The sequence below is a fragment of the Scyliorhinus canicula genome, chromosome 30, assembly GCF_902713615.1.
Source record: "Scyliorhinus canicula chromosome 30, sScyCan1.1, whole genome shotgun sequence".
NCBI lineage: Eukaryota > Metazoa > Chordata > Chondrichthyes > Carcharhiniformes > Scyliorhinidae > Scyliorhinus > Scyliorhinus canicula.
This window is the reverse complement of record NC_052175.1, coordinates 8544085-8616173: the sequence shown is the minus strand read 5'-3', so window position 1 is coordinate 8616173 and position 72089 is coordinate 8544085. Positions and strand designations below refer to the sequence as shown.

The window sequence follows — 72089 nt, the reverse complement described above, 5'->3', positions numbered from 1 at the left end:
GCTCTGCTATCTGATTTTCCCCGTAGAATTGGAGACGATCTCATGTGTGACTGGAAATTGCCTCTGTATATGTAATTTAAAAATAAATATCCTCATGCCTATTTCTTTCTTGTAGACTGGACCAACTATGCTGAACAAAGACCGTACTGATTGCTGCCCCTTCTGCCAATGAGGACAGTGTCTCCCTAACCTACTCCAGACCACTCATGACATTGAACATTTCTGTCAAATCTCCTTTCGAAGGTCTCTCTTTAAGGAATACAGCGCACGTTTCTCCTCTCCATCTAACTGAATTTCCTCATCCCTATAACAAATATGACTGGATTTTCTCGAGTGCCTCCGCAGGTTTGCTAAAATGTGACAGCCCAAAATTAGACGCAATGTGAACATCCGACAAAAGAGCTATTGGGTCCTTGGAACCTCCTCCGCCGTTGAATAAACTCATGGCTGATTTCATCGTAAACTAAAGTCTTCATCCCGCCGACCACAGATCACCGGTCACCCTCTTCCCATGAATTTTACATCATGTATTTTCAAAGACTGTTTCAAACGTCTTTTCCGGCTGCGCAACCCGAATGCTCACGAACCACAGATCAATAACAGCCTCATCTACTTTTTAACTTGGAGACCCGTATTATGAAGCAATCAACCCGGGTTCCGACTCTCCAGACTCTCCCAAAAGAGGAAAATCCCTTCCAAATCCACCCTGTCAAGATCACTGGGTTTTGGTTGCTTCAATAAGCTCGCATTTTAACCCTTTTATCTTCAAAACTCCAGTGGATAAAAGCCTCGTCTCCCCTCATAAGACAACCCGCCCTGTCCAATTAATAGTCCGGTAAACCTCCCTCAACTGTTTCCGACACAGTTAACTCCGTCCATTAATAAGGTGACCAATGCTGCATATACAATTCCAGATGAAGTCTTGATGTTTCTCTGTTTAACTGAAACATCAACTTCCTACTTTTGTCTTTGGTTCCCTGGCAATGACTGATAACATTGGATTACCTTTCCTAAAGACTTGCTGTAGCTGTATTCCAGCGTGGGACGGCATGGCGGAATATTGGTTAGCGCTTTTGCCTCACAGCGCCAGGGACCTGGGTTCAGTTCCCGCCTCGGGTGACTGTCTGCGTGGGTTTCATCCGCGTGCTCCGGTTTTCTCCCAATGTCCAAAGATGTGCAGGTGCTGTGGATCGGTCAGGTGGGTTTCCTTGGTTGCTGGGATAAATTCTGGTTGGAATAAGTGTGCTGCTCTTTTCACGGGTCGGTGCAGGCTTGATGGGCAGAGAGGCCTCCGGCTCCACTGTACAGATTCTCTGATACCATTAATCTATTACACACATATCCCAGCATCTCTGATCTCCAACATCACTCAAGGTTTATTCCAGGTTATCTTGTCGTTCCTTCAAATATCCTTTTTCATGTTCCACAATCCTAACAGAATTATCCAAAGTGCTTAGAATCTAATGAACAAATGTTTATTTTCACAAATGCAAGTTTTAAAATTTCCTCTTATTTGTGTACTCTAACGCACGAGCAATAAATCCCAGGACACACTCGGCTTTATCAAACCCTCTCCCAAGCAGCTCGGCCACAGTCAATGGTTCCGGCTCTTCTACATTCAGATCGCTCTGCTGCTGCACAACTTTCAGAATCGCATCATTGATTTTATATTGGCTTTCTGTGTTCTTAAACAAGATCGAACAACTTCATGCCTTTTGTTCATTGAAGGTGGCGTTCCACATGACTGCCCATTCCACAAATAAGTTCGTGTCGTCTTGAAGTATTTCTCTATCCTCCCTACAGTTCACAATGTTTCCAGGTTTTCCGTCAAGCACTCGTTTCACGTGACGTCCTTTACGCCCAAAATTAGATCATGAGTTTATTTTTCGTCGAAGAACAGATTTGCGAACACCTGTGCCTTCATGAATTCAAATCTACACATTTCAGAAATCTGAACCAATAAATAATAGTTGAAGTTTTGTTTCTGACCAACAGGCAGGTGTCTAGTCATAAAACATTTTGAGCATTGGAAATTCACTAAAGAACCATTTCAATTTGCCACATGATATGTTTAAAATGCGGCAACATTTCTGTTCAAATTACTATTATGTTGTTCATTACACTCGACCCTTTGCTTTGAATATTTTATGCAAAATTTCATGAGGAGAATATATGAAACAGCTGTTATGTCTTTTAAATCCAGGCTCATTTGTATGAAATAGCTGAGGAAGAGATTTTCGAATAATCTTCTAATCAATCTCAAAAGATCAAGGAAAATGCTAAAGTGTACAATTGGAATTAGTATGGGGTTTGCCAAGGTTTTCCACAGCGCCTCAATGCAAAAGGAATGTTCGTGATAAATTTTGCTAATGGCCTGTTACTTACTCTTCATTTTGCGATCTCCTGGTGCATTCTTCTGAAAGAAGAACCTGTAATTAGCTATTTGAAACGTCGAGAAGGGAATCACATTACACAAAACGTTATGAACATGTCTTTGATCAACATTAACCCTCACCTGATCTGCCGCTGTGATGTATCCAAATGAAAATGGGGATCAAGAGGACAACTGGGATCGCCGCCACCATTCTCACTACATTAATCATTTGAATGCACCATCCTGCAGAGACAAAACAATTAGAAAGAGCTGCTCGGTCAATTTGTTTTCCACCCAGGAACCGTTCATGGGAATCATGACCCAGGAAAAGAGCGGGAGCATCAAATTCCGTTGTAAAATTTAAAAATAAACGATCAGCCAGTGGGACTGATAGAGGCGAGTGAACACATTGGATAGAAGAAATGGAACAATGACTATACATTAAGATCAACTCTCTAGACCTTTTCTTATTCAGAGTCTATCTCTCTGTGCGATTCAGCCATCATACCAACATCTTATTAAAAACCGACTCACAGAATGATACGTGACTGGAGAAATTAATTTGGTCTTTCATACCAGTGTCGGCTCTTTGGCAGAAATGAACAAATGATTGCACTCCTCTTCACACATTTGGCTACAAGTGCAGCATATTTATCCATTAAGAGGGCTGCACGGTAACACAGTGGCTATCACTGCTGCTTCACAACTGCATGGACCCGGGTGACTCTGTGGAGTTTGTTCTTTCTCTCCGTTTCTGCGTGGGTTTCCTCCGGGTGCTCTGATTCCCTCCCACAGTCCAAAAATGTGTCTGGAAGATGGATTGGCCATGATTAATTGTCCCTTAGATATGCACGTTATAGAACATAGAACATAGAACAGTACAGCACAGAACAGGCCCTTCGGCCCTCGGTGTTGTGCCGAGCAATGATCACCCCACTTAAACCCACGCAACCCGTACACCCGTAACCCAACAATCCCCCCATTAACCTTACACTACGGGCAATTTAGCATGGCCAATCCACCTAACCCGCACATCTCTGGACTGTGGGAGGAAACCGGAGCACCCGGAGGAAACCCACGCACACGCGGGGAGAACGTGCAGACTCCACACAGACAGTGACCCAGGCGGGAATCGAACCTGGGACCCTGGAGCTGTGAAGCATTGATGCTAACCACCATGCTACCGTGAGGCCCCTGTGGACTGGCCGTCCAAGAAATACTCAATCGGAACAACATCCTGATTTTGAACATCTGGAATAAATCTGACCCTTAAACGTCTCTGTTTCGTGGGTAAACACACTAGCTTCTGTAGTGACACCAAATTATCTGAAGTCCCAGATCCCTGGACCCGCTGTGTTGCATCTCCTCTGAATACTGTCAACGCCTCGACATGCTTCCTGAAATGCAAGGCTCAGAATTGGACATACTCCGCCAAAGTGGCTCAGTCGGCTTTTTAAATGCAGTATAACTTTCTTTAGCATTTGATATTTCTTTTAATGACGCCACTGCTTCTATATGTAATTAGCGGCCATCTTAACCATGCCCCTTCACGTAATAATAATGATACATCCATGTTAAACTCGAATAATTTGGAAAAATCCAATTCCAGGGAGCGTTCCAAACCCGGTCTTCATGCTAAATACGACTGCTGATATCACCAAGTAAAATTAACGGTAAGCTGTATTTGTGCAGTTATCTGGAATTTCATAAAATAAATTTCTGGAACTGACACTGCAATCGGATGGAAATGAGCAAAAGTAGTATCTCAACGCACGCGCATTTTCCCACCAATCTCAGTGTGTCACTCTTTTCTGCTCATAAATTCATTCTCTCTGGAAATAATTTGAAACCTATTCCACCATCCATTGACTGAAAGGAGGGAGGAACCAGTTGACAAAATCAATATCAAAAGTGAACTGGAAGAATAAAAATCGTAATAACGAAGCCAAAACGTTTGTGGTGCGTTAGGGAATTCCTGGGACAAGCTGTCTAGCTGATAGGTGATGCATGGCGCTTTCATTTGAAGATGTCACAAATGAATCTAAGGAGTGATCAGAACGTTTTATAGGACCAGATACGCGTGTGAGGCAGAGGAAGCCATGTATTATTTCAAAATACTGAGTGAAGGATAGCAAGGATAATCCAGCGCCGGTGAGCTTTACTACAGGCCGGTGAGCTTTACGTCTGTGGTAGGGAAATTACTGGAGATAATTCTTCGAGACATGATCTCCTCCTGTTTGGAAGCAAATGGACGTATTAGCGACAGGCAGCACGGTTTTCTGAAGGGCACGTCGTGTCTCACTCAGTTGATAAGAGTTTTTCGACGATGTCACAAAGATGTACCTGATGCAGTAGGGCAGTGCATGTTACATAGAACATAGAACATAGAACGACACAGCGCAGAACAGGCCCTTCGGCCCTCGATGTTGCACCGACATGGAAAAAAACTAAAGGCCATCTAACCTACACTATGCCCTTATCATCCATACGCTTATCCAATAAACTTTCAAATGCCCTCAATGTAGGCGAGTTCACTACTGTTGCAGGTAGGGCATTCCACGGCCTCACCACTCTTTGCGTAGAAAACCCACCTCTGACACCTGACCTATATCTATTACCCCTCAATTTAAGGCTATGTCCCCTCGTGCTTGCCACCTCCATCCGCGGGAGAAGGCTCTCGCTGTCCACCCTATCTAACCCTCTGATCATTTTGTATGCCTCTATTAACTCACCTCTTAACCTTCTTCTCTCTAACGAAAACAACCTCAAGTGCATCAGCCTTTCCTCATATGATTGTCCCTCCATACCAGGCAACATCCTGGTAAATCTCCTCTGCACCCGTTCCAAAGCGTCCACGTCCTTCCTATAATGAGGCGACCAGAACTGTGCGCAATACTCCAAATGCGGCCGTACTAGAGTTTTGTACAACCGCAACATGACCTCATGGCTCCGGAACTCAATCCCTCTACCAATAAAGGCCAACACACCATATGCCGTCTTCACAACCCTATCAACCTGGGTGGCAACTTTCAGGGATCTATGTACATGGACACCGAGATCCCTCTGCTCATCCACACTACCAAGAATTTTACCATTAGCCAAATATTCCGCATTCCTGTTATTCTTTCCAAAGTGAATCACCTCACACTTCTCCACATTAAACTCCATTTGCCACCTCTCAGCCCAGCTCTACAGCTTATCTATGTCCCTCTGGAACCTGAAAACATCCTTCCGCACTGTCTACAACTCCACCGACTTTAGTGTCGTCTGCAAATTTACTCACCCATCCTTCTGCGCCCTCCTCCAGGTCATTTATAAAAATGACAAACAGCAACGGCCCCAGAACAGATCCTTGTGGTACGCCACTCGTACCTGAACTCCATTCTGAGCATTTCCCATCAACTACCACTCTCTGTCTTATTTCAACTAGCCAATTTCTGATCCACATCTGTAAATCACCCTCAATCCCCAGCCTCCGTATTTTCTGCAGTAGCCGACCATGGGGAAACTTATCAAACGCTTTACTGAAATCCATATACACCACATCAACTGCTCGACCCTCGTCTACCTGTTCAGTCACCTTCTCAAAGAACTCGATAAGGTTTGTGAGGCATGACCTACCCTTCACAAAACCATGCTGACTATCCCTAATCATATTATTCCTATCTAGATGATTATAAATCGTATCTTTTATAATCCTCTCCAAGACTTTACCCACCACAGACGTTAGGCTCACCGGCCTATAGTTACCGGGGTTATCTCTACTCCCCTTCTTGATCAAAGGGACCACATTTGCTATCCTCCAGTCCTCTGCCACTATTCCTGCAGCCAATGATGACCTAAAAATCAAAGCCAAAGGCTCAGCAATCTCTTCTCTGGCTTCCCAGAGAATCCTAGGATAAATCCCATCAGGCCCCGGGGACTTATCTATTTTCACCTTGTCCAGAATTGCCAACACTTTTTCCCTACGCACTTCAATGCCATTTATTCTAATAGCCTGGGTCTCAGCATTCTCCACCACAATATTATCTTTTTCCTGAGTGAATACTGACGAAAAGTATTCATTTCGTATCTCGGTTATCTCATCAGCCTCCACAGACAACTTCCCACCACTGTCCTTAACTGGCCCTACTCTTACCCTCGTCATTCTTTTATTCCTGACATACCAATAGAAAGCTTTTGGGTTTTCCTTGATCCTACCTGCCAAAGACTTCTCATGTCCCCTCCTTGCTCGTCTTAGCTCTCTCTTTAGATCCTTCCTCGCTTCCTTGTAACTATCAAGCGCCCCAACTGAAACTTCACGCCTCATCTTCACATAGGCCTCCTTCTTCCTCTTAACAAGATATTCCACTTCTTTGGTAAGCCACGGTTCCCTCGCTTGGCCTCCTCCTCCCTGCCTGACTGGTACGTACTTATCAAGAACATGCAATAGCTGTTCCTTGAACAAGCTCCACATATCCAGTGTGCCCAACCCTTGCAGCCTACTTCTCCAACCTACACATCCTAAGTCATGTCTAATGGCATCATAATTGCCCTTCCCCCAGCTATAACTCTTGCCCTGCCGGGTATACCTATCCCTTTCCATCACTAACGTAAAGGTCACCGAATTGTGGTCACTGTTTCCAAAGTGCTCACCTACCTCCAGATCTAACACCTGGCCTGGTTAATTACCCAAAACCAAATCCAATGTGGCCTCGCCTCTTGTTGGCCTGTTAACATATTGTGTCAGGAAACCCTCCTGCACACATTGTACAAAGAACGACCCATCTAATGTACTCGAACTATATATTTTCCAGTCAATATTTGGAAAGTTAAAGTCTCCCGTAACAACTACCCTGTTACTTTCGCTCTTTTCCAGAATCATCTTCGCCATCCTTTCCTCTACATTCCTAGAACTATTAGGTGGCCTATAGAAAACTCCCAACAGGGTGACCTCTCCTTTCCTGTTTCTAACCTCAGCCCATGCTACCTCGGAAGAAGAGTCCCCATCTAGCATGCTTTCCGTCACCGTAATACTGTCCTTGACTAGCAGCGCCACACCTCCCCCTCTTTTGCCCCCTTTTCTGAGCTTACTAAAACACCTAAACCCCGGAACCTACAACAACCATTCCTGTCCCTGCTCTATCCATGTCTCTGAAATGGCCACAACATCGAATTCCCAGGTACCAACCCATGCTGCCAGTTCCCCTTCCTTATTTCGTATACTCCTGGCATTGAAGTAGACACACTTCAAACCACCTACCTGAACACAGGCACCCTCCTGCGAAGTCAAATCTGTGCTCCTGACCTCTATACTCTCAATCTCCCGTACCCCAAAACTACAATCCAGGTTCCCATGCCCCTGCTGAATTAGTTTAACCCCCCCCCCCCCCCCCAAGAGCACTAACAAATCTCCCCCCCAGGATATTGGTGCCCCTCCGGTTCAGATGTAGACCATCCTGTCTGTAGAGGTCCCACCTTCCCCAGAAAGAGCCCCAGTTATCCAGAAATCTGAATCCCTCCCGCCTGCACCATCCCTGTAGCCACGTGTTTAATTGCTCTCTCCCTATTCCTCATCTCACTGTCACGTGGCACGGGCAACAACCGAGAGATAACAACTCTGTTAGTTCCCACTCTGAGCTTCCATCCTGCCTGACATCCTTGTCCCCTTTCCTACCTATGTCGTTAGTGCCAGTGTGGACTACGACTTGGGGCTGCTCCCCCTCCCCCTTAAGGACCCGGAAAACACGATCCGAGACATCACTTACCCTTGCACCTGGGAGGCAACATACCAAACGTGAGTCTCTCTCGCTCCCACAAAATCTCCTCTCTGTGCCCCTGACTATTGAGTCCCCAATTACTAATGTTCTACTCCTTTCCCCCTTCCCTTCTGAGCAACAGGGACAGACTCCGTGCCAGAGGCCCGTACCCCATGGCTTACCCCTGGTAAGTCGTCCCCCCACAAGTATCCAAAACGGTATACTTGTTATTCAGGGGAACGACCCTGCACTGACTGCTTCTTCCCAGTCCTTTTTACAGTTACCCATCTATCTCCAGTCTTTGGTGTAACTACTTCCCTGAAGCTCGTATCTATGACCCCCTCTGCCTCCCGAATGATCCGAAGTTCATCCAGCTCAAGCTCCAGGTCCCTAACACGGTTTTTGAGGAGCTGGAGTTGGGTGCACTTCCCACAGATGAAATCAGCAGGGACACTGACGTCGTCCCTCACCTCAAACATTCTGCAGGAGGAGCATTGTACTGCCTTCCCTGACATCACCTCTAGATTTTAAAAAAAACAAGAAAATGAAAAAGAAATGAAGAGCTTACCTGATACTCCCTCAAACCCTGCTGCCGCTGAAAGGTAAGCAAATTTAAAGGCACTCACTCAGCTTCACGACAGGCCCCTGCTCCCGCTTCCCAACAACCGTGGTTTTTTTTTTTTGGTTAGAGGAGGAGGTAGGGTGGGAAACACTGACGAAGTGTTTCGGGTTTAACTGTCACTTGACAACAGCCCCTCCACAAACCACCTTCAAATTAGGCTGACCGCACTGCACGTATGCAAATGTCCCCAGAACAGCTGATCAGTAGCTCTGCTCTGCTGCCCTCTGCTGGATGCTTGCCTTCACTCAAACTCCTTGGGTCTCCTTCGCAGGTTCACCTTCAAAAAAGGCTGACCGCACTGCACGTATGCAAATTTCCCCAGAACAGCTGATCAGTAGCTCTGCTCTGTTGTCTATATGGACTTCATTAAGGCCTTTAACAAGGCCCCTCATAGCAGACTCGTACAAAAAGTGAGGTCAGATGGGATCAGAGGTGAGCTAGCAAGATGGATACAGAACTAGTTGTGTCATAAGGACACAACATTTATATATAGATATGTACTTTGAACAGCAAAGGTCCCCATCAATGATCCCTGCGGAACACCACTAGTCACAGCCCTCCAATTAGAAAAGCACCCCTCCATTGCTACCAATGGAGGGGTGCTTTTCTAATTGGACGGCTGTGACTAGTGGTGTTCCGCATGAATCATTGAAGGGACCTTTGCTGTTCGTAGTACATATATATATAAATGATTCGATGGAAAATGTAACTAGTCTGATTAGTAAGTTTGCAGACAACACAAAGGTTGGTGGAATTGCGGATAACCATGAGGATCGTCAGAGGATACAGCAGGATTGAGATCGTTTGGAGACGGGCGAAGAGATAGCTGATGGAATTTAGTCCGGACAAATGTGAGGTCATGCGTTTTGTCAGGTCTAATGCACGTTGGGAATAAACAGTGCGCTGCTGCAGCTCTTTCCCAGATCAGAGCTCTTCAATCCTCATTCAGAACTGTCCAATTGCAGGGGATAGGCAATTTATATCGTCGAACGTGTAGGAAATTACTCCCTTACCATTATTCCTTAATATTGGTATGAGATATTAAATCGAAAAGCCTTGTCATGCACTTCTGGGCTGTACAGAAATACATGTTCTCTTTGAGCGGAAGAGCGGTGTGTGTCTGTGTGTTTATGTGTGCGTGTGTCAGTGGTGTGAGCGTTGGGGAGGAAGGTGTTCGCCCCCGTGTAACAGGATCAATCACTGGCCCTGAACACAGATAATTAAAAATCACATGACCTTGGCCATTGCCACATTGTTGATTCAGAGCTCTTGTTCTGCCGAAATTTAGCTGCAGCGTTCCCGACATAGCATTTGAATCAAATTGGATTCATGAATGAGGGAACGGGATTTTTTATAGTTTACTCTTGCACCCCATCCTTCATTGGGAATATCGTCTCTTGCCCTGCGACAACAGAACCGCTGGTTTTGTCTCACAGTTATTGTGTCTCAGGTAGTTTTGTCCCAGACCCCGTCAATTTAGACTCTCTGACTTTGAACTACCTTAAAGGTGCACAGTCACAAGGCCTGTTTGGCAACATGTCCGATCTGATTGAATGAACGGCAGCACCTGAAGTAGTTTCATGACAGAATAAACGGCTTGATATGTATAAATCTGCTCCCTGCTCCCTGCTCATTGCGGTTGTCCAGGACAGTGATTCTATCATTTATTTATGAAAGGAGGGAGCTCTGTGGGATGCCCTTGGTCGGTGCAATGGCTCCAATTTGCTCTGCACGGGGTAAACCTGCGGTTCCTATCTTTAATAATCAGGACTCGAGGTACAACTGTGATCGAACAGTAACTCCCCATCCCAAGAAGCTGTGCAATCACCTCCCTGATCATTACACCAAAGACTTCAATTGCCTGGATTGTTCCTATGTTTGGTGAGGAGTTTGGAATACAATTCCTTAACTATCTACTGGAATGTTTACAGGGCGGGATTGGGAGGGTCAAACCACTCGTTTATTGAATTACTTTTGTGTCATCTCTTTAGGGTCCACAGAGTCCCTGTGGACACGTATAATTATCTGCCAAGATATCTCATCCATCTTATTCTTTCTATCTTTATGTTTATGAATTGTCAACTCTATCTGTATTTATAATACACGTGACTGGCGGGAGATAGTGGGATGAGGAATGGAATCTGATTGTCCTCGCGCTGGCATAGACAAGATGGCCAAATGGCTTCCTTCGGTACCGTGACTTTTCTATGCTTCTGCTATGATACATTGACTTTCCAATGATGAAATTGAACAGCATTTTCCATTTCCCACTTTCTCTCTCGACTGTACTTTGAACGTGTGGCCACTCTTCAGAAATCGCGCCAATTGAATGCTCTTCAGATTTGTATAATAAATCCAAAGCACTACTTTTGTATATCAATGGCCCACATACGTGTTGCAATGTGTATCTCAATGATCAACCGACAGTTTGAAGTGTTTCAAGTGTCTGGGAACGCATGTAGCCCAAAAGCTGAGCTTCACAGAGAGAACACCGGAGGCATATTTTAAAAGGGTTCGTCAGTGTTTGTTTTTAATTAGAAACTAAAAGTTTTTGAAATGAATCATTATGCTTCAGAAAAGGTATGCAAAGATCTGGTGGACAGTATTTTAACGGGCAACATGGCATTCTGCTCGTGGTTACCTCAGTGTGAACAACCAAGGTGTTCTCTCCAGAATTGTCAACACTTCAGGTAAAACCTTTGGTAGTCAGCAGACGCAGCTCAATAATTTGTTTCACAAAGGAGCTCAGAGGAAAGTTCAGACCATCACCGGTAGTCCCTCTCACTCTTTGAGCCGATGCTTTATAATGACTGTTGCGTGGAACAATCGGCTCAAGAGGTATTTTGTTCCCAGTACCATAAGCACCGAATAACATGATGTTAATTTAACTTGCTGTTTTGCATAGATATTTAGTGAAATGCCTTATGCGTGTGTCGTCTGGATGCATGAGAAATATTCGCAAAAGTATGAATGGTGGCATACAAGCAATATTTACCCTTTTGAAGAGTTTTTACTGCTATACTGGATGTGTTACGAAATACAAGTGTACACTTTTGCATGGGAAATTAACGGCCTTAATTATTATTCCTCTACATCATTCGCAATATCGCAAGGCCTATTCCAGCAAGCAACTGCCCGTTCGTCCCCTCTTCTCCTGCCGCACTATCAAAATACGCATTAACAAATAGAATGCTGTAATTAATTTCACATTAATTTCAATCATCAAGAGATTGGTTGGGAAATTTCTCGGAGATTGATATTGAAAGAGTTTATTCGTATCGGGAGATAGCTTTGTTGTGACTCAGTGTAACATGCTGTATCTGCTCATGCGGAGTAATCAGAATGGTGATATTAATTGGAATATCTAGACAGAACAAGACGAAAGTTAATAGAGTTGGAATCAGGCCATGGCGCTAACATGATAGACTGAATTCCTAATAATCAGCTCAGAACTGGTCCTGACTCAACAAGGAAATCTACCGCTTGTCGAGGGCACAGTTCCAAATCCACCCCTTCTTTCTAAAATTCCACCTCTGACATGTTGGTTTCAATCCTGTTTAAAGGAAAAATAGAATCATGGGAAATTTCATATATCACTCCCCACATCTGTCCCAGACTGGTCAGGGCCTATTTAGAACATCTGCCTCGACAGTTTGTTCACGAAGTCAAACTCACGGACGGGATGAGGATATTAATGAAGGTCCCGCCTCCTGAACCTTTGCCGCTCGCATGAGGTGTGGCGATCATTAGGTCAATTCACCACTCAAAGGGGAAGCAGCCTATGGTCACCTGGGCCTATTGTTAGTTTGATCAATTTCCCCAATTCACATCTCAGCCCGTGCAACGCACCTGAATCCTGAACTGATATTTTCAACTCAACAGAAATCTCAGATGACATTTTATCAATTATTGGGCGTATTGCAACATCGTTTCATGGTCGATTAATTTATTTATATTTACATATCGACATTGGAAATGAAATGTAACTGGAACGATACAATTATCGTAGAAATCTCACCGTGACTGGAGTTTTCTCGAATTCTGCCATACCTTGAAATGGTTACAGTGGATTATCACAAATGATTCTTAACATTTTGTCCTCTGCACTGAACAAAGGAATCAGTGTTTAGCGCAATGCACGGGGAGAATTTAGCTGCTTGATAGAAGTCTCCTTGGTTCTATGTTTATTTCCACAAGGCATCGGGTTGTTCGGCATAACCTGTCTCCTCCAGGATTCATCAAGGAAAAGCCTTCCATTCTTATCTGCGGCCTGCCTTCTTTTTTGATCTCTTTTCCAATGCGGCCAAATCCAGGGAGGCGTAGAGAGGTCCGCCCTGAGTCTGGGAAATATATGAAGCATTGACATTCGAAAATAGTGAACATAGATGTCAAATTATTCCGAAAAATATTAGACTTCAATGAAGTGACAGAATGAAACAACTGAGAAGGATAGCATTCGGTCCATTCAATCCGTCCTGGCTCCTTGAAAGTGCTAGTCAGTTAGCGCAATCGTCTTTTTGACATTTCCCATATCTTCAACAATTCTCCTCCCTTCAAACATTTCACAGATTCCCTTTTGAAAACCACAGTTGAATCATCTTCCAGTTCCCCTCTATATCTATCTGCAAGTGTGCTGCTAAATGTTTATGGAAAATAAATTAAAGCAGACATGGTCAATGGAAAACAAGACAACTGGGGCGACGTAACTTACTTTTATTCCACATATGTATTGTTAAAGAGCGAATCTGATGATCATGTTTCCCCGTGTGTTATCTATAGGGTCCGGCAGATAAATCCATATCCAGACAGAAACACAAACGTAATAAAGAGACTTCCACCGAAGAAACGCAGAGAAGGGGTGGGGGGGGGGGGGGGAGTACACATCAGGAGGCCATTTAGACCATGCTGTCAGTGCCTAAATAAACTAACTTGAAATATAAAGCACGCTGACTATTCTTATCACACTGCCCATCTCCCGATCCGTTGCTTTAAACGTTCCAGCACTTTAAGTGAAGTACCAGGCACCTTATGAAATGATTATGGCTCAAGCACCAAATCAGGGAGCACAATCCACACTGCTCATATTTTGCGCCTTTCGCAGCTCTGCAAGCCCCTGGTCGCTTGACAGCAACTTTTCAAAATTCTCCTCAAAGTTTTCAATGAAATAAATTAGGCAGCCCATTCGGAATCAATAGGGTTCCAAGAACATCCATTTAATAACGGTGCTGCGGATGTATTTAATTTGGATGTTTGTTGAGGGATTTGATGTCAAATCCTGCTCCCTGCTCCCCAGTCCCAACACAACACCCTCGCTCCTCCACTCCTGCCCCCGCAGAGAAATATGTTGCGATTTTAGTTAATGCGACGAGTGTGATTTGAAACTAATGCTGATGTTCTATCTAGAATGTGCTCGGCCATCCGCGTGAAATATCTAGCGTGGGATGGGGTGCATATTATTCCAAAAATCAGCAATCATCTGGGCAGCTTGACAAAATATTAATTGCACTTACCCGTAACGCACCGTCATTTAATCTCTGTGTCTGTGCCTGGCGGTGGTCGCCTAGGTATTAAAGAATGCAAAATAAATTTAAATATTATGTTCTTTAGGCGAATAGATATTCAGCTGGAGATAGGCGAAGACAATGACGACTCAATGCGCAAATTGGCTCAAGGCATCAATTCACCCTAATTGTCAATTTCAGTCTATCCAAAAGCTTTACAAATAGGCCAGTGCACCCGTAATATATCAACGGCCCCTCAATGAATCAATTGTCAGATGATGAGTCAATGGATCCCAATTCGCCAATGGTGGACAAGCCCGTCGTCTCGCGTCCATTTCCTACCTGGTATATTACCGGCAGATTTAATAATCAATAATTCGCCGTTTCCTGACACCAAAATGAATGATATGATTGAAGAATATTTTGATGGTTGAAAGTCCAGTTATCAATCGGTGAATTCCCGCAATTTGCTATTTAATCGGTGCCAATGTTTCAATGGAACTTACCCGTTTGTCGCTCTTTCAGCCTCCCTCTTTGTGTCATCTCTCTCAAGCTAAAACGGAACAAGGACAAAATGTATTAATGAAGTGTTAGATCAGACAGATCCTGGTCCAGGTCCCAGAAATAGCTGATAAAATAATTAATTGTGCAGCACGTTTAGATTCATCTTCATATATCGAACAGAATATCAACATGAAACATTGAAATCAGAGTTGGGTTTGAACTGGACATCACACAATACTAAATGCAAAGAGAGTGTCCGTGATGTAGTTTACAAATTGCTCAGTTACTTACTTTTCATTTTGGCTTTTGTTGTCCAATTTTCCTGAAAGAAGAAACTATAATTAGCCAAATAAAATCAGGAGAAGATAATAACATTGGATCAGCAATCACGGCAATATCCCTCATGCACCGGATTCCTCACCTGATCTGCCTCCTTCACAAATCCAAATGGAAAGTAGAATCAACAAGAGAAGCAGAACCACCAGGACAGTGATGAAAGCGGGAAGGGCCCGGCTGCACCATCCTGCAGAGACAAAACGATTAGAATCTGCTTCTCAGTCACATCCTTATCTCCTGGGATTCTCAGCTGGGAAACTCAACGCAGGTAAAAAGTCGGAACCTGAACCTTGGGACTGAAAGGGGCAAATTAAAAGCCTTGGAAATGATAGTAAAACGTGAAATGCAATCATAGAATTTACAGTGCAGAAGGAGGCCATTCGGCCCATCGAGTTTTCATCGGCCCTCGGAAAGAGCACCCTTCACCCTATCCACAGAACCCATTAACCCCACCTAACCTTTGTGGACACGAAGGACAATTTAGCATGGTCAATCCTCCTAATATGCACGTCACCGGACAGCAGGAAGACACCGGGGCTCCCGGAGGAAACCCACGCAGACACAGGGAGAACATGCGGACTCCGCACAGACAGTGACCCGGTCCGGGAACCGAAACTGGGACCCTGGAGTTGTGAAGCAACTCTGCTAACTACTGTGCAGCAGTGCCGCCCTTTGATTGGGTTCTGGTGAATTAATTATGTTCAACGTGTTAGGAATATCTCGGAAAGGTCAGCACGGTGGCCTAGTGGTTAGCACAACCGCCTCACGTCGCTGAGGTCCCAGGTTCGCTCCCGGCTCTGCGTCACTGTCCGTGTGGAGTTTGCACATTCTCCCCGTGTCTGTGTGGGTTTCGCCCCCACAACCCAAAAATGTGCAGAGTAGGTGGATTGGACACGCTAAATTGCCCCTTAATTGGAAAAAATAATTGGGTAATCTAAATTTTAAAAATAAAACAAATATCTCGGAATAGTGAATGATGCTGTCCTTGAGTCATTTCTGAAAGTTCTATCCAAATTGGGTCAAACTCCCTCAGCTTTCTCTCATGAACCTGCACATTGCTCCCCATTAAATATTTCTGCAAAGTCCCTTCTGAAAGTAACTATTAAATATGATTTTGCCGCGTGTTCCAGATAACAAGAACTCTCTGTGTAAATCATCCTCTCCACATATCCCCAGTTCTTTGTTGATTATCTTCAATTTGTGTCCCGTTGTTTTCTCACCTACTGCTATTGTGCACTGTTCCAATTAGTTACTCCATCGAAACGTTCTGGTTGATCGTGCCGTCGATCATTTCTCCTCTTAACATTCTCTTATGTATGGAGAAGAGTCCAAGCTTCTCCAGTCTCTCCACATTAACTGAAGTGGCCAGTTCCCAACTAATTTCCTCGGCTCTCTCGGTAGACTTGTGACTTCATCCCCTAAAAAGCTGTGTGCAGCTGACCACAATACTGTGAACGTGGCCAGCCAGTGCTTTCTGACGCATTTATACACCCCTTGCTTTTACACTCGATTCTTCAATTTAAAAATTCAATGATTACGGATGCCTTACACAATTAATTGATCTTCCCATTTCCATCTCCAAACATTACTGAATCAGAGAATAATTGCAGCACATAAGGAGGCCATTCAGCCCACCAACTCTCTGCTACCTCTTTGCAGCAACAACCCGCTTAATTCCACCCACCTGCCGCTCCTCTTCCGCCTACACATTCTTCCATTCCTCACCATGCTCCAATTCCCTCTGGATTGCCACTCTCAGGCAGTGTGTTCCAATGATGAACATTCGGTGTACAGAAGGGTTCACCGTTTTGTTGCAGTTCATTTCTTTCTCAATCACATCATATTTACATCGCCTGGCACTCCACCCTTCGGTCACGTGGTACAGATTTTCACTCTATACTCTGCCAAGATCCCTCCTGATTTTAAACGCCACTATCACATATCTGTTCAAACATCTCTTCTCCAAGCAGTACCGTATCAGTGTCTATCGGTTATGTACGTGAATTAATTTTCCCACCCGTGTTACCATTCCTTTGAATCTTTTCTGCACTGTCTCTAATACATTCACCAGACATTCTGGTGCCCAGATAGGAATTAATACTGCAGTTGATGCTGAACCAGAGTTTTGTTAATGTTCATCGCAGCTCCCTTTTTCTTCTAATCTCTGACGTATTGCTAATGTCGAGAGCTTTGCATGCATTAGTAATCGCCCTGCCCCTGTCATTTGTTTGTGACAATAAAGCTCCGATTCGCCTGTCCAAGTAAAGTCTGTGTGATTCACTTGGGATAAATTCTGAAAATGACATTTATGTGAAGTGTTAGACCCAGAGTACAATGTTCTAAAACATTACATGACTCAGGAAGCAGGATTAAACCAATAAAGCAGATATTACACGGATGATGGGTTCTGGAAAATCAGATTCAGAGAAAGTAAATGAATGTCTCAGAAAACAAGTCATTTTTAGACAAAAATTTCCACTTTTTTCTGGTTTCTGTTTGTGAAGCCCATCCAGTGGAGAACTGATCACAACTCCATTCCAAAGCCCACTGCGTAAAGACGGCGGTTGATGCAAATTCAATAACTTCGGAATGGAAAACCAGATTCTAATTTCAGGGGAAAATGTGACAAAGCTATCGGGATAAATATTGAAAAGCCTTTGTTTTTATTTAACAGGCTTCAGAGTCTTAGCTTCGAGCTAATCGTTCTTATTGATTTTAACTTGAATTCAAACCATCATTGTGAAGATCACCAACTCACCTGTCCTTGTCTCTGCTGCTTTGGGGAACAACACGCTCTTCGTCCAATTTTTGTTTGGAGACCCCAGTTGAACGATACAAGTACAGACAGCGCCATTACTCCACATATCCATCGACACCATGATCTGACTGGTAATGCTGTAGGTCCCATCCTCCTCCAATGTACCGGGATCGCTCGATCCCTCGGTTACCTGGCCGGAAATATTCCAGAAAATAACAATCCGGTTCGAAGAAAGTCCACTGACCAAACACACCAATGGGACGGTTTCCCTGGAATTCCCCTCGCCCTGTGGCACAAATATCAGCATCGCCGTCTTATTGGTGGAACTGTCTGGACACAGATTGAGACATAGTCAACGATTAATTCACACAACATGATAATACTGTGCATGATCAGAATTCATTTCAATTGTTCTCTTACCTCCAACCAGTAGATTAGCTGCTTTCTGGAGCGGTGCATAGCTATCCATCTCAGCACAGTAGTAGGAACCCGATTCATTCGCCTGGACATTGCGGATTTCCAGAATCAGAACATTTTTGCTGTTGCCTTTTTTAGAAATGAACTTACAATCCGCCCCGTTACAGGATGAAATGTCGATTGATTTCGGTGCTTCACCCACTCCTTGTTTATACCAGCCATAGCTAGACACCACTTCCACCTCGTAAATGTAATGACAGGTTAATTCCACCATCTGCCCGACTTCAGCAGTCATTGGGAAGGGGATGTGAGACAGAGTGGACTCGGAGTCTGTAACCACAGAGATTATTGTTTCGTTATCGACGATTATTGAGAGATTGGAAACATCCGCTTTGAAACGCTTAAGCTGTAATTAAAACACTATCTCATTGTTGTTTTACAGAGATTTTGGTGAGATTTATTCTTCAATTTATTTTTGCTTCGGTTTTGTAGGAGAAAGCAGTAAACACACTGGCACTAACTGGTGAAAACCCTTCACCTGATCAGTGGATCACAGTTTTTTTTCAAGAAACACGCATTCTCACATTTTACTGAACGAAGGGAATTCCGGTTATATTTCCCACCGTCGCTTACTCACCGTAACCCCTCAGCACCAGGAAAATGAGTGGCAGGTTGAAATGTTCCTTCGCCATCTTGAGCCGGAGACTGCTCCCCGTTTTCGCTCTCACTCGCTTGTTACTGCGGCCGGAGTGGCCACAGACTGACCCGAGCTCACGCCCAGATCCGGCGGAAACGATGACGATGTGTTCTCTGGAAAGTATGACACCATTCTGTGAGCGGTGTCTTGGTGAATATGACGTTCATTTGCACTGCTGTCACCGCCTGTGTGTCACAGCTGACAAGAAACAGAAGACCTCACATCAATCTGATTGGCTGTAGTTCAGAGTGGGGGCCGAATAATAACTGCAGGGATCCATGCTGAATATTGTAGTTAGTAATTAACTCAAGTGTATCCATCCCAGCTTGTCATTGGCGTGATGTTGCTGATCCAACTGGTCAGAAATCTACCAGGCCGTCCCTCAGCCTTGTCTTCGCCAGTTCAACAATCACCAGCCTGTTCCTTATTTCTAATTATTTATGACATTTTGGCCATGCTCTCATTCTTGTAAATCGTATTTGATCCATTGCCAATATCCTTTTTGTAGTTTGGGGGGCCAGCAATTTGCAGTTAGTCTAAGTATCCGAAACAAGGACCAAAATATGAAAGCAATTGAACTGAATTAGAATAATTTTTTTCTGCAGCCTTCTGTGTGTTTTTCTAGTGAATATCACCAACAAGATCATGAAAATAGGCGTTGCTTTCGAATCATTCACAAATCGAATAAAGCAAACTTTTGAGTAGCACCAGAACCTTGGGCCTCTCGTCAATTGGGTTGTATTTCGATTCTGGGCCGTGTTCATACTCGCAGATTCTGATGTCGACTGAGTGACTTCTTTTGAAACAAAATTTCGAGCAGAAACGACTTGCATTCCGTGTTGCCAAAGGGTTAAGTTAAAAGCATTTACCCTTTAGATAAAATAGTAGACAACTATTTTAAACGGTAAACTGGGAAAATACTCGAGTTAATTTAGCCTGCAAGCCATCTGTTCGTAGATCTGCGAATAAAGGTTTCTGGTGGTCGCCGTTCCCAATACAATCCCCCAGTTTCCTAAAGATATTCCTTAGAAAACATTTGGAAATCATTATCAGTGGAAATTCAGTACATGCCGGACAGAGTACATTTCTTAGAAGCTGCAGTGAGGAAAGACATTAGAGGAGAGAAATTAAGAGATAGTGAATGAAAGTTGTCCAATGTACTTCTTTGGAAGTACAAAGATTTGCACTGATCTTCTGTTGAAAGCAAGAGGTCACCAATTTATATTCGTTCGTTCATAGAATGTGATCATCGCTGGTCAGTGCGGCATTAATTGTCCATCCCTAAATGTCTCTACATTATGAGAGGAATAGACAGGGTGTAAACTCAGTCTCTTTTCCAAGCGTGGACGTGTGGGGCTGGTTTAGCACAGAAATAAACAGCTGGTTTTTAAAGCAGACCAAGGCAGGCCAGCAGAACGATTCAATTCCCGTACCAGCCTCCCCGAACAGGCGTTTATCATGCAGAGAGCGGTGGGTGTCTGGAACGCGCGGCGAGAGGATGTGGTGAAATCAGGCACATCAACGTCATTTAAGAGGCATCTGGATGGGCAGATGAAGGGGAAATAGAGGAATACGAGTAAGGGCAGCATTTTTTTTATTAGGCCATATGCTCAGAACAGGCGTGGAGGGCCGAAGGGCCTGTTCCGATTATATATTTTTTATTGTTCTTTTGGAAGGGGATCAGGGTCTCGTTTGTTCACTGTAGTCCATGGTGTGTCGGCACACCAACCTTTAGGCTCGTTTCTCCAGGGGTTTGGTCCAAGGACAGTTAAGGAATGGCGATAAAGTCCCAGGCCAGTGTGCGGTTACGAGGACAATTGGTGTCTTGTTCCCATCTCCCATCGTGTGTTGCCGTGTTCTCTGTGTGTCGATATTACACAGTGCGATCCCAGCGAGGCGCTCATGAAGGCATTGTGCAATTGTGAATAAAGTTGTGGATCAGTTAATTTGATTCAAATCTCGGACAGGGCAGGGAAATAGGAAATCGGTATAACATTAATTAACACACTGTTAATGAGCATGATTGTACACCAGCCTGTTCTCTGTTTAGATGAATCCAGTCTGGGCGGTAACCCCGCATTCTGTCTACAGTTTGACATGAACTGCCAGTGTGTGACCTCTGAATGCAGTTATGTGGGTGCAGCGCCTCAACTGTAAAAACAGGAAAACCACAGAGAGCTTTTGGCTCGAACATCATTTTCCATCTCAAGCAGCGAGTGGTCACAATCTCGGGCACTGATATCCATACCTCAATGCTCGTTGCAAAGCTCCAAATGGGCTGTGGGCGAGGTATTTTTAACGCTCAGAGCAAACAGTTGCGGTCACAGACAATGCGGCTCGTTGCTGCCAGACCGGCTCTCTGCTGCAAGCTCTACTCCCCCGCTCCTTCGCAATGGAAGATCAAGCATTTACTCAGAAAAGGTCAAGCTCTGAGGACAGTTAATTTCACAACTCATGCTGCCAGTGATTCCTGTAACCAGACTCTTCACAACATCCTCACCATTTCTCACCAGTCTGCTGAAGATTCCGTGACTTCGGTTCCTGAGGAGTCTTTCAGAGAATTTTCAGCACGGATTTCCCTGCTTTGTATTCAGAATGGATCATCTTTCCTCTGAGATATTCCCATAAAGAATCATTTAACCCAACAGCAGTTTCTAATTGTTTTGTCTCTGTCAGGATTGAGCATTTTTATCCTTTACCGATACTGCCTCGATTATCCGGCGTAGAATATTCATCCTCATTTGGATTTGGAATTCACATTGTGGCTGATCGGGTGAATATGGATGCTTAACACCGATATTTTAATGAACGTTTGTTTAATGTCCATTGTTTAAAGTACTGATTGCGTTTATTATTTCAGAAAACCGAATGAACAGATCCCACAGTGAAAAGCCAGTAAGTAAAGTGTTTTTTAAACCTTTTCACTGACATCAGTATGTAAATAGTCCAACTCGGGAAGGGGCAATACTGGACCTGGTATTAGGGAATGATCCCGGCCAGGTGGTTGAAGTTCAGTCGGTAGTTACTTTTTGACAAGCGATCACAATTCGGTATGTTTTAGAATACTCATGGACAAAGACGAGAGTGGTCCGAAAGGAAGAGTGCTAAATTGGGGAAAGGCCATGTATGTCAAAATTCGGCAGGAGCTAGGGAATGTAGATTGGGAATAGTTTTTGAAGGGTAAATCCGCATTTGAAATGTGGGCCTCTTTTCAGAAAAGGTTAATTAGTGTGACCCTGTGAAAACGAGGGATATAAATGGCAAGTTTAGGGAACCATCGATGACCGGTGGAATTGTGAGACTAGCTCAGATGAAAAAGGAAGCATACGTAAGATATAGGCGACTTAAAACTGATGAAGCTTTAGAGGAATATCGGTACAGTAGAACAAGTCTCAAAAGTGCAATAAAGAGGGCTCAAAGGGGTCAGGGAATATATTTGGCTAACACGGTGAATGAACATAGCAAAGTATTTAATTCGTCTATAAGGAGCACTCAAAGACAAAAGAGAATTTTTTTGCGTGGAGTCAGAGAAAATGGTTGAGATACTTTTTTTTTGTTAAGGGACCTTAACATATATCTTATCAGCATCCTTGAGCACGAGTGAGCTCCCGGGGGACTGGAGAATTGCTGACATTGTCCCTTTGTTTACGAAAGGTAGCAGAGATTATCCAGGGAATTGTAGACCTGTGAGCTTGACGTCAGTGGTCGGCAAACTGTTGGAGTAGATGCTGAGGGACAAGATCCATTCACATTTGGAAGACAATAGACTTATCAGTGATAGGCAGCATGGCTTTGTGCAGGGAAGGTCATGTATTTCAAACCTAATAGGATTAGTGACAAAGTTAATTGATGAGGGAAGGGCTGCAGTTGTCACATACATGGACTTCAGTTCATCGTTTGATAAAGTGTCCCATGGCAGGTTGATGGAAAAAGTGAAGTTGTATGGGGTTCAGGGTGTACTAGCTAGATGGATAAAGAACTGGCTGGGCAACAGGAGACATAGCGTAGTGGTGGAAGGGAGTGCAGAAGGGTGACTAGTGGTGTTCCACAGGTGTCCGTGCTCGGACCACTGTTGTTTGTGATATACATAAATGATCTGGACGAAGATACAGGTGGTCTGATTAGTAAGTTTCCAGATGATACTGAGATTGATGGAGCTGCAGATAGTGAGAGAGTGTGTCAGAGAATACAGCAAAATATAGATAGTTTGCAGAGTTCGGCAGAGAAATGGAATATGGAGTTCAATCCAGACAAATGCGAGGTCATGCATTTTGGAAGATCCATTTCAAGAGCGGACTATACTGTCAATGAAAGAGTCATGGGGAGAATTGATGTGCAGAGATATCTGGGTGTTCAGAACCATTGTACCCGGAAGATGGCAAACGCAGGTCGATAGACTGGTCAAGAAGGCATGCAGCATGCTTGCCTTCATCGGACGGGGTATTGAGTACAAGAGTCGGCAGGTCATGTTACAGTTGTATCGGACTTTGGTTCGGCCACATTTGGATTACTGCATGCAGTTCTGGTCGCCACGTTACCAGAAGGAGGTGGATGCTTTAGAGAGCGTGCAGAGGAGGTTCACCAGGATGTTGCCTCGAACGGGTGGTGCTAGCTATGAAAAACATTTGAGTAAATTCCATAAGATCATAAGACCATAAGACATAGGAGTGGAAGTAAGGCCATTCGGCCCATCGAGTCCACTCCGCCATTCAATCATGGCTGATGGGCATTTCAACTCCACCTACCAGCATTCTCCCCGTAGCCCTTAATTCCTCGCGACATCAAGAATTTATCTATCTCTGCCTTGAAGCCATTTAGCGTCCCGGCCTCCACTGCACTCCGCGGCAATGAATTCCACAGGCCCACCACTCTCTGGCTGAAGAAATGCCTCCGCATATCTGATCTGAATTTACCCCCTCTAATTCTAAGGCTGTGCCCACGGGTCCTCGTCTCCTCGCCTAACGGAAACAGTTTCTTTGCATCCACCCTTTCTAAGCCATGTATTATCTTGTAAGTTTCTATTAGATCTCCCCTTAACCTTCTAAACTCCAATGAATACAATCCCAGGATCCTCAGCCGTTCATGATATGTTAGACCCGCCATTCCAGGGATCATCCGTGTGAATCTCCACTGGACACGCTCCAAATTCGGATTGCTTTCGTTGGAAAGACGGAGGTTGAGGGGGGACTTGATTGAAGTCTACAAAATTATGAGAGGTATGGACAGGGTGGATAGCAACAAGCTTTTTGCAAGAGTGGGTGTGTCAATTACAAAGGGCCACGCTTTCAAGGTGTGACGGGGAAAGTTTAAGGGAAATGTACATGGAAAGTGCTTTGCGCAGAGGGTGGTGACTGCCTGGAACGCTTTGCCAGCGGAGGTAGAAGAGGCGGGCACGATAGCGTCATTTAAGATGCATCTTGACAGATATATGAACGAGCCGGGAACAGAGGGAAGTAGATCCTTGGAAAACAGGCGACAGGTTGACATCAAGGATCTGCATCGGCGCAGGTTGGGAGGATCCAAGGGCCTGTTCCCGTGCTGTAATTTTCTTCATCTTTTGTTATTCGTTTTCTCACTCTAGTAGAATTATAATTAGAACAGTACAGCACAGAACAGGCCCTTCGGCCCTCAATGTTGTGCCGATCAATGATCACCCTTTATTTATAACTGATTCAGAAACCAGTTTATTCCGAAAGCCATTGCCTTGGTATTGATGCTTTACTTTTTCCCACGTTCCGTCATGATTTATTCTGAGATGAATTAATAATTCCGATTGTCTTTTATTAACTGAGCAGACGCAAAATGGCCAGAGCAAATTGCAACACGAAGAAGCCATTCGGCCACTCGAGCCTGCTCTGCTATTCAACAAGATCGTAGCTGACCTGATTGTTGATCTTATCTTCATCCGCCTGTCTGCCTCCCTAAAATCCTGGACTCCATTTTACTTCAATCCGCTCTAAATCAGTCTTGACAATATTCAATGGCCCCGCCCCCACTTCCCTGTGGGAATGGGAATTTCTAACTGAGAGAAGACATTCATCCTCGTCCCCCTCTTACTGCGGACACTGTGTTCCCTGCTTCAATATTCCCTCACCAGAGAACGCATCTTTCCAATATTTACTGTGGCAATCGTTTGGGAATTCTATCTGTTTTAAGGACGAAAATACGTAGAAGGAGCAGGACTGTGCTATTCCTCTCGACTCCGCTCCACTGTTTAATCAGACCATGTCTGATCTGATAGTAACCTCAGTTCTGCATAAGGCCTGCTCTCAATCACCTCTGGACTCCCTGGTTACAATGAAGATATCAATCTCTGCCTTAAAAGGTTTCAAAGATACTCTTTCAACCCCTTTTGAAAGGAAGGAAGTTATCAAGACTCACGACCCTCTCAGAGTAAACAAAACATCCTCATTTTCCTTTCTAACGACGGACCCATTATTTTTAAACAGTGACCCCCCCCCCCCCCCCCCCCCCCACCCCAACAATTATAGATTCTCCTCCAAGAGAAAAAACCTTCTGCACATGCACCTTTTCAAGACACCTTCTGGATCTGATAAGTTTCAATAAAGTCGCCTCATTCTCTTTACATTCCAGTGGATACGATACATATGACCATTCCAGCTTTCCCCCATGGGACGCATTCCGGGTATTATTCTGATACATTTCTGTGAATATTCTTCAAACGCATTTACATCCTTCCTTAAATAAAGTGGCCAAAGTTGTCCAGAGTACTCCAAATGTAGTCTAGCTCGTACAACTGAGCTGTAAACGCACTAATTTTTTTTATTTAATACTCTTCTCAGTAAAGGTAAACGTTCTGTTAGATTCCCCAATTACTTGCTGTGCCTGCACACTGTGATTCATGCGCTAGGACACCCCGATGTATCGCACGTCAGATATTTGCAATCTCTTATCGTCTTGATGATGACCGCAGGTCACTGATAGGAGCAACTGTAGCCATGCTGGCCACGCAAAATGGACACTGAGCCAAACTAAAATGGAAGGCTGCTGGGAAACAGACAGTTCAGCCAGAACAGCAGTCTGCAAAGAGCAGTTTGCATTCTGCAGCAGCAGAAACCAGTTTGGGCTCAGGTAAAGAGACCTTAGCTAGGTGCAAATGGCAAAACGCTTTGCATGCTAATGAGGCCATCAGACTTGAACACCCACACAATAGATACATTTGGTTCTGAATGGACACATTCCAATCAAGACCCAGACATCGAGGCACCAGAAACCTCCGAACAAAAGGACATAAGAAACGCCCCCTCCATCACGGAGACCCCCTCGCATTGGGGAATTAATCCAGTATCGATAAGAAATTGATCCAATAGGTAGAGCCCGCCCGAGAAGAGGGAAGGACAACGGAACCCCTATAAAAGATAGGGACCTCGTGTTGTCCGGTCTGTTAAACCTGTGCTCCGGCCCCGACTGACACCTGGTATCCTGACTCCAGCCGTTGAGCACCAGCCGCCGAAACCGTAAGTTCAACGCTCGCTACGCGATCCAAGCCCGCTAGACTCCCAAGTGCCAGAACGCTTGCTGAAGGCTGCAGACAAAACCAGGACGAAGGCCTCGTTCTCTGACCTTGCCTGTTCCTGTTAGATAAGTATTCTGTTTGCTTATGTTTAGTTGTAGCTTAGTCTCTTAGTGTGTGTGCATGAGTATTTATTATTAACTGTATAATAAATATTGATCGTTTGAACTTGACTAATCGGTGTATCGTCTTTATTACTTTGAATTTGACCTTGGAATACTTGTGACGTTGCCTATACGGCAGCTGGCGACTCCAGAGCTTAAATAATTACATAGAACAGAGCCTAGCAGTGTTAAGCACACGTCGAACTCGGAGGCGTGTTAATACACTCCAATAAACGCGTTTTACGCCCATAGTAAAACGTGCAACATTTAGTGGCGACTCCGCCGGGACCCTGTTGTAAGTGGAAACACCACAGTGTCCAGGACCCTGAAATTTGAATTAGAACTCCAAATTGCAGAGAAAGAAAGAGATCACAAGTATTCAAGGTGTTCAAAATAATAAGCGAAATTCGGAAGTGTGTTTTAGTGCATGCGTACTAACAGGGCTGTAAGGTAAAACTGAAAGCTTTTTGTTGCGACAAACTTTCGGTAGTTTTGTGATCGGAAAATAGCGTAAGCCGTACCCTTTTCTCAAAACACCACCCCAGCAACCCCCTGTTCCAAATTATACAAAGAGAGTCAGAGGAAATGGCCATGCAGGCAATGGAACGCCTGATGGATCCAGCAAAGTTTGTGGTCGCAGCGACCAGCAGCAGTAGCAGAGTAGGCCAGTGTCCCACGTGGGAGCTGGAACTCCGCAAATACTTACAAGGAAAGGGATGGCCCCTTTGGAAAGAGTTTTGTGCAAATGAGGAGACAGGTCCCGGAAGTATAGGTCATACTTGGTGGGAGAACCTCTCTCAGATACACAAAAAGAGTTTAAGTAAAGCACGCAAGCCGATGGCGATTGTGTCCTGCTTGGCACAGTTGCGAGGCGCAGAGGAGGTCATCAGGACGCTCCGGGCAGATTTAGAGGAAAGGAACCGAATGAGTAAGGTCGATGTCAGGGACATCGAGAAAGAAAACCTGGATCTTAAAGGGAAGTTGGCAGAGAAGGGTAGAGAGGTGGATGATGCCAAGAGGGCTCACCAGTCTTGTCTAGCTCATCTGAACAGTTCCCAGACCCAGTATGAGAAAGCCTATCAGGACGTGCAACGTGCCGTTCTGATAAGACAGGAATCGGAAAAGCAGGTGGAGGCATTGCAGAGGCAATGTTCCGATCTCAAAGCAGCTTTGAGAGCACTCCATGCTGCAACAACCGAACAAAGACAAAGCACAGTTGACCACGCGAAATGCAGGAAACAGATTGCGGAACTGCAATCTCTGCTTTCGGTGCAGAATGGCTTCCAAAGCACCTTTGGAGCTCAGTTAGATGGGGAAAACGCCCCAGATTGGCAGGAATTAAGCGAGACAGCGCAGCGTTATGTTCAGGGAACATGTGCGCCCGCAGCTCAGCAGAAACGACAGGCACCCCAACCCCCCACAGCTCAGATCATAACCGCACCCATGAATCCCGTAACCACACAGAGGAAAGCCGAATCAGAAGGCGCCCCAGACATAACTTACACCACCCCTTTAACCGTAACCCAGCTAAGGGACGCTTGTGAAAAGATCACTCCGTTCCTCCCCACCGCAGACCCCCACCAGTTCTTTGCGAAAGTAAAACAGCAGGCTACCATGTACGGCCTGGATGAGAGAGAGCAGGTTAAGCTCACCGTGCTGAGCTTAGACCAGAGTGTAGTGGCAGCCCTCCCCGACCCACAAAACGTGGCAGGAGGCAGCCTAGAGGAGATGCACACTGCCATTTTAGATGCCATCGGGTACAATAGAGGTGACCCCGTAGAAGGCTTGAATAAGTGCAGGCAGAAGAGATCCGAACACCCCACAGCATTCGCAGGAAGGCTGTGGATTCACTTCAGCGCAGTTTTCGGACAGCTAGATAGAGCGCATTTAACCCGCGAAAACATGGTTAAGTGGACGCGCACAATTATCTCACACGCAACAGAAGCAGGACAGAGCGCTTGCAATAATTACGACCCCTCAGAAGAGGCCCATAACGAAAAATGGGTCCTCAAAAGATTGTCCCGCGCTTGGGAGCAATCGCTTCAGGCAAAAGGAAAGGTTAGATCCCCAGAAGAGGCTCAGGCTGCTGCAGATATCCAAGCAGTCAGAGAGCACCAGAAGCCCGCATGGGTAAATGAAGGCAAGAGCAGCCCTCAACTGAAAGGACAGGAATGCTATAACTGTGGACAGTTAGGGCATTGGGCAAAAGAGTGTAATGCACCCCAGCGATCTCAGAGAGGCCAGCAGACAGGCACTCTGAACCGCAACAAAGCAAAACCCATCCACAATGTAGCAGTACAGTCAGGACCCACCAATGTGGACGAGACGAACTGACGGTGTTCGGGCTCCCCCACTTGGGTCTGTGACACACTATGGGACTCATCAGGGAGGCCCGTAGTCACGGCAAAAGTCAAAGGGAAGCCCATAGAGTTATTGTGGGACACAGGAGGATCCCGCACCACCATTAACTCCACAACCACGGCACACGCAGACACGTGGCCGACCACCTCCACCATCACACTTAGCGGGTTCACCGGACACTCGCAGCAGGGACATATCACAGCACCCGTAGCGATCCAGCTAGGGAACATTAGCACAAGGCACCCCGTAGTTTTAGTAAATCTTCCCCGGACGGCAGAGCACATCCTGGGGATAGATTTTATGAACGCTCACAGCTTGTCGTTCGACCCAGTGAACCAGTGTGTCTGGCGAATGGCGAGATCAGACAGAGCCCCAGCCACCCTCACAGTAGGAGACTACGCTAATCGGATTAGCGCAGTGGGAGAGTACTCATTCGACCTGACTACGCTCCACACCGACCGACAAATTAAGGCCCTACTGAACAAACACAGGACAGCATTTGCAAGTCACCGTCATGACTGTGGCAGAATGACTGGACAAGTTCATGTTACCGGACAGGACCCCCGACCGCAAAAGCAGTATAGATTTCCCCTCGAGGCAGAGGTGGAAATAGAAAAAGTTATAGGCAGCTTGTTGGACCAAGGTGTACTGAGAACGGTAGCCTCCACCAACAATGCCCCTATTTGGCCAGTGAGGAAGCCCGATGGATCATGGCGTCTGACCATCGATTATCGGGAACTCAACAAAGTAACCCCCGCAGTAGCCCCAACGGTAGCTACTAGTCCCGAGACCATGCTCAAGCAGGGTCTCAACGCCAAGTACTTCACGGTATTGGACATCAGTAATGGATTCTGGTCAATACCATTGGCAAAAGCGTGCCAATACAAATTCGCATTCACTTTTAAAACACAGCAGTACACGTGGACATGCCTCCCACAAGGATTCCACAATTCCCCCTCCATTTTCCACCGACAGCTGGCAAGTGGATTAGAAAAATTTTCCCGACCCGAATGTCTGGTACAGTATGTAGACGACCTACTACTGCAGACAGACACAAAGGCAGAGCACATTTCGCTTCTGGCCGAACTCCTAGAACTCTTAACTGAAATTGGCTGTAAAGTTAACCCGAAAAAGGCCCAAATATTGGAAAGTAAAGTGATGTATTTGGGATCAGTCATCACGCACGGCAAACGCGAGATCGAATTCAAAAGAATTGATTCGATCGTCAAATTGCCCCTTCCCCAAAATGTATCAGCCCTCCGGTCGTTTTTAGGACTGGTTGGCTATTGTCGGAACCACATCGACGGATTCGCGACAAAAGCCGCCCCACTTTCAGACCTCCTTAAGAAAGGAGCCCCCTGGGAATGGCTTCCGCAGCATACAGGCGCTGTGGAAGAGTTGAAACGAGCCCTCAGTGCAGCACCCGCGCTGCTAGTCCCCGACCAACTTTCACCGTACGCAATAGAGGTAGCGAGCACCGATCTGACCCTCTCGGCCGTGTTGCTTCAAGAACGGCACGAGCAGCTAAGACCAGTGGCTTATGCCTCCCGACTGTTAGACCCAGTAGAACAAGGATTTTCAGCCTGTGAGAGGCACCTCCTTGCTGTCTTCTGGGCAGTGCAGTATTTCTCATACATCACCGGACTCAACCCCATCACCATTCTAACCGAACACACACCCACACAGCTACTACTAGACGGTCGACTGAAGGACGGTTCAGTTAGCCAGATTAGGGCAGCTAGGTGGACCCTACTTTTACAAGGACGGGACATTACAGTGAAACGGACACGCACACACACATACTTAGCCGACAACCTCCAATACCCCGGACAGCCCCATGACTGTGAAATTGTAGCTCCCCTGCACAACACAGGACCCTTTTTAGCCAAAACACCCCCCAGGAAGATAGGGAACCCGAAACAAAGCCCCCAGCCCACAGACACGTGTGGACCCTTGAGGATTTATGTAGACGGTTCCTCCACAGTTTTAAATGGTGAGCGTATCACAGGATGCGGCATCTATGTAGAGGACGCGCAGGGGCGCGCTCTCGAAGAGATAGCTCTTAAGTTACCAGGTCACTTAGGCGCGCAGGCAGCGGAGCTAGCAGCCATAGCGTACATAGTGGACCACCCCGATTCTTTCCCCAGCCCAGCAGACATATATTCAGACAGCTTATATGTCTGTAACAGTTTAACCGATTTTCTGCCCCTGTGGAGGACACGAGGTTTTGTCTCCGCAGACGGAAAACCCCTTCCATCAGCCCCCTTACTCCAGCATATCCTAGAGAAAGCGAAGGACAGGACCTTCGGCATAATAAAAGTAAGAAGTCACCATAGGTCATCACCCCCTGGGAATGTAAAAGCCGACGCGTTGGCTAAGGCAGGTTCCAGGAGAGGACACTTATGGACCCCCCCAGCTAGCGCACCAGCTAGCGCCCCTGTGAGCGCAGTCCAAGTCTCACAGACTGATATTAAAGATCTCGTGGCAGCACAAAAACAGGACGGAGACCTCAGGGAGGTTTTCAAGGGAAACTTTGTGCCTGCTTACGAGCACTTTAAACACGCACTGACCACACATGAGGGTGTGATCATTAAGGACCGACTTTATGTGGTCCCACAGCAGGACAGGAATCAGATGATTGCCTTGTTCCATGACGGACACGGGCATCAGGGAATTGATGCAACAACGAGGCACCTCAGGCAACTCTGTTGGTGGCCTAATCTCAGGAATGATGTAACGCACTACATAGAGAATTGCCTGATTTGTGCTCAGAATAACCCGGACAGGTATTCTAAGAAAGCACAACTTCGGCATACTCGCCCAGTTAACGGCCCTTGGACAAACCTCCAGATCGACTTTATAGGTCCATTGCCCCCTTGTAGGAATGGCTATAAATACGTTCTGGTGGTGATAGACACCTTTACCAAGTGGGTAGAGGCATTTCCCTCGCGAACAAATACAGCAAAGACAGCTGCAAAGATCCTGACCCACCACATCTTCACGAGATGGGGTTTACCCCGAAGTATCGATTCGGACCAGGGATCTCACTTTACAGGACGGGTCATGAGGAACGTCCTGACAATATTCGGAATCAAACAGAACTTCCACATTGCGTATCATCCACAGTCCAGCGGGATTGTGGAGCGCATGAATCGGACCCTAAAAACTACCCTTAGGAAAATGGTACAACAGAACAATTCCACATGGGATTCAGTGCTCCCCTTTGCACTTATGTTCATAAGGAACACTGTCTCCACATCGACAGGATACACACCACACACACTCATGACCGGACGCCCTATGAAAGGTACAGAATTCCTTTTAGGACTGGACATGACAAGCCCCGAAGTGACGGCCCTCACACATGAAAAGGCAGTTAGAGATCTAGTTGAGACTGTGAGGTCTGCACAGCTCGCAGCCGCAGTCCAGCTAGGGAAACGCCGACAGCAACGGACTGCCTGTTTCAATAAGACCGTACACACCACAGAATTCCAGGTTGGGCAACAGGTAATGTTATCTGTTTATAACCCCAGCAGTTTTTTGGCTCCAAAATATTCCGGTCCCTACTCAATTTCGGACAAAATTAGCCCCTCCGTTTACAGGATAAAGTATCCTAATGGGAAGACCGCGTGGTTCCATATCAACCAGTTAAAGGCATATGGAACACAGGCCAACCATGCTCACCATGTCCTGCTGGATGCAGCAGAACACTTCACCCCGCCCGCCAGAGACACTTTTCCACCATCCTCCTCACAGACCAGTTCATCCACGAACTCGCCCACGACTCCGCCCACAGACCACTACAGACCACGCCCCGACACGCCCACAAGCTGCCACAGCAGAGACAGTAGGACAGACACTGACTCTGAAGACAGCGACACCACACAGCCATACAGCCCACACTGCACCACCTACGACCCCGACTCCAGTGATCCCATGGAAGTCACCTACCTCAAAAACCCAGACCCACCACCCGACCCCGACTACCCCGACAACACACTCGACGCTACACAATGGCACAGGGACAATTCCTACAGACTTGTCCGCAATGACGAGAGTGACCCCCGGTCACACAACTCCAAAATAGCATGCCTGATCCACACAAGGGTGTGGGATCCGGGAGAGCAGGACGACACGGTGTCTGACTCCCGCCACGGCAACCCCTTTGTGACCCTGTTCACAGAGGCAGAATCAAAGTGAGGTGTCCAGATGATGTAAGATAGGAATCGTTTGAGGGAAACGATGTCCTTTCTGATGGAACCTGCACGTATGTTTGTCTTCGTTTTATGTTTGTTTGTTTTCAGGAATGTAAATGTTTCAGTTGGAGGATGGACATCTTCTTTTCAGCTGAAAAGATTGTGACCACCTCACATACACGTTAGCTTGTCTGCCGAAACTTTTGAGAACTTCGGTTTGATTGGAGATCCTTTCCAAAGTTGTAAGGCCACACGCCAAATAGTTTGTCTGCAGATATCTCTGAGAACTTCAGTGATGTCCTCAGTTGGAGCATCTTGGCTCCCTTGGTTTTTTAGGTGCCCCTCTATTCGGCGAAATAGAGGCTGCAAGTCATGGTTAACACATTCGTACCCGTTTTCTCCAGGTTACTCAGGCAGTGGACAAACGGCACTGAGGACCCGCCCTGTCTGAGAACCAACCCTTGGTCAGCCAAGCTCGGGTATGGCACAGCACGCCCTACCCGGGGATCCCATCCAACTCTTACCCGTAGCGGCCCATACGCAACTCATTCGGATGTTTCTTTCCAAATTTGTTTTCATTTTAGGTTAGGTAGCCCTTCGGCCGCCATCCCACATGCTATTTACATCCGGAAACATTCGGATGGTAAATCAGCAAAGCCTGCGAGACGGCTCGCAGAAGGAAGGATTGTTAGGTGTATGCTGGTCTTTAAATTCGCTTTTTGAAAAAAAAAAAATGAGGGGAGTCACAGGGTGTGACTTAGCCAGTCATTTTAAAGGGTCAATTGGGTTTTGAAAGACAGATGCACTAACAAGTAAAGGTCTTAAACTGTGTATTGACAGATACTGTGCTTGATCCCAAAGGTTTCAAAGGACGAGACAGAGGTCGAAGCCAGGATTGTCAATACCGGAGGAAGAAGGAAGAGAAAGAGGAAGAACAGCAAAATGATGGAAGCCCACTTATTACTATTTAATGTCATATGTATATGTGTGGAAACAAGACACGTTTCCCCCACAACCCCCACCATAAATGTTAGTACAGCAAACCCCCAGTGCTCAGCTCTGATCAGCGAGGTTCAGACCTGGCGTACTAAATTCATGACGTGGTACTCCATGTCCTACATAATCGAATCACTGTTGGTGATTGCGATCCTCACCATCCTAGTGCAGACCCTCAGGTTGAGGAAATGGAAGAGGAGAGCCTCTCGTTCCAGCACCTCACCCATCTATAGAGTGCAATCCCCCATCTTCGGATTCCACCAAACCCCTCAACCCCTCACTGATTACAACACTCTGTAAATAAAATTCAGCCATGTATTATATTGTTCCATACTCGACTGCCGAGTTGGGAAGTGTTATGTTGTGGTGTGAATGGTTAAGATTTTAGAGTGATTAAATGTTTAAGTTAAGGTTAAGGTTAATAGTGATAGGTAGAGGTTCCCAATTGTAGTAATGCATGTCCCTTTGACATAGGGCCAAGTAGAAATGTTAGTTAAAATTTTTTTTTCTCTTCTTCCCATAGTTTAGAACAGAGTAGAACAGGAACTGGCAAGAGGTCAGAACACAAGGAGGCAAAGTACATAGGTGATCCTTCACAATAGTATGATTGTGAGGATCACAAGGAGGGAATGTAGCCATGCTGGCCACGCAAAATGGACACTGAGCCAAACTAAAATGGAAGGCTGCTGGGAAACAGACAGTTCAGCCAGAACAGCAGTCTGCAAAGAGCAGTTTGCATTCTGCAGCAGCAGAAACCAGTTTGGGCTCAGGTAAAGAGACCTTAGCTAGGTGCAAATGGCAAAACGCTTTGCATGCTAATGAGGCCATCAGACTTGAACACCCACACAATAGATACATTTGGTTCTGAATGGACACATTCCAATCAAGACCCAGACATCGAGGCACCAGAAACCTCCGAACAAAAGGACATAAGAAACGCCCCCTCCATCACGGAGACCCCCTCGCATTGGGGAATTAATCCAGTATCGATAAGAAATTGATCCAATAGGTAGAGCCCGCCCGAGAAGAGGGAAGGACAACGGAACCCCTATAAAAGATAGGGACCTCGTGTTGTCCGGTCTGTTAAACCTGTGCTCCGGCCCCGACTGACACCTGGTATCCTGACTCCAGCCGTTGAGCACCAGCCGCCGAAACCGTAAGTTCAACGCTCGCTACGCGATCCAAGCCCGCTAGACTCCCAAGTGCCAGAACGCTTGCTGAAGGCTGCAGACAAAACCAGGACGAAGGCCTCGTTCTCTGACCTTGCCTGTTCCTGTTAGATAAGTATTCTGTTTGCTTATGTTTAGTTGTAGCTTAGTCTCTTAGTGTGTGTGCATGAGTATTTATTATTAACTGTATAATAAATATTGATCGTTTGAACTTGACTAATCGGTGTATCGTCTTTATTACTTTGAATTTGGCCTTGGAATACTTGTGACGTTGCCTATACGGCAGCTGGCGACTCCAGAGCTTAAATAATTACATAGAACAGAGCCTAGCAGTGTTAAGCACACGTCGAACTCGGAGGCGTGTTAATACACTCCAATAAACGCGTTTTACGCCCATAGTAAAACGTGCAACACAACACAGGTGGAGAAGATAGTTAAGAAGGCACACGACATGCTTGCCTACATTGGCCGGGGTATTGAGTATAAAAATGGTAACTTATGTTGCCGCTGTATAGAACCTTAGTTGTGCCACACTTGGAGGATAGTGTTCAATTTTGGTCGCCACACTACCAGAAGGATATGGAGGCTTTAGTGAGGGTGCAGAAGAAATTAACAAGGATGTTGCCTGGTATGGAGAGCATTAGCTATGAGGAGAGTTGAATGAACTCGGTTTGTTCTCACTGGAACGACGGGTTGAGGGGCGACCTGATAGACGTCTACAAAATTATGATGGGCATAGATAGAGTGGCTAGTCAGAGGCTTTTTGCCAGTCTGGAGGGTTCATAGGTTTGTGGTGCGACTGGCAAGTTTTATGGGAGATATACGAGACAAGTCTTTTTCACAGAGGGTAGAGGGTGCTTGGAACTCGCTGCCGGAGGATGTAGTGGAAGCAGGGACGATAATGACGTTTAAGGGGCATCTTGACTAATACATGATCAGGATGGGAATAGAGGGATACGGAGCACAGAGGTGTAGAAGATTTTAGTTTAGACGTGCAGCATGGTCGGTATAGGCTTGGAGGGCCGAAGGGCCTAATTCTTACCTGTACTTTACTTCGTTCTTTGTTCTTTGTTCTTTTTCCCACAGAAGCTTTCCCATAGGCAAGGGGACATATTTGCAGAAACAGACTTCTGGGGATAACTGCGCGGGTATTTGGGTTGATCTGGATGTGATGATTGTCTTGATAGCAACCCACTTTTAGCCAAGAGCGATGCTCCTGTGGCGAGGCTTGCTCCTGTGCCTGCTTTGGTTCTGAGGCAACTTGGCATACCTTTTACCACGGCACAGATGATCACCGAGTAATAGGCAGAGGGTCTTCTCCCTCCTGCATGCTCTTACACCCGGACCCCTGTGGCAAATCCCCCTGCTTCTTCATTTAAAAATAAAGGGCTTGATGAAATTAGGAAGGCCCAAGGCACGGGCGCTAATCATCGCTGTTTCAAGTTACAAAATGCTTCAGGTCACTCTGCCCTCCTGTTTGCCATAAAATTCTATCAGCCAATTTCGTCCGTCCATTTCAGTATTCATCTCATGGATTTCTTTGTTCCTTTGTCCTCTTTGATCAGTTCTCCTCTAGGCTTTGCCTCAGCGGGATGTCTTACGGCCAATGTTAAATGGGGTTCTGAAATTAAACCCATCCTAAAAAGGTCCCTCTGACTATGGGTCAACTGTCCTAACAATCCTAACCCCACAATACTGAAAAAGAAAAAGGAGTGATATGCAATGAGGTCTGCTGTCCGAAGTGACTTTGCGTTTGTAAATTGTACGTGTGCTCATCCTCACGAGCATACCAACCCTGCAATGGGTCACGATATTCTCTCGGCTGAACTCCGTCAGGTGTTTTAATAGCTGTGCCTCAGGGTCATTAATCTTTTGTAATACATCCTGCAGTTTTTCATTTAACAGTGGTAGTGTAAGGGTAAACGTTCAACTCCCAGCATACAACACAGTCACAGAGCGATCGGGCGCAGGCTCAGAAGTTGTTAAATTTTGCAGCTGGTGAGCTCGTTTTCGAGACGGTTCTATAAACATTCCATTATCAATGCAAAGTATTCCCGCTCCTAATTTGCAGAGTGTCTGTCTGCCTAATAGAGGATAGAGGATTGGTTAATTAATAGAAAGCAAAGAGTTGGGATAAATGGGTGTTTCTCTGGTTGGCAATCAGTAGCTAGTGGTGTCCCTCAGGGATCCGTGTTGGGCCCACAATTGTTCACAATTTACATAGATGATTTGGAGTTGGGGACCAAGGGCAATGTGTCCAAGTTTGCAGATGACACTAAGATGAATGGTAATGCGAAAAGTGCAGAGGATACTGGAAGTCTGCAGAGGGATTTGGATAGGTTAAGTGAATGGGCTAGGGTCTGGCAGATGGAATACAATGTTGACAAATGTGAGGTTATCCATTTTGGTAGGAATAACAGAAAACGGGATTATTATTTAAACGATAAAATATTAAAGCATGCCGCTGTTCAGAGAGACTTGGGTGTGCTAGTGCATGAGTCACAGAAGGTTGGTTTACAAGTGCAACAGGTGATTAAGAAGGCAAATGGAATTTTGTCCTTCATTGCTAGAGGGATGGATTTTAAGACTAGGGAGGTTATGTTGCAATTGTATGAGGTGTTAGTGCGGCCACACCTGGAGTATTATGTTCAGTTTTGGTCTCCTTACTTGAGAAAGGACGTACTGGCGCTGGAGGGTGTGCAGAGGAGATTCACTAGGTTAATCCCAGAGCTGAAGGGGTTGGATTATGAGGAGAGGTTGAGTAGACTGGGACTGTACTCGTTGGAATTTAGAAGGATGAGGGGGTAATCTTATAGAAACATTTAAAATTATGAAGGGAATAGGGCAGGTTGTTTCCACTGGCGGGTGACAGCAGAACTGGGGGACATAGCCTCAGAATAAGGGGAAGTAGATTTAGGACTGAGTTTAGGAGGAACTTCATCACCCAAAGGGTTGTGAATATATGGAATTCCTTGTCCAGTGAAGCAGTTGAGGCTCCTTCATTAAATGTTTTTAAGGTAAAGATAGATAGTTTTTTGAAGAATAAAGGGATTAAGGGTTATGGTGTTCGGGCCGGAAAGTGGAGCTGAGTCCACAAAAGATCAGCCATGATCTAATTGAATGGCGGAGCAGGCTCGAGGGGCCAGATGGCCTACTCCTGCTCCTAGTTCTTATGTTCTTATGTTCTTAATAGGGGAAGGTGTCGCTAGGTGGGGTAAACCCTTCCTGGGGGTTACATGTTTATTGGCCCCTTGCATGAGAGCCTCTTTCCCTATATTTTCTTACCAGTGTTCGAGGGACTAATTTCCTTCATTCAAGTGATTATCATTATTTGGAACCCAGCCCCCATTTAAGCCGGTTGGGACTACAATCCCATCATTGAACGCTGGCCAAGATTCACCATAAGCATAATTTCAAAGCAGCAAACCATCTCCTGGGAGGGGGTCATAAATACCACACAAGTAACTCAATTACCAATTCTATACGGTCATTAGCTATTCTTCGAGACGTATATTTTTCTTTGTCAATTCAGAAAAGGTCCACTATCTGCTAAAATGGTTAATGTTTCCTGCAGAACCTAAGGGGGCGCAGAACTTGGAATTATGCCATTTGCATCTCTTCACTTGATCTAAAAGCTTATTCAGGTTCAATTACTTTGATTCGTAATAGCATTTTCCTTCTTTTAAACTGATTTTAATTTCCACTGTTTCAGTGAATTAGAGAAATCTCAACACAAATGACTGAAGTTATAATCTCGGACTCACAATATCAGAAGATATAAAATACAACCCACTTAGCACTTCATGCTTTGGCTAAAATTAATTGGTTAAACAAAACACACACTCTCAGCTCAAAAATATCGCAGTTAACCGTCAGCCTTATCTAACGGCATATAGAAAATGTGAATTCTCTTTTCGAAAGGAACCCAACTGTTACGCTTTTACCTTAATCTTCTTTTTACTTTTACTCCCCTGTTTTTTTTTTTGAGAGGGGGGTCAGCTTCACCAGATTCCTTTTGGGTAATTTAGGTTTTCCAACCACTTTCCGTTGCTTTACGATTGTTTCTTTTCATTGTCTTACTAATTTTGATTCCCTTATCTGTCTTCTTTCAGGATTTCACCTTCTTTCTCGCTCCTGATGCCCTTATCGATGCTTCGGGATGACCTGTGAGGGGAAGTCGAGTTTATTGATCATCGCTCCATCTGCAAAATACTTTAGATCATATATATAACAAGTGCAACGCCCGCGGAAATCATTTACAAATACTACCGGGGGTGCACACCGGTGTTTATCCTTTCACGAACTTTGAAGTCTCTTTTTTCAATGTTAGTCTCTAAGGGACCTTTTTTCTTCCCATGCAGCTATTGTTAATTTTTAAATTAAGATATTTCACCCTAGCATGAGTCACCGGCCAGTAATTAAGGCTGCCGAGCAGCAGATCCCCCTTTCAGCTGGGGTCGCGCTATGGCTCTCTCCCTTTCAGCTGAGACGACGCCAATTTGTCGAGGAAATTATAATAAAGACAAATTCCTGGAGGTTCGAGTTAAGGAAATGTACTTACACAAATATATTTGCGGAGAGAGAATGTTCTGTTTTTTTTTGCAAGTGCATCACAATCTAAGATTCGATTGAAGGAAGCATAAATTTATAGTCTGATATAACAGCTTGAAGTAAACAGCCATGTTTATATTAAATTGACATGGAAAGTACGTGCGATGAAATACGTAATACGTATGTTCTTGGCCTTGGCTAAAACCAACTCAAGTATACATTTTGTTAACTTTCGGGGGACAATGTGTTATCATAATAATGCCGTGTCCAAGTTATTAGGCAGTACTTTTTTATGTTACCTGACCTACTTATTTCGTTCTAAAAGAAGTGTTAATCTATATCGTCAAGCATTTCCCAGCATGCATCTCAGTTGGCAACTCATTAATATCCTATCCGCAGCATCATATGCACATATGTTCACAAACAGGCGCGCACAATCATGCACACGCAAATGAACATTCACAAACACATGTACACTCTTCTCTCTCTCACACAAACAGACTCACCATAAAACACACACTACCATTCACTCACATTCACAGATACACATTCACACTCATTCTTGCAGATGCACACTCATGAAATTACAACTGACCCAAACACAAGAATAAACACATTCGCACTCATCGACTCACACACAAACGCACACAGTATGAAGCACAAACGCATATACTGATAAACACTGGAAAGCTGAATTACATTATATTGCGATGCACAACTGCACTGCACTGGGATTCTGGAGTGCATGGTGCCCAGATATATGTGTGTATTGCACTGGATTTAGGAATGAATGTTACTAAGACATAGCAGTGCACTGTACTTGTGTGCCGGACTGCGCTACAATAGGATGCAACATTGTACAGCTGTGAGCAGGGAATTTGCTGTACTGAAGTATTGGAGTATGCTATATTTTGATGCGGGACTGTAGTATTATGAGATGTTAGAGTATGCTAGAATGGGATGCAGGACTTCACGATCCGAGGATGCAGGAGTGTGCTGTACTGCGGGACAATGTTTCATGATGCTGGTTTTCAAGATCGCACGGTACTACTTTGCAGGTATATACCATGGAGGGATGCAAGAATGTGCTGTACTGGGATGCATGAATGAGCTGTATTGGGTGGCAGTGTTTCATGGTATTGGGATGGAGCACTGTTTTGTACATAGATACAGTAATTCGCTGTACTGCGGTCCACATTTTTCAGCCCTTGTTCAATATTGCAGTGTGCAGACATTACCATGCAGAGCCAAGTGTCTTTTAAATGATTTGAACATTCCAGCCTCAATCATCAAGTTAGACAGTGCATTCCAGACAACCATCGCCCTCTGGCTGAAAAGAGCATTCCATGAAGTCCGCTCTGATCCGTTTTTTCCAATCTTATTTCACGTTTGCCGCTATCAGATCCACAGCTGAAAGAAGCAAATCTTCCCTGTCCAACCTCTCCAGGCACCTCATAATTTTGTAAAAATCCATAAGGTCTGCCCTTAGCCTCCTGTGTTCTAAGGATAACAACCCAAGACAATCTCTCCTCATTGCCTCAATTTCTCAGCCCTGACAACATGTTTGTCAATCTCTTCTTCACTCTCTCAAGGGCATTTAGGTCCTCCCTGTAATGTGGTGATCTGAATTATAAAACGTCTCCAGCTCTGGTCTAATAGCGTTTAGACCATTCCAACAATATATCCTGGTTCTGTATTCATTATCTATCCCGAGAAATTAAACATTCTAGATGTTTTCTTGACCACCTTGTCGACCTGTTCTGCCACCTTTTTGGGCCACTGGGTATGCACTACAAGTTCACCCACTTCCTCTATCCCTCTCAATATCTACCTGTCTATTCAATATTCCCGAGCCTTGTTTTCCCTGCTCAAATTCATTACCTCACACTTTTCCGGCTGGAATACCATTCACCATTCTTTGCAAACTCAACCAAATCATTGACAACATTCTCGAGGTGACAGGTATTCTCTTCACTATCAACTACGTTGTGAGCACAGTAGCACAGTGGTTAGCACTGTCGCTTCACTGCTGCAGTGTCCCAAGTTCTATTCACGGCTTGGGACACTGTGCGGAGTCTGCACGTTCTCCCCGTGCCTGCGTGAGTTTCGTCCGGGTGCCCCGGTTTCTTCCCACAACTCCATGTGCTGGTTAGGTGGATTGGCCAGGCTTAATTGCTCTCAGTGTCCAAAGTCACTTAGAGGGGTTACTGTGTTACGGGGATAGGGTAGAGGAGTGATCTTAGGCAGGGTAATCTTTCCATGGGCCGATGCAGACTCAATTGGCCGAGTGGCCTCCTTCTGCCCCGTAACCTGATGATCTGTCAACGGCCTAAAGCTGTGTCAGCTGCAAATTTAACAATCATTCCACCCACATTTATGCCTAAATCATTAATATTTGTAACAAACAACATGGCCTCAACACTGACGCCCATGGAGATCACTGAAATCTATTTTTCATGTGCAATATATTCCTTGCCCTTTGCTTCCTGTCACTACGCCAGTTTTGGATCCACCCTTTCCCCTGTATCCCATGATATGCTACTTTTCTAACCATTCTGTCATGAGGGACCTTGTGAAAAACGCTATTGAAATCCACGTAGACAATATCCACTGCAATAACGTCATCAATCTTCCTCTCTTACTTTTTCATAAAAATCTATGGAATTAGTAAGTCACGATCTTCTCCAAATATAATCATACTGACCAGCCATGATCAATCCTTGCCTTTCTCAGTGACAGTTTGACTCTCAAAATTATTTCCAATAATCTTCCCACTACTGGAGTCAGACTGTCTGGCATATAGCATTCAGGCCTATCCCTTGCACCATCCTAAAATAACGGTTAAACCTTTCACGGCCTTTAACATTCTGATACCTCACCTGTATAGTAGGAGCATTGGAAAATGAACCTTAAAGCGGCGGCCAATTTCCTTCCTGGCTTCTTTGAACAGCCTGAAGACAATTCATATAACCCTGGTAATTTCTCCACCTTCCAGTATTAGTGCATCCTCTATATTATGGTTACCATAATGGTTCCACCTGCCGCTTCCCCCACTTCCTCAACTTCATTTCCGTGGGTTAAATCTAGATGTGCACACCTCTCATTGGGGTTATTGCGTGCTGGCGAGAAACATTTTCTTCAATATAGTTGAAGTGTCTTTCGCACTATTTGAATCCGAATTGATATTTGGGTAGTTGACGTCCCGAGAGATAACCCCTACTTTTTTTACACTCAGAAATCTGACTATATTTGCCATTCTAACTCATTTCTGCTAATTGGTGGATTATCATAGTTATAGCATTCCCGGTTAGAAATTTCTGAGCTCAACGGATATGACCTGATTTGACGTTACATTTAGTATATCATCCATCCTGTCATTGATTCTTTATCCTATAATGGTGCCCCACTCCGTATCCTGCTTGAAAACTCAGTATCAACTCTTGCGATCATGAACGATAGTGACATTTAAGGGGCATCTTGACAAATACATGAATAGGATGGGATTAGAGGTATACGGATTTAGGAAGTGTGTAAGATTTTAGATTAGAAGGGCAGCGTTGTCGGCACAGGCTTGGAGGTCCGAAGGGCCTGTTGCTGTGCTGTACTTTTCTTTGTTCTTTGTTCTAAATGCCATTGTTTCCCCTACTCAAGCCAAATCTCTGTTGTGGCAATTAGATCATTCCACCATGTGTCTATTAGTGACCTAAACTCATCAGATTTATTGACATGACCCTTGAATTTACACATATCTATCTATATATATAGGCACTGCCACAAATCTGTGCGTTGTCTGTTTTTCGGCGTCACTCACTGATTCCCAATATTTTGATCCCGGCTCTTATCTTACCTTCAGATTCCCATCTCTTCAATTAATCTAGATTAATACCTCCACCCTTCACGTCTCCCAACCACGCTGACATATATTCATCCCATTCCTTTGCAGCTGTAGATGTTTTGACTAGCACAGCTCTGATTCCCAGAAGCTGTTATAATGCATCAAAAAGCCGATGTCCTCCCACTTATGGCGCATATAATCAACCATGCGATTACTCCCTCATTCTCTTGTTTGAATAATCATCAGCATGTTGGACAGTGAGTAATCCTGAGATTTCTGCTTTTGCGATCATTACTTCCAAGCTCCCTTTTAGTTCCCTAAAGTCTGCTTTCCGGAACTTGCAATCTTCCCTATCTCATCCATTGGGACAGACGTGGACGGCAACCATTAGCTGATCGCGCTGCTCCAGAAGAATGCGCTGAAGTTGTTCCATGACATCCTTGGCCCTAGCACCAGGGAGGCAACATAGCATCCTGGAGTCAAGTATATGGTCAGACAGAAACACCTCATTGAACGATTCAATTTTTACCACTATTCATATTCCCTACTTTCCCTTCTCCCGTACAGCAGATTTGTCTATGGTGCCACAGACGCGTCTCTTCTGAGGAATTAACACTCTCTCTTGTGTGCAAAACGGAACTCTGATCAATCAACGGGACATCAGTGGACTCTGCACAACATGTGCGGTTTTCTTGGACTGCCCACCTGCCGTCTATGCCCTTTCTGCCGAAGGCTCCGATGTTGCTGTGAGATGGCGTGATTGAACATGCTCTCCACATAGTTCCCGGCCTCGTGGATGTGTCACAGTGACTACAGACACAGCCTGAGCTCCAAAGCTCACAACTCAGGGTTTTGCAGCTGGTGACACTTTCTACACACGTGCTGGTCTTGACAGAACGAGGGTCCAATACTTCCCACATACTTTAGGAAGGACAAACCATAACACTGAGTTGTATTGCCGTGGCTTCAATTTTCTTCTGTCACATTGACCTTATTTTACTTTGGTTAACGTATGTAACATTATTCCACATGACCTCGAATTTATTTCGCTATTGCTTGTGTTTCTCACTGTAAGTAGTCCATTCTTTTAAAAATAACGTGTTTTTCTATTTCTCAGCTCCTTGATAACCACGGTTTTCCATCGGTTTGTTAAATATACATTTCTAATTAATGGAAAATTTAGTGCTACCAATCCACCGTCCCAGCACATCTTTCGGTTGTGTGGGCGATCCCACGCAGACGTGGGGGGTGGGGGCGGCGGGGGCAGAATTTCCAAACTCCACATGGACAGTGACCCGGGCTTCAAGTCGAACCAGGGAACTCTGAACCGTGAGGCATCAGTGCTAACCATTGCGCCGCCCTAGATGTCATTGGTAAAATGAGTATGCTGCAAATATGCAGGAGCGTGCTGTAGTTGGATAAAACAGTTGTTGCACTGGGCTGCAGAGTATGCTCTAATGTGGAGAAGGAATGAACAGTTCTGAGTTGAAGGAGTTCGCTGTGCTGTGATGCCGAGATTTATGCCATTGACATTCAGGAGTGTGCTTTGCTATGATGAAGGAATGCACAGTACCAAGTTGAAGGAATGTGCTTTACTGTGATGCAGGGATATGTGTTATTGAGATTCAAGAGTGTGTTGTACTGTGATGAAGGATTGCACAGTTCTGAGTGAAGGAGTGTGCTGTACTTTAATGCAAGTGTTTCTGTCATTCAGATTCAGGAGTGTGCTGTACTGGAATGCATGAATGTGCTGCTCCCGGCTGCAGTTGTGTCTGGCATGGAGATACAGCTGTCTGCTGTTATGGGATGCATGAGTGCATTGCACAGTGAGGCAGAGTGCCCCGTACTCGTTCGTGGGAATGTGAGAGTGCTTCTCCATGTCTGAGGAGTGTAAAACACCAGAGTCAAGAAAAATGCAGTAACATTCCAGTCTTTTCTGGCTCAGAAACATAGTTGTGCTTTGTCAGATTTTTCTTCTAATGGTGAACCATGTTCTCATTGCCCAGTGTATAATTTAACTCAGTCTGCTTTCTTGTATAACAGGGAAATGAACAAGTTCACTGGGTAATAGACAGAATGTTTTGGTGCAATCAATTCACAGTCAGCGTGCAAACGGAATAACAGACTTAGATTAAAACAGAGGCTGGAGTGGGCAGGATGCATGGTAACACAATACAGAAAATTGATATGTTTCTCGAAAGTTCTCAGTGACGGTGTGGAAGTCAATAACTTTTGAAGTCATAATTTCTGCTTCCTGACATTTTTTCATTCCCGGTTGCTGTCCTGACTTTCAAAACACATTAATTTAATAAATCAATGATCAGAAAAACTGGCCAAACATTAGAAAACAAACACCCCCTCACTGACTAAAATTTGAATTAGTAGAGAAAAGAAAATCATAATAAGTTTTCATTCCGACAGTAACCTCTCATTAAATGCTCAGAGTCAGCTTGGAAACGCCATGCATCGAAAATGTATACCTGGCAAGGCCAATATTATTGCATATCTCTAATTGCCCTAAGTTGCGGGTGAGCCACCTACTTGAAGTATTGTACTCCATGGGGCAGCACGGTAGCATTGTGGATAGAAAAATTGCTTCACAGCTCCAGCGTCCCAGGTTCTATTCCGGCTTGGGTCACTGTCTGTGCGGAGTCTGCATATCCTCGCCGTGTGTGCGTGGGTTTCCTCCGGGTGCTCCGGTTTCCTCCCAACGTCCAAAGATGTGCAGGTTAGGTGGATTGGCCATGATAAATTGCCCCCAGTGTCCAAAATTGCCCTTAGTGTTGGGTGGGTTACTGGGTTAGGGAATAGGGGGAGGTGTTGACCTTGGGTAGGGTTCTCTTTCCAAGAGCCGGTGCAGACTCGATGGGCCGAATGGATTCCTTCTCCACTGTAAATTCTATGAAATGTAGGTGCACCCATGTTAGGATGGGCTTTTCTGGATTTTGCATGGTAGCAGTGAACGAATGACAACGTAATTCCATGTCGGAAAGGTAGTTGTACACAAATAAGTAAAACTGGGATTGAATTCTTCAGACTGTGACGCAGAAAATAAGTACAAATGTTAAAAATGTTTGAGGCCTTCTGACTGAAATTTGGCAATTATTGTGAGGGGATATTTCACTCCATTCTTCAGCTCATGTCTGAATTTCTTCTGCATAATAGCATATATGAACGTGTTGGTGCAGCAACTCAGGAGCTGAAGCATGAACCCTATTTCACGAACAAATGTTGGCAGGGGAACGGGAAACCCCAAGTAATCTAGTCGTTTCAACACAGAACACACCATGAAGACGACCCACAACACTATGAAATTCCCCGAACTCATAAATAGTAAAATCATGGATTTCCTTCGTCTCCTCATCTCTAGGTCACTGGTACTGTCCCCACTGCTCTGACACTGGAACCGCCTGCGAGACCTGTTGGCCACGATAATATTTTTCACCGTCAATGCATTGAACAACAGTATCAAAACAAATGGAAATAAAGGATTTGAAACATAATGAATAAATTCAATGATGGACCAGACCAACGAGCGAAGTACAGCAAGCTTCACGTGGCAAAACTAAGGACTGTTGGAAAGTGAATATTCACTTGTATACATAAAAAAACAGAAAATGTTCTTCAAACAACTAAGTGCAGTCACTGCCCCAAGGACAATAGAGGCTGTCTTCGCAGTGCAGTATTTCGTTTTCAGTTTTTGAGAACAGATAGCCACAAATCGATCAAAGGTGAACGTGACGGTGAACCAGACAGAACAGTCAGTGACAGCATATAGCAGAACGGCATGATAATTGCAAATGCGAACAGAGTACAGAAAGGTTGATTGGTCACGATAAACGATAGGAATCTGCCTCAGTATCAGATCGATGATAACCACCAATAGGTCCGCTACTGCCATTGCAACCAGGTAGCTTGTTACACATTTAGAGAGGCCACACTTACCGCGACAGATGACCACAATCGTCACCACATTAACTGAAAGCACAAAGAGAATGTAGAGTTATACCCCACAATGCCAGAATACTAAAGTTTTTCCCATGAACCAAGGCAACACTTTCAGTAATATGCATAAGTATATTCTTCACAATCAATTAATATTCGTCAAGGACCTGCAGTGATGAAATATAGTATTGCAGAATATTTTAGAACAAAAATGGAGTTCGGGTGTATAATCAGTGAAATCAGTGTAATAAATCACACAAATTGAACATGACTTCAAATGTATTGTGAATTTAAACTAAATAGAATAGAATAAGAAGAGATGAATTGAAATAAAAAGAAACCAAGCTGCTGGACTTCATGAATGATATGGAGATGCCGACGTTGGACTGGAGTGAGCACAGTAAGAAGTCTTACAACACCAGGTTAAAGTCCAACATGTTTCTTTCAAACACTAGCATTCGGAACACTACTTCTTCTTCAGGTGAATGAGGAAGGAGCAGTGCTCCAAAAGCAAGTGTTTGAAACAAACATGTTGGACTTTTACCTGGTGTTGTCAGACATCTTGCCGGACTTCATCCGAATAACCACAGGAGACCAGGGACAGGTTGCAGTCGGTCATTCGATTCAGGCATGGAGGGAACTCTCCCAGAAAATGCTGTGGAGGAAAACCCTTTTAAAAAACTCAGCTCTAAAAAAGCTCTCCGAGGGAGAGCTTGCTAATAGGCCTGTCTCTTCTATAAAACGTTGGTTAGTCTATAAAACGTTGGTTATCGCACAGCTGGAATTTTGTCTGCAATTTTTAAATCCGCATCATCGGAGAAATATGAGTGAATGTGTTTAGATGTGGGTCTGAGATGCCAAGGCGAAGTTCGGAGAAATCGGGGAGATTTACAAGTATTCTGCCTGGGCTGGAGCGTTTTAGTTATGAAGAGAAATTTGATAGGCTGTTTATTTTTCTTGGAGGAGAGGAGACTGAGGGGAACATGATTGTCATGTATACAAGAATGAGGGGTATAGATAAAATAGACAGGAAGAAACATTTCCCAATGGTGGAGCGAGCAATGACCAATGGGGAACATATTTAATGAAAATGAAAATCGCTTATTGTCACGAGTAGGCTTCAATGAAGTTACTGTGAAAAGCCCCTTGTCGCCACATTCCGGCGCCTATTCGGGGAGGCTGGTAAGGGAATTGAACCGTGCTGCTGGCCTGCCTTGGTCTGCTTTAAAAGCCAGCGATTTAGCCCAGTGTGCTAAACTAGCCCCAGGTAAGGGGCAGGAGGTTTACAGGATTTCTGAGTAAAATAATTTTCCTCCAAACATAGAACATAGAACATTACAGCGCAGTACGGGCCCTTCGGCCCTCGATGTTGCGCCGACCTGTGAAACCATCTGAAGCCTATCTGACCTACACTATTCCATTTTCATCCATATATCTATCCAGTGACCACTTAAATGCCCTTAAAGTTGGCGAGTCTACTACTGTTGCAGGCAGGGCGTTCCACACCCCTACTACTCTCTGAGTAAAGAAACTGCCTCTGACATCTGTCCTATATCTATCACCCCTCAATTTAAAGCTATGTCCCCTCGTGTTGGTCATCACCATCCGAGGAAAAAGACTCTCACTGTCCACCCTATCTAACCCTCTGACTATTTTATATGTCTCTATTAAGTCACCTCTCAGCCTTCTCCTCTCTAACGAAAACAACCTCAATTCCCTGAGCCTTTCCTCGTAAGACCTTCCCTCCATACCAGGCAACATCCTAGTAAATCTCCTCTGAACCTTTTCCAAAGCTTCCACATCCTTCCTATAATGTGGTGACCAGAACTGCACGCAGTACTCCAGGTGCGGCCGCACCAGAGTTATGTACAGCTGCAGCATGACCTTGTGGTTCCGAAACTCAATCCCCCTGCTTATAAAGGCTAGCACACCATATGCCTTCTTAACAGCCCTATTAACCTGGGTGGCAACTTTCAGGGATTTATGTACCTGGATGCCGAGATCTCTCTGTTCATCTACACTACCAAGAATCTTGCCATTAGCCCAGTACTCTGCATTCCTGTTACTCCTTCCAAAGTGAACCACCTCACACTTTTCCGCATTAAACTCCATCTGCCACCTCTCAGCCCAGCTCTGCAGCTTATCTATGTCCCTCTGTATCCTATAACATCCTTCAGCACTATCCAGAACTCCACCGACCTTCGTGTCATCTGCAAATTTACTAACCCATCCTTCTACACCCTCTTCTAGGTCATTTATAAAAATGACAAACAGCAGTGGCCCCAAAACAGATCCTTGCGGTACACCACTAGTAACTGAACTCCAGGATGAACATTTGCCATCAACCACCACCCTCTGTCTTCTTTCAGCTAGCCAATTACTGATCAAAACCGCTAAATCACCTTCAATTCCATACTTCCTTATTTTCTGTAATAGCCTACCGTGGTGAGTGCCTGTAACTCACTGCCTGAAATTGTGGTGGAGGTAGTAACTCTCTTGACACTTACAAAATGTGTTTAGATGTGGGTCTGAGATGCCAAGGCGACGTTCGGGAAAATTGGATTATAATCTGGTTGTTTTCTTCAAATAATTGCCTGTGAGGGGGAAACACTTTTCCAAAGAATTCCTATTGTGCAGAAGCAAGTCATTCGTCCCGGCAGACCTACACTGACCCTGAAAAATCGCAGCCCTTCTCGGTCCACTATCCCAACCTATCCCGATAACCCTACTTAATCTGCAGTCATTGGATACTGAAGGTCAATTGGTCGAAACACCGAATTTGCAGATCTTTGAATAGTGAGAGAAATCGAGAGCACATTGGGATAACACAAAAACTCAGCATCATCACGCAAGGCCGGGATTGAACAGGAGGTACCCGGTACTGTAAGGCAGAAATTTTAACCACTGTGCCACCGGTACGCCTGTTCGAATTGAGCTCTCAACTCCAATTCAGCTCGAGAAGGGAAAATATTCGAAGAAATGTCGTTCACCTGGCCTCCGCAACTTATTCCGGGAGAGCCTGGAGAAAACGTACGATTTTGCAACACTTTGTGTGAGAGAAGTAGTCCATTCTGCTTTCAGATCTGGAAGGCTTATCTGTCCACCTTAACAGCTCTGAACACCGTGAAGGCGATGGAAAACGAGCAGGTTACGTAGAAAAAGAAAACTGGCTTTCAGTTCATTAACAGTGCTCACTTTGTGTGCTCACGTACTACAGTAAATGTATTTAGGGCATTGAGCACTCCTGTAGAGAATGCAAACTCCTCTCAGTCAGTAACTCAACGCCGGACTTGGACCCGTATGCCTGCCACTATGAGGCAGCAGTGCTAACCACTGTGCCACCGTTCTGGCCCGATAGTGTCATACAATTTGCAGTGCAGAAGGTGGCCATTCGGCCCATCGAGTCTGCACCGGCTCTTGGAGTGAGCACCCTACCCAAGCCCACCTCCCCACATTATCCCCATAACCCAGTCACCCCACCCAGCACGAAAGGCAAATTAATATGAACAATCCACCTAACCTGCACATCTTTCGACTGTGGGAGGAAACCGGAGCACCCGGAGGAAACCCACGCACACACGGGGAGAACGTGCAGACTCTGCAGACAGTAACCCAAGCTGGGAATCGAACCTGGGACACTGGAGCTGTGAAGCAATTGTGCTAACCACTATGCCACCGTGCTGCTCTAATATTAGCAACATTTAAAAGACAATTGAGAATGTGGTGTATCCTCCGTCTCCTGCACACTGAATTAGAACAATTGAATTATCTACAAAATTCTTCAGTACTATGGAGAAAAATTGTGAAACAGCAGAATTGTATCAAGAATGGCATTAAAAATAGTCAAAAGGACATATCATATGCCAGTCAGAAGCACAGGCGCACCATTCATTTTAAATAAAACAGGCCAAGAGCTTAAAAATAATGATCAATTGCTTAAAATTAGAATTGTGAGACGTGGAAACAGAAATTTTCAGACAACGAATCACACGATGTTGAAATCCACAAAAAGGAAGCTGCTGGACGAATGTTCAATGTTCATTAACCTGGTAGCAATGATTTTTTTCAGCAGAATGATTACAACTTGCTGAATATGTGACCAGATGAGATCAGAGGCACATCTTCCAAACAACACCTGTCTCCGTAGGGACAGCAAACTGGAAGCATTTAATGAAATACGGAGTAGTTCGACAGAATTCAGAAATTTACCTTATTGTGGGCGACTCGGTGGAGTTTAGAAGGTTGAGTGGGGATCTCATTGTAATATCCAGGATAGTGAGAGACCTTGAAATAGTGGACATGGAGAGAATGTTTCCACTTGTAGAAAAAACAAGAACCCGAAGGTAAACTCTCAGACTGAAGGCACGATCCTTTAAAACAGAGGTGAGAAGGAATTTCTTCAGCCAGAGGCTGGTGAATCTGTGGAACACTGCCGCGGATGGTTGTGTACACCAAATCAGTGAGCGGCTTTAAGACAGAGAGAGATAGGTTGCTGATTAACATTGGGACCAGGGTTTACGGGGTGAAGGCAGGATTATGTGGTTGAGAAACGTCTCAATCACCAATGAATGGCCGTGCCGGAGCTATTGGATGATTGTGTTAATTCTGCTCCTGTGTCGTATGGTCTTCTGGTCTTATGGACATCAAGGTGTATTAACCATTGTGTTCACATGAGTGAATGGGAGTTCACGCCAGTGCAACATAGCCCATCGTCAAATGTACACTTTGAGAAAGAACAAAGAAACGAGGGAAGAAGAAAATTATATATGAAAAAGAGGAAGAGAGTGAGAGAGTAAGAGAGGGAGAGCGAGAGAGGGAGAGAGAGAGAGGGAGACAGGGGGAGAGAGAGTGAGTAAGAAAGAAACAATGAAATAAAGAAAGAAAGAAAGAAAGTAAGAAAGAAAGAAAGAAAGATAGATTGATAGATAGATATAAAGAAAGAAAAATAAACCAAGAAAGAAAGACACATAAAAATAAATATACACGGAAAGAAATAGAGAAAGAAAATGAAAAAAATAGACATGGAAAGAAATGATTAAAGAGAGAAAGACAGAGAGAAAGAAATAAGAAAGGAATGAATAAAAATTAAAAGGGAAAGAAAGAAGGAAGAGAAAATAGCAGAAACGTGAAAGCGGAAAGTTGCAGAAGTATAAACAAAAAATATGCAAAAGAAAAGAGCGAAAGATAGAATGAGAGTAAAGGAAGAAAGAAATGGATGAACTCAGAGAAATAAATATGAGTCGCAAAGTCCAATCATTCTAAATAACTTTACGACCATGGAGGTATATTTCGCATAGATATACTGCCGTAATGTTAAAACGTTTTCACTGTTGTAATTCAGGGAATGCAAGAAAATAAATTGGATCTGTTAAAGCTTTAAGAGACATAAGTACAAAACCCAGGTAATGACTTACGTGGGACGCCGATCGCGGCCAAGATGGGGAAGTAAATCTTTTCTATGTCATTAAGTGCCCAAAGGATCTTGAGCTTCATCAGAAAACTGAGAGCCATGTTGTCCTCAGTTAAGTGTGACGAATTAGGTGTTGCTGTTGATAGTGGAAGAAATTATCCGCTCACGTTTGGAAAGAATCCCTTTCTTTTTGAGGAGGGAGCGAAGGAAAAGTCAAGACCCGTGGTCCCATGATGCCTGGAGTTGATTACAGTCACTGAACAAACAAAGTTAACATCTAAAACTCTAAGGCATTAAACACAAAACTGGAATTTCCAAACGTACAATTCCCTGAAGACGGAGGAACAATGCCCCACAACTCTGAAAGGAATTTTCACAGTCGCCCGTTCTAAATTCAACTGTAAGGAGCAAGAGAGATTGCATCAAACCAAAACTTGAACAAACATTCACAAATTTCAGACGAATAACAAGTAAGGATCTTCACAAAAAACATAGGAAAGGAATTTTAAGATTTTAAATCTGAGCATTATTCGCAGTGTGCGCCAAAGACAGCATCCGAGGTGCAATTGTCATAGATGCTGCCTGACCTGGTACTTTATTCCACAATTTCCAAATTTCATATCAGATTTCCAGCTTCTGAAAAAGTGGCCTCTCTTGACTCACACAATCGAGTCGTGAATTAAACACTGGTAGTTTAATAAAATTACATTAAAAGTGAATTAAAATTAACCTCCGCATTTGTTACAGACTGGTGGTTTAATAAAATTACTTGCTTTACAGTAATATCTATTTATTTAGTTCTCTGCAGGCAATGAGTTAGAAGGGAAGAAGGAAAGTACATAGGGAACCGAGTAAAGAGGGAAGAAATGAAAGAAAGCAGTGGCACGGGATGGGACGAAGGAAGGGGAAAAGGAAGAAGAAAGAAAGAATAAAGAACAATACAGCACAGGAACATGCCATTCGGCCCTCCAACCCTGTACTGTTTATGATACTAACCTTGGCCAAAACCCTCCGCACTTCCTTGTCCCGTATCCCTTTTTACCCATTCCATCCATGTATTTGTAGAGAATCTTTTTTAAACTCCGTGAATGTATGTGCTTCCACAACGTGGCAACGTGATCCAGGCACTCACCACCCCCTGTGTAAAAACAAACTGCCTCGCACGTCTCCTCGAGACATTGTCCCACGTACCTTAAACCTATGCCCCTGGTGACTGACTCCTCCACCGTGGGAAAGAGTGCCTGCCCAACCACTCCATGCCCCTCATAATCTTGTGGATGTCGGTCAGGTCACACCCCCTCCAAACCTCCGTCGTTTTAATCAAAATAGTCTGAGTCTATGCAGCCTCTCCGCGTAGCTATTACTGACAGGCCAGCCAACATCCTGGAAAATCTCCTCTGTAAACACTCCAAAGCCTCCACATCCTTCTGGCCGTGTGACGGCCAGAATTGTGGGCAATATTCCAAGGGAGGGATGGAAGGGAGGAAGAATTCGTGTACTGTGGGACGGCGATGAAAGGTAGAAAGGAGGTGTGGAGGATGGAGGGAAATCAGGAATGAACGGGGGAAAGAAGGAAGGAGATGAAGGTGTGAGAAAGATGGAAAAACGAATGGGAGACGGAATGAAGGAAGACGTAAGGAAAGAAAAGGAGGATGAAAGAAAATGGATGTAAGAAAGAAAGAAAGAAGGAAAGAAAGAAGGAAAGAAAGAAAGAAAGAAAGAAAGAAAGAAAGAAAGAAAGAAAGAAAGAAAGAAAGAAAAGAAGGAAGTAAGAAAGAAAGAAAGAAAGAAAGAGAAAAATTAATAAATAACAGCGTAGGAATGCAGACAGGAGGCAAAGGTAGATTCAAATGCGGGAGAGACGAGGGAGGGGAGAAAAGTGAAGAGTGCAGCAGAAATAAAATTTGGAGGAAGGATGAAAGGAACGAATAAAGAAAGCAGGAATGGAGGACTGGGAAAGGCAGGAAGGATGGAAGTAAGGTAGGAGCGAAGGGAGGGTGGGACGGAGGGAGAGAGGCAGCAAGGAAGGATGGACGGAAGGACGGAAGGAAGGAACGAAGGATGGAAGGAAGAAGACATAGAACATATAGTGCAGAAGGAGGCCATTTGGCCCATCTAGTCTGCTCAGACCACATTAAGCCCTCGCTACCATCCTATCGCCGTAACCCAATAATCCCGCCTAACTTTTTTGGACAATAAGGGTAATTTAGCAAGTATAATCCACCAAACCTGCACAACTTTGGACTGTGGGATGAAACGGGAGCACCCGGAGGAAACTCACGCAGTCACGGGGAGAACATGCAGACTCCGCACAGACATAGAACATAGAACATAGAACAGTACAGCACAGAACAGGCCCTTCAGCCCTCGATGTTGTGCCGAGCAATGAACACCCTACTCAAACCCACGTATCCACCCTATACCCGTAACCCAACAACCCCCCCCCCCCCCCACCTTACATTTTTAGGACACTACGGGCAATTTAGCATGGCCAATCCACCTAACCCGCACATCTTTGGACTGTGGGAGGAAACCGGAGCACCCGGAGGAAACCCACGCACACACGGGGAGGACGTGCAGACTCCGCACAGACAGTGACCCAGCCGGGAACCGAACCTGGGACCCTGGAGCTGTGAAGCATTTATGCTAACCACCATGCCACCGTGCTGCCTCCACTGTGCTAACCACTGTGCGACCGTGCCACCCACTAAAGTCTTGGAAAGGCACACATGCAACCAACGCATAGCTTTTCTGATTAAAAAGGAACAACCATGCAAACAACAAGAGTTTCAGAGACTATATACCTTCTGTTGATCCAAATTTATTTAAATGTCTCTGCTTCCATAAATCTTTCGAAAATATTTGCAGTTTTGAAACTGTATAGTAGCCATAGGCGTTTTAGTTAATTTAGTGATGTAACAATCTTTTGGATAAATACAATCTAAATGATGTTGAAAATTATGCCACAATATAGCTCCCAGGCATTGTAGTTAATAGTCCACAGATGTAATATTTGGTCAGTAACGTGTTTTGACCCGAAAGAAAGAAAGTGAATCTTCCTGGGATTACAGAAGATGGTTGCTCAGTACCACAGATGTTTTGTTGTCGGTGCCATTTTGCCTCTCATTTTCCATCGACAGAGGAAAAGTGAGTTTATTTAGTTCCAAACAGAGTCTGACATTCATTCATGTGGGCTGGAAAGTGGAAAGAGGTGAAGAAAGAAAGTCAGTTTGAGCAAACATTATCATATGTATTATGAGACAAATTGTACTATTCTGTGCTCAAATTGCCATTATATTTATTCAGATTGAACTGGTTTCAATCGGGTTGATGGCCACCTCTCCATCAATTTATCCGAATTATGTTTAACTCACCCAAATGCCACAAACTGGAAGGAAGAAAGATGGAAGGAAGGCAGGAAGGAACGAAAGAAATATGGATAACGGAAGGAAGGACGGAGGTAAAAAGTGTTATAAGGATGGATGGAATAAAGGAAGTCAATGGGGCACGTTTGGAAAGTGTGGAAGGAAGGGTGGATTAGTCGGGAGAAAGAGGGGAAAAGGATAGAAGCAGCGAAGTAATGAAGGAATTATGGAAGTAAAAAAAGAAAGAAAAAACAAAGGAACGAAAGGATGTACAAAGAATTGAGGCAAGCAACGTAGGAGTAAATTAAATATGTTAGTCAGCAGGGATGAAGGAAGGATAGATGGAAAACGCTGAAGAGAGTTGAGAAGGAAGGACGGGTGAGATAAGGTGGGAGGAATAATCGTAAAAGGGAAGGAGCGAAGGCAGTGAAGAATAAGGGTCAGAAGGACGGAGAGAAACGTGGTTGGAAGGAAGGGATGAGTGAAGGAAATATTGGAGGACGAAATCACGAAGTAAGAATGGAAAACGGAGGGACGGAAGTGAAGGGAAGAATGGTTGGATGGAATTCTGAAAGGAATGAATGAAGGAGGAAAGGAAGGTAATGTGACACGAAAGATGGAAAGACAGAAGAAGGAAAGTTAGGAGGGAAGGGAGGATGGAGGGAAGGACGTGCTATGGAGTGGTAGAAGGAAGTGGGATGGAAGCAGGAGTGGAGAATGGGAAAGAACAAGAAAGACAGATGGTAGGGAGGAGTGTTGGAGGAAAGAAAGTTAGAGTACGGATTAAAGTGAATAATGAGGAAAGCAGGGAGAGGAGCTGGGAATAAGGGATGATGAGGATGAAAGGTGAAAGCAAGGAAGAAGAAGCGAATGAAGGTGTAGGTGATTTGGAGAAAATGAAGCGCGAAGGAAGGAGGGAAGGAAGACATGCAAGTGAAGGGATGTATTTGAAGATCGAATTGAAGTTGTTTTTCGGAGAATAAGTAGAAAATATGCTTCAAGAGCTGTAAGAGGGTTCCATCAGTCCACTAAAGACAAAGGCAGAGCACCGTTGACCACGCTAAATGCAAGCGAAAGATAGACAGGCTCCACTCGTTACTTTCAGCCCAGAATGGGTTAATGTGTGCCTTCGGGACAGATGAGACAGATGAGGAAGAGATGGCAGATTGGGAAGAGTTAACTTAAAGAGCGCAAATGTCGGTTATGGGAACGGAAAACCAAAAGCAGACGCCACGCGAGCCAAAATGAAAGGCACCGGGAACACCGGCCGCACCAACCCCCTCAGCTGCCCCAACACCCATGAATCCGGTCACCACAGAAATAAGTTTAAGGGATCAGGTAGGTCCAGATATCACCTACATCACCCCACTTTCAGTAACTCAGTTAAGGGAAGCTTGCAGTAAAATTACTCTATTTCAGCCCACCGCAGACACGCAAAGCTTATTTGAGGTGCTGCGCCAACAAAGGTCATGTCCGGATTAGGTGACAGGGAGGAAGTTAAATTGATAGTAATGAGCCTCAGACAGTCGGTAAGGTCAGCTTTGCCAGAACCCCAAAACGATGGAGGAGAAACCTGAGAGAAAATGAAGGCCGCAATATTAGATGCATCAGATACAACAAAGAGGAACCGTTAGAGGGTCTAATCAAATGTAGGCAACAGAGAGGGTAACCCGGCCGCCTTTGCTGGGCGCCTATGCATACATTTCAAGGCATTATACGGAAACTTCCATGAGGAAGACGCTACTCAATTGTCCCATACCATAGTTTCACATGCTACCGAGACAGGTAAAAAGTCTTGCGCGAATTATGACCCGGAAGATATCACACATAATGAGATTTGTGTACATAGACGTCTACCCAGGGCATGGGAACATCACTTCAGGATCAGATGGACCAGAACACAGTAGAAACCACAATGTACCCAGTCAGAACTAGCCAGGAACCCGCACGGATAAATTAGGGCAGAAGAGAGGAACATCCCCCCCCCCCCCACCCCCGAGAACACCACCACAGGGCACAATCCCCAGCCCACACACAACGAGGTCCATGTTTCACTTGTGGACAAGTAGGACATTTTGCCCGCGATTGCAGACAAAATCCCCCACACCACCAACGACCCCAACAGCCCAGGCCCCACCCAGAAACAATAGAACAGACCACAATCGCCCAACGCGAAAGCTAGAAGGCAACACTCGCATAACGTAAACTATATGAACTGACTACAACCCGATCCAACTGTTGATAGACGGCAAACTAAAGGATGGTTCAGTTAGCCAGATCAGAGCAGCTCGCTGGACACTCTTATAACAAGGCAGGGATATTTCTGTGAAACGCACCAAAACAATTTACAATATGCAGGGACCCCACACGAATGCCAGATCATTGCAGCCACACACCCCACAGAAGCCTTGGTTCCCAAATCGTTACAGCTACGTGTAGCCGGTGAGGCACAAAGTTCCCAAGACACAGGGGACACAGTAAATATCTCTGTAGATGGCTCCTCCACTGTTGACGATGGAGTAAGAATAACAGGATGCGGGATTTGCATGGAGGACTCACAGGGACGCCCACGAGAAGAGGTTTCTTTACGATTACCCGGCCACTTGGGTTTGCGGGCAGCCGAACTGGCAGCCATAGCGATGTAATTGAACACCCACACTCCTTTCCAACGCCTGCGGACATAAACTCCGACAGCTTGTATGTCTGCAACAGTCCAACAGAATTCGTTCCCCTATGATAATCTCGAGGTTTTGTATCAGCCGACGGAAAACTCCTACCATCCACCCCTCTCCTGAAACATATTCTTAAGAAAGCCGCCGGCGCACATACGGTATCATTGAAGTAAAGAGCAATTACCACACGGCAACCCCCCCCCCCCCCCCCCCCCCAATCCCCCCCCCCCCCCACCACCACCCCCACCCCCCCACGTAGCTGTAACGATTTGGGAACAAAGGCTTCAGTGGGGTGTGTGGCTGCAATGATTTGGCATTCGTGTGGGGTCCCTGCATATTGTAAATTGTCTTGGTGCGTTTCACAGAAATATCCCTGCCTTGTTATAAGAGTGTCCAGCGAGCTGCTCTGATCTGGCTAACTGAATCAATCCAGGTCTCCCTAACCAATATTGAGGGTTTACTTCAGGTACAGAAAGCAGACGACTTCCTTAAACAGATACTGAACGCCACAACGCCAGCCCCCTATGACAAATGGAAGGAAACAGTCACAATACAGGACGGAATAGTGTTCAAGGACGGGACTTCTGTTGTCCCCACCCAAGACAGAAACCAGTTAATCTACCACTCCCATGACGGACACGGACATCAGGGAGTGGACACAACCATTGCTCTTTTACGACTCTTGTGCTGGAGGCCCGAATTAAAAAACGATGTCACACATTATGTAGAAAATTGCCTAAGTTGAGCCCAGAACAATCCTGAACATTATGCAGAAATGGTTTCAAGAACGTGCTAGTCGTCATCGACCCATTCACAAAATGGTCGAACCATTCCCCACAGGTTCAAACACGGCAAAGACCAACAAAAAAAAAAATACCCAACAGATCTTTACAGGCTGGGGTCTTCCACGCAGCCTTAAGTCAGATCAAGGTTCCAACTTCACCAGCAGAGTATTGCAAAATGTTAAGACCATTTTCGGTATCAATCAAAAAATCCACATAGCCGATCACTCCAGTCCAGCTGCATAGTAGAGCGCTTGAACCACACTTTAAAAACGACCATCAGGAAGACGGTCCGGCAGAACAGTTCCACTTGGGACACGGTACTACCCTTTGCGCTCATGAATATCAAGAACTCAGTTTTCCGTTCCATAGGTTTCACCCCACAGCCTTATGGCAGGAAGACCCGAATAAGGCATTGAATATTGATTAGGGCTCGATTTGGCCAATCCCGCAGTAACTGCCCCCACCCACGAAAAAGCGGTCCAAAAGATCACAGAAAACATTAAAGCGGCACAAATAGCTGCTGCTGTCCGACAAGGCGCTAGGAAAAAGCAGAGTGAAGCGAGCTTTCACAAAAAGCGTCACACATAGAGTAACAGTCGTCCAGCAAGTTATAATCTTGTTCTACAACCCTAGTTCATTCCCAGCCCCTATATTCACAGGCCCCTACTCCATTTCCGACAATGTATGCCCCTCTCTTTACAAGCTAGCGTACACAAACGATAAAACTGGTTGGTTCCATATCAACCAACTCAAACTCTACGCAACACAACTTAGCCACGCCCACCACTTAGCCTTGGTAATGGGAGAGGATGATTCTCTGCCCACTGCCGATTCAGCCCGATGCCCGCTCCAACCCTACACCTCTCAGGACGACACTCTCCCCTCGACTCCGCCCATACACAAAAGGTTCAATCTTGAACTTTCTTCTGATGAGAGCCTCCCGGATTTGACTACCATCCCTAGCGACCTCCCCACCATCAGCTACTCTAGCCCCCGGAAAGACGACTTGGATTTTCTTGTACGACCTTCTCCGCCCAACGACTGTTCCTACGCCCGCTCCCGACAACGTTGCTTCCACTTGCAGTACATCAGTTCCCGGTTACACATCGTTAGAAGACAACCACGATACTCCCTTTTGGCACCGTGACAATTCCTACAGGTTGGTAAGACATGACGATCAGACGATCAAAAGGCTTACGCGGATATCACCCGGAATCTGCAGACACGAGTCTGGCAACCAGAGACGGTGATGATTTAAGCGATGAGCTCCTTCTGGGATATGATTTAATGTAACTAATGCACGCAAACATTTGAGGTGTCCCGATGATGAGAAACGGACACTGTCTAAGAATTAAGGTGTCCAAATTTCTGATGGAGCCTGCCCATCTTCTAATTTTTAACCTCCTCTTCTCTCCAACACATGGTTTTGATCTATTACGGCCCGACACTCAGTTATGTAGTCGTAATTAATCCTGCGATTCAACCGACCGACACACTGTACTAACCAATGGCAGCTGAAGGCACGTCAATATGACTGCAAATTCGTTCCGTCCATCCCGGTCACTCAGGTATAGAAACACTGCACTGATCCCCGCTCTACCTGAGGGCCCCAAAATTAACTGGTCAATCACGCTCGGGTAGTGGAGTAACGACATTAACCCCCGTCCTACCCGGGGATCCAACTCATTCTTGTCCTGCAGTGGCCCACAAGCAGCCCACGTTCAACATCATGCTCTCTGGAATGGTTTACTACACCCTTTTACAGCTTTGGGCAGGTCTTGATTCTTCCTCTCCGCCCCGACTCTAAACCCTTCTTTCGGCCACTGTTCTTCCCGACCCCTTCGGGTCACCTCCAAATGCTATTTACACGTAATAACACAACTGTTGCTGATCACTGTTCCTACCTCTGAGCCACTCGGACGACACTCTATAAAACTGGCCGCCCTGAAATTCGGCTGCTTAAGCAAAGCCTCAACATCCTTGGTTGCTGGTAAATATGGAGAATGTTCGAGGAAAGCATCTGCCCACTCATCGCATCGACCACAAAAGCTGTCAGACACTTGAATACTTGAATTGAGGCATTTAGATTAGTACCATTGTGGGGGCAGCAGGGTAGCATCGTGATTAGCATAAATGCTTCACAGCTCCAGGGTCCCAGGTTCGATTCCTGGCTGGTTCACTGTCTGTGTGGAGTCTGCACGTCCTCCCCCTGTGTGCGTGGGTTTCCTCCGGGTGCTCCGGTTTCCTCCCACAGTCCAAAGATGTGCGGGTTAGGTGGATTGGCCATGCTAAATTGCCCGTAGTGTCCTAATAAAAGTAAGGTTAAGGGAGGGGGGGGTTGTTGGGTTACGGGTATAGGGTGGGTTTGCGTAGGGTGATCATGGCTCGGCACAACATGGCGAGCCATGAACAGGCCCCGAAGGGCCTGTTCTGTTCTGTGCTGTGCTGTACTGTTCTATGCACCTCTCAATTTTTAAAAACAAAATGGGGGAGTCAAACATGGTGAGAATCATAAAGGGACATTGAAACTGAGGGAGAGAGACAAACACACAGAGATATTTACCAACGATTCTGACATGATACTGTAGCCACCGAAGTTGGCCATTCCCTCAATACAAAATGTAGAAACGCAAAGCTTGCAGGTTAAAATGGACAATGTTTGCAGCACAAGCAGGCTGCACCAAGCCAATGTGTATTCTGTCTGCTAAGAGAGCAGACAGCAGCGAAACGAACATTCCGCATACTAATGAGGCAATCTCCGGGATAGCTAACATAGCAATGGAACGATCCTAAGGACAATGGACACACATAGAGAAGTGATTGCAACAGTGTATTGGAAACCAGACACCCCGGCACCAGCGGGGTTCGAAAACAAAGCACCTAAAAGCTCCGCCCAGTAGCCGAGACACAGCCTCAGTATCGGGGGGGATTCAAACAAATCGATTGGGAAGAGACCCAATCGATTTCCAGCAGGTAAAGGGTCCGCCCAAAAGGGCGTGAAGCCCTAGGACCTATAAAAGACCTATAAATCGACCAGCCTTTTACCGAAGAAGATCTTGGCCGAGAGAGAGGAGAGGTTTGGGACAGCATCCGCCGGCAAGTAAATGTCTCACAACGATAGCTACCAGAGATAGACACTCCTGACCCCTTCTTAACCCGTACCAACCTGAAGTCTGCGGACCAGTGCATATCAAGAGGCCTTGTCCCCTGAACCGGCAGTTCCTTTAAGATAAGTATTGGTTTATACAGTGGTAGGAAGAGTTTAGTCATCTTAGAGTGTGCATGAGTAGATTATAATTGTATTATAATAAACTCATTTGTTTGAACTTACTAATTGGTGTAGGGTTTTATTGCTTTGAATTTGACCTTGAAACTTGTGGCGGTATCTTAACGATATGAGGCGACTCCAGAGCTAAGTAACGAAACAGAGCCAAATCGAGTGTTAAGCACAATCACCCAGAACGAGCAACATTTAGTGGCGACATCCAGACGGGACTCGATTAGAAGTGCCCCCCCACCCACCCCCCCCCCCCCCCACCCCCCCCCCCCCCACCACTTCGAGAGAACCCAGCAATTTGATTCAGAAATCCAATTGGGAAAAGGAAAAACCACAAGTGTTCAATGAGTTCAAATCAATAGTCATAATTCGTTAGTGTGTTTTTGCATGCGTAACTAACAGGGTTGTAAGGTTAAACGGAGAGATTTTTGTTGCGACAAACTGTCGGGAGTTTTACAAGTCGGAACATAGCGAAAGCCGTACCCGTATTTAAAAGCATTGCCTTATTATTCCTCGTTCCAAATTAAAGGGAGCAAATAGAACAGAAAATGGCCATGCAGGCAATGGAACGCCTCGTGAAGCCAGAGCAGATCGTGGTCACAGCGACCAACAGTAGCAGGGTAGGACAGTGTCCCGTATGGGAGCTAGAACTCAGGAAGTACCTCAAAGGGAAAGGATGGCCCCCTTGGAGTGAGTTTTGTTTGAATGAGGAGACAGGTCCCGGGAGTATAGAACATACTTGGTGGGAGAACTTATCTCAAATTCATAAAAAGAGTTTAGGAAAAGCACGCAAGCCGATGGCAATTGTGCCCTGCTTGGCACAATTGCGAGGCACAGAGGAGGTCGTTCAGACACTCCGCAAAGAATTAGAAGAGAGGAATAGGATGAGCAAAGTGGATGTCAGGGACATCGAAAAGGAGAATCTAGAATTAAGTAGGAAGTTGGCAGAGAAGGATAGAGAGGTGGATGATGCCAAGAGGGCGCATCAGTCTTGTTTAGCCCATCTGAGCTGTTTCCAAGCCCAGTATGAGAAAGCCTATCAGGATGTGCAGCGCGCAGTTCTGATAAGGGAAAATTCAGAGAAGCAGGTAGAGGCACTGTAAAGGCAATGCTCTGGCCTAAAGGCAGGTTTAAGAGCACTCCATGCTGCCACCATTGAGCAAAGGCAAAGCACAGTGGATCATGCGAAATGTTGGAAGCAGATTGCCCAGCTGCAATCTCTGCTTTCTGTGCAGAATGCGTTCCAAGAGACATTTGGAACCCAATTAGATGAGGAAAACGCCCCAGATTGGCAGGAATTAAGTGAAACCGCGCAGCGCTATGTTCAGGGAAAATGTGCGCTAGCAGCGCAACAGAAAAGGAGAGCGCCCCAACCCCCCACAGATCAGATAGCACCCGCACCAATGAACCCAGTCACCACCAAAAGAAAGGCAACCACAGAAGACGCACCCGAGGTTACCTGAACAACCTCCTTAACCGTAACACAACTAAGGGACGCGTGTGAAAAAATCACTGCAGGCCCCCACCAATTTTTCGCAAGGGTTAAACAACAGGCGACCATGTATGGCCTGGATGAGCGAGAGCAGGTGAAGCTCACAGTTTTGAGTTTAGACTCGTTGGTTGTAGCAGCCCTCCCCGACCCACAGAACGTTGGAGGAGGCACCCTCGAAGAGATGCATACATCTATTTTAGATGCGATAGGGTACAACAGAGGAGACCCAGTCGAAGGCCTAAATAATGTAGGCAGAAAAGGACCGAGCACCCCACAGCATTCGCAGGAAGGCTGTGGATTCATTTCACTGCAGTTTTTGGCGATTTAGACCGCGCTCATTTAACCCGCGACAATATGGTTAAATGGACCAGCACAATCATCTCCCTCGCCACAGATGCAGGACAGAATGTCTGCAGCAGTTATGACCTCTCAGGTGAGGCCCATAATGAAAAATGGGTTTTGAAAAGATTGTCCCGCGCTTGGGAACAATCCGTCCAAGGCAAGGTTAAAGTAAAGACCCCAGAAGAAGCTCAGGCTGCAGCAGATATACAGGCAGTAAGAGCGCACCAACACCCCGCATGGGTAAATAAAGGAAAGAACAGCCCCCCACAGAAATCGCAGGAATGTTACAACTGCGGACAGTTAGGGCATTTCACAAGGGAATGCAACGGCCCTCAGAAATCTCAGAGAGGCCAGCAGGCAGGCACTCTGACCAGGAACAAAAGCAAAGACAATCCACAGTATAGGGACGCAGTCAGGACAGACCAATGTGGATGGAACAGACTGACGGTGTTCGGGCTCCCCCACTTGGGTCTGTGACACCCTCTGGGACACATCCGGAAGACCGGTGGTCACAGCAAAAATTAGAGGGAAGCCCATAGAATTACTTTGGGACACAGGTGGGTCCCGCACTACCATTACTTTCTCCACGACACCACAGCAGACACGTGGCCCACTACACCTTCAATTACACTCAGCGTCTTTACAGGTCACTCACAGCAGGGAAATATTACAGCCCCTGTATCAATTCAGATAGGGAATATCTCCACCAGACACCCCGTTGTGTTAGTTAATCTGCCCCGCACAGCAGAACACATACTGGGTATTGACTTTATGAATGCCCACAGCCTGTTGTTCGAACCAGTAAATCAATGTGTCTGGAGAATGGCAAAATCTGACAAAGCATCCGCAACTCTCACACTCGGAGAGTATGTGAGTAAGATTAGCGCAGTGGGCGACTATTGTTTTGTCCCGACCACACTTAGCACTGACAAACAGGTTAGGGTAGTTTTGAACAGACACGGGACAGCATTTGCCAGTCACCGGCACGACTGCGGCAGAATGACTGGACAAGTTCAGGTTACTGGACCTGACCCGAGACCACAGCGATAGTACCGATTTCCCCAAGAAGCAGAGGGAGAAATTGGAAAGGTTATAGAGAGCTTATTAGAGCAGGGTGTACTTAGGAGGGTGGCCTCAACTAATAATGCACCTACTTGGCCAGTGAGGAAGCCCGACAGATCATGGCGTCTGACCATAGATTATCGGGTATTCAACAAAGTTACCCCAGCAGTAGCCCCCACGGTAGCAACAAGTCCCGAGATCATGCTCAAACAGGGACTCCACTCCAAATATTTGACGGTATTGGACATTAGCAACGGCTTCTGGTCAATCCCATTGGAAAAGGCGTGCCAGTACAAATTTGCCTTCACATTTAAAGGACAGCAGTATACGTGGACATGCCTCCCACAAGGATTCCACAATTCCCCCTCCATTTTCCACCGACAGCTGGCAAATGGATTGACAAAATTTTCCCAACTCGAATGTCTGGTAAAGTATGTGGACGACCTATTACTGAAGACAGACACCAAGGTAGAGCACATCACGCTTTTGTCCGAGCTCCTGGAACTATTACAAAGTATTGGATGTAAAGTTAACCCCAGAAAGGCCCAAATATTGGAGAACCGGGTGATGTATTTGGGTACAGTCACACGTACGGCAAATGCGAAATCGAGTGCAAAAGAATTGAATCGTTCGTCAAATTGCCCCTTCCCCAAAGTGCTTCAGACCTCCGGTCGTTTTTAGAACTGGTTGGGTATTGTCGGAACCATATTGATGGTTTTGCGACCAAAACAGCCCCACTCTCAGACCTCCTTAAGAATGGAGCCCCTTGGGAATGGCTTCCGCAGCACACAGAGGCTGTGGAAGAGTTAAAGAAAGCCCTTAGCGCAGCACCCGCCATACAAGTTCCAGACCAACTCTCACCCTATGCAATAGAGGTAGCTGGCACCGATCTGACCCTATCGGCCGTGCTCCTTCAGGAACGGCACGAGCAGCTACGACCAGTGGCTTATGCCTCCAGACTTACACCCCGGAGAACAAGGATTTTCAGCCTGCGAGAGGCACCTAATAGCAGTATTTTGGGCAGTTCAGTACTTTTCACACATTACCGGACTCAGTCCCAACACCATTTTGACCGAGCACACCCCCACACAGTTACGTTTAGACGGTCGACTAAAGGACGGTTCAGTGAGCCAGATAAGAGCAGCTAGGTGTACATTTCTGTTACAAGGACGGGACAGAACTGTTAAACGGACCAAGACACACACATTTGTAGCGGACAACCTACAATATCCAGGACAACCCCATGAATGCGAGATAGTTGCACCCCTACACAACACAGGAACCTTCATTGCCAAGACGCCCCCCAGGAAGATAGGGAATTCAAGCCAGAGCCCACAGCACACAGACACGTGTGCCCCATTGAAGATATATGTGGACGGTCCATCCACAGTTTTAGATGGGGAACGCATTACAGGATGCGGAATTTATGTTGAGGATGCACAAAGGCGAGCTTTAGAGGAGATATCTCTAAAACTCCCAGGTGACTTAGGCGCGCAGGCGGCAGAGCTCGCGGCCATAACATATATATTGGATCACCCAGATTCGTTCCCCAGCCCAGCAGACATATATTCGGACAGTTTATATGGATGCAACAGCCTCACAGACTTTCTACCCCTGTGGAGAACAAGAGGTTTTGTCTCCGCAGACGGGAAACCCCTTGCATCAACCCCATTACTCCGCCATATCCTGAGAAGGCAAAGGATAGGACGTATGGCATTGTCAAAGTTAGAAGCCACCATCGATCATCTCCCCCCCCCCCCCCCCCCTGGAAATGTAAAAGCCGACTCATTGGCAAAAGCAGGTTCCAGGCGAGGTCACTTTTGGACATCCCCAGCTAGCGCACCAGTCACAGACAGAAATGGAAAATTTATTCCAGGCGCAGAAGCAGGACGAAAATCTCTGGGAAATTTTAAAAGGAAACTTTGTGGCCCAGTACGATAAATTCAAACACGCTTTGACCACACATGAGGGTGTGATTATAAAAAACAAATTGTATGTGGTTCCTGAAAAGGACAGGAATCAAATGATTGCCTTATTCCATGATGGCCATGGACACCATGGGATCGACCCTACCACAACACACTGTTGGTGGCCCAACTTAAGACAAGATGTTACCCACTACACAGAGAATTGTTTAATTTGTGCACAGAATAACCCGGAGAGGTATTCAAAGAAGGCACAGCTCAGCCACACTCGCCCCGTTAATGGCCCCTGGACAAACCTCCAGATCAATTTTATAGGTCCATTGCCCCCTTGCAGGAATGCTATAAATATGGGCAGCAGGGTAGCATGGTGGTTAGCATCAATGCTTCACAGCTCCAGGGTCCCAGGTTCGATTCCCGGCTGGGTCACTGTCTGTGTGGAGTCTGCACGTCCTCCCCCTGTGTGCGTGGTGCTCCGGTTTCCTCCCACAGTCCAAAGATGTGCGGGTTAGGTGAATTGCCCATGCTAAATTGCCCATAGTGTCCTAATAAAAGTAAGGTTAAGGGGGGGGGGGGGTTGTTGGGTTACGGGTATAGGGTGGACACGTGGGTTTGAGTAGGGTGATCATGGCTCGGCACAACATTGAGGGCCGAAGGGCCTGTTCTGTGCTGTACTGTTCTATGTTCTATGTTCTGGTGGTCATAGATACCTTTACCAAATGGGTAGAGGCATTGCCTTCACGCACCAACACAGCAAAGACAGCTGCAAATATCCTGACCCACCACATCTTTACGAGATGGGGACTCCCCAGAAGTACAGGACGGGTCATGAAGAACGCCCTGAACATATTCGGAATCAAACAGAACTTTCACATTGCGTATCACCCCCAGTCAAGCGGGATAGTGGAAAGCATGAATCCGACTCTAAAACCGACCCTTAGAAAAATGGTACAGGACAACAATTCGACTTGGGATTCAGTGCTCCCATTCGCACTAATGTTCATAAGAAATATTGTTTCATCATCTACAGGTTTCACCCCACAGACACTCAACCGGACGCACAATGACAGGATAAGAATTCCTTTTAGGACTCGACATGACCAGCCCAGAAGTGACGGCCCTCACACACGAAAAAGCAGTAAAACAATTAGTTGAGACTGTCAGGTCTGCTCAGCTACCGGCCGCAGTAAGATTGGGTAGAAGGAGGAAACAGAGCAAGGCCTGTTTAACAAAAATGTCCACACCACAGAATTTCAGGTTGGGCAACAAGTGATGTTATCCGTATATAACCCCAGCACGTTTTTGGCTCCAAAATGTTCCGGCCCGTACTCAATTTCGGACAAAATCAGCCCCTCAGTATATAGAATAAAATACCCAAACGGTAAGACTGCGTGGTTCCATATTAACCAGCTGAAGGCTTATGGAACACAGTCAAACCACTCGCACCATGTCCTGCTAGACGCAGCAGAACACCTCGCTCCGTCCACCCTCCCCCTCACAGACCAGTTCCTCATCGGACTCGACTTCGACTCCGCCCACCGACTTTAGGACACGCCCCGGAACGCCCACAAGCTGCCACAGCAGAGACAGTGACAGTGACTGTGAGACTGAGGACAGCCACAGCACTCCACCCTATAGCCCCCACTTCAGCGACTTCGACCCCGACTCCAGTGACCCCATGGAGATCACTTACATTAAAATGCAGACCCACACCCAGACCCACCACCCAACACTGACGACCCCGACAATGCTCCTTCACTTTTAGACCCCACGATTTGGCAAAGGGACAATTCTTGGAGACTTGTCCGCAATGATGAGAGTGACCCCCGGTCACACATGCAAAAATTGCATGCCTGATCAATACAAGGGTATGGGATCCGGGAGAAGAGGATGACTTGGTGTCTGACTCCCGACACGACCCCTTTGCGACCCTGTTCGCAGAGAATGAAGAGAAGTGAGGTGTCCAGATGATGTAAAAAGAGGAACCGCTTGAGAGAACCGCTGTCCTTTCTGGTGGAACCTGCACGCATGTTTGTATGTTTGTTTGTTAAATGTTTGATATGGAGATTGGCCACTCGCTTTTCAGCCAAAACGCTTGTGACCACCTCACATGCACGTTAGTTTGTCCGCAGATATTTCTGAGAACTTGACTCAGCTGAAATGTCTGGAGCCCAGCTCAACGCTTCACCCTTCACCTCACCAGGAGCATCTTGGCTCCTCCCTTTTTTAATTTTAGGTGCCCCTCTATTCCGGGAATAGAGGCTGCAATTCATCAATGACTACATTCTTGCCCGTTCGTTTCAGGTTGCTCAGGCAGTGGATAAACAGCTTTGAGGACCCGCCCTGTCTGAGGACCACCTCTTTCGTCAGCTAAGCTAGGGTACAGCACAGCACGCCCTACCCGGGGATCCCATTCAACTCTTACCCATCGCGGCCCATACGCAACTCATTCGACCTTTCATTTCTAAAGCTTGGTTTCATTTTTGTTTAAGGTAGCCCTTCGGCCGCCACTCCGTATGCTATTTACATCCAGGAACATTTTGGGATGGTAAATTGCAACACTCTGCGAGACGGCTCGCATTGGTTTAGTAGATAAGTATATGTCTGGTCCTAAATCCGCTTTTTGAAAAAAAGAAAATGAGGGAGTCACATGGAGGTGTCAATCATAAAGGGAAATTTGGGACAAGAAGACATATATACTTAAAGTCAATATATTAAGCTGAACACTAACACATAATATGCCTGATCCCTTAGATTTCGGAGGTTCAAGAGAGGAACCGAAGCAACAGCACAGCAAGATCCCAGGAAGGAAGAAAAGAGAAGAGAAGAGGCAGAGAAGATGAAGAGCACTCCAATTGCTATGTTTTTATCTATTGTGGCATCTGTGTGGTTGCGCGTGGACGCGGACCCCCTTTCCCCCAGTACAACGTTTGCTAACTTCTCCCAAACCCAGACAACCCCCAGCCCAGTCAATGGTAACAGTACCCCGACCTGGTGTACCAGATTTTTGACATGGTACTCCTTGTCGTCTGTCATAGAATCACTTTTGGTGATTGCAGTTCTCTGTATTATAGTCCAAACCCTCAGGATGAGAAAATGAAGAAGGAGAGCCCACCGCTCTCGTGCCTCAACAGTGTACAGAGTACAATCCCCCATTTTCGGATTCGACCAATCCCCCCAAGCCCTTGATGTGTAATAAAGGATTTAATTTTGATGTGATCTGTAAATAAAGACTTTTGTGGGTGTATTGTAATGTTCTGAGTTCGACTGCCAAGTCAGAAAATGAAATGTAATGATGCTGTTCTGTGAATGATTAAGGGTTTAGAATATTGTAGAATGTTTAAATATGAGATGAGAGTAGTTTATTGAGGATAGTTAGAGGTTCCCGATTCCAATTGGCAATGCACGTCCCCTTTGACATAGCGCCAATCAGAAATTGTTAGTTAAAATTGTTTTGCCATAGTTGAGGAAAGGATAGAAGCCATGGAACTCGCTGAGGTCAGGGGACCCAAATACACTGTACTTGGGTGATCCTTCATGATTTCTCATGATGATCACAATGAGGGAGTGTAGCCACCGATGTTGGCCATTCCCTCAATACAAAATGGAGGAACGCAAAGCTTGCAGGTTAAAATGGACAATGTTTGCAGCACAAGCAGGCTGCACCAAGCCAATGTGTATTCTGTCTGCTAAGAGAGCAGACAGCACCGAAACGAACGTTCCGCATACTAATGAGGCAATTTCCGGGATAGTGAACATAGCAATGGAACGATCCCAGGGCCAATGGACACAAATAGAGAAGTGATTGCAACAGTGTATGGGAAACCAGACACCCCGGCACCAGCGGGGTTCGAAAACAAAGCACCTTAAGGCCCGCCCAGTAGCCGAGAGACAGCCTCAGTATTGGGGGGATTCAAACAAATCAATTGGGAAGAGACCCAATCGATTCCCAGCAGGTAAAGGGTCCGCCCAAAAGGGCGCGAAGCCCTAGGACCAATAAAAGACAGGTCCCACACTTAGTTCGTTCTTCTTGACCAGCCCACCTCTCTGGACCAGCCCTCTCGGCCAGCCTTTTACCGAAGACGACATTGCCCGAGAGAGAGGAGAGGTTTGGGACAGCAGCC

The 72089-nt window shown here is 45.6% G+C and overlaps 1 protein-coding gene and 1 long non-coding RNA gene across 2 annotated transcripts; one reads left to right on the top strand and one right to left on the bottom strand.

The window, feature by feature from the left end:
• Positions 1–12663: 12663 nt before the first annotated feature.
• LOC119958682 (immunoglobulin lambda-1 light chain-like) lies at positions 12664–19007 on the bottom strand. The gene is made up of 8 exons (XM_038787259.1): positions 18888–19007; positions 18254–18580; positions 17834–18163; positions 15161–15262; positions 15031–15061; positions 14742–14788; positions 14245–14294; positions 12664–13074 (listed from the first exon to the last, which is right to left on the bottom strand). Exons 1-8 carry the CDS (start codon positions 18940–18942, stop codon positions 12994–12996), a joined length of 1023 nt encoding a protein of 340 aa, XP_038643187.1. The 5' UTR covers positions 18943–19007; the 3' UTR covers positions 12664–12993.
• A 2487-nt stretch (positions 19008–21494) lies between these two features.
• LOC119958580 lies at positions 21495–39877 on the top strand. Its single transcript, XR_005459039.1, has 3 exons — positions 21495–21720; positions 21808–21842; positions 39420–39877. It is a non-coding gene; the product is annotated as an uncharacterized LOC119958580 (long non-coding RNA).
• The last annotated feature ends 32212 nt before the right edge of the window (positions 39878–72089 follow it).

Excerpts from the sequence above, each read along its gene's own strand:
- LOC119958682 (XM_038787259.1), bottom strand. The coding sequence starts at position 18,942 with ATGGCGAAGGAACATTTCAACCTGCCACTCATTTTCCTGGTGCTGAGG. Across the intron at positions 15,062-15,160 it reads TTGTGAAGGAGGCAGATCAG|GAAAATTGGACAACAAAAGC; the intron begins GTGAGGAATCCG and ends TTCTTCTTTCAG. Across the intron at positions 14,295-14,741 it reads GCTGAAAGAGCGACAAACGG|GCGACCACCGCCAGGCACAG; the intron begins GTAAGTTCCATT and ends TTTAATACCTAG.